This window comes from Salvia miltiorrhiza, chromosome 5 (genome assembly GCF_028751815.1).
Source record: "Salvia miltiorrhiza cultivar Shanhuang (shh) chromosome 5, IMPLAD_Smil_shh, whole genome shotgun sequence".
NCBI lineage: Eukaryota > Viridiplantae > Streptophyta > Magnoliopsida > Lamiales > Lamiaceae > Salvia > Salvia miltiorrhiza.
The window spans coordinates 47,485,288-47,555,929 of NC_080391.1; the positions used below are offsets into that span (position 1 = coordinate 47,485,288).

The 70,642-nt window shown below is 36.6% G+C and overlaps 5 protein-coding genes, 1 long non-coding RNA gene and 1 pseudogene across 34 annotated transcripts in view; 3 read left to right on the top strand and 4 right to left on the bottom strand.

Annotated features, from left to right (window-relative positions):
- Nucleotides 1–2,548: 2,548 nt before the first annotated feature.
- LOC131026037 (protein ENHANCED DISEASE RESISTANCE 2-like) lies at nucleotides 2,549–12,236 on the bottom strand (annotated as a pseudogene).
- Nucleotides 12,237–18,253: 6,017 nt separating this feature from the next.
- On the top strand, nucleotides 18,254–20,377 carry LOC130987053 (UDP-glucose flavonoid 3-O-glucosyltransferase 7-like). Of its 7 annotated transcripts, none has more exons than XM_057910612.1 (2): nucleotides 18,254–19,223; nucleotides 19,266–20,377. In XM_057910612.1, the coding sequence occupies exons 1-2, from the start codon at nucleotides 18,494–18,496 to the stop codon at nucleotides 20,150–20,152; spliced, it is 1,617 nt and encodes a 538-aa protein (XP_057766595.1). In that variant the 5' UTR covers nucleotides 18,254–18,493; the 3' UTR covers nucleotides 20,153–20,377. The 7 variants fall into 7 exon arrangements, with proteins under 7 accessions (XP_057766595.1, XP_057766594.1, XP_057766596.1 ...); XM_057910611.1 differs by having other exon boundaries at nucleotides 18,254–19,217; nucleotides 19,248–20,377; XM_057910613.1 differs by having other exon boundaries at nucleotides 18,254–19,157; nucleotides 19,224–20,377.
- On the bottom strand, nucleotides 19,215–22,113 carry LOC130987058 (uncharacterized). Its single transcript, XR_009089559.1, has 3 exons — nucleotides 21,913–22,113; nucleotides 20,605–20,663; nucleotides 19,215–20,165 (listed from the first exon to the last, which is right to left on the bottom strand). It is a non-coding gene; the product is annotated as an uncharacterized LOC130987058 (long non-coding RNA).
- Nucleotides 22,114–22,710: 597 nt separating this feature from the next.
- LOC130987059 (protein ENHANCED DISEASE RESISTANCE 2-like) lies at nucleotides 22,711–35,082 on the bottom strand. Of its 9 annotated transcripts, XM_057910622.1 has the most exons (24): nucleotides 35,010–35,082; nucleotides 34,728–34,871; nucleotides 34,319–34,619; nucleotides 33,916–33,990; nucleotides 32,197–32,250; nucleotides 30,783–30,848; nucleotides 30,603–30,700; nucleotides 29,796–29,857; nucleotides 29,576–29,692; nucleotides 29,448–29,488; nucleotides 29,246–29,346; nucleotides 28,349–28,444; nucleotides 27,767–27,831; nucleotides 27,613–27,684; nucleotides 26,242–26,397; nucleotides 25,416–25,618; nucleotides 25,314–25,341; nucleotides 25,070–25,221; nucleotides 24,870–24,971; nucleotides 24,666–24,710; nucleotides 24,446–24,586; nucleotides 23,558–23,653; nucleotides 23,318–23,419; nucleotides 22,711–23,126 (listed from the first exon to the last, which is right to left on the bottom strand). In XM_057910622.1, the coding sequence occupies exons 3-24, from the start codon at nucleotides 34,460–34,462 to the stop codon at nucleotides 23,022–23,024; spliced, it is 2,121 nt and encodes a 706-aa protein (XP_057766605.1). In that variant the 5' UTR covers nucleotides 34,463–34,619; nucleotides 34,728–34,871; nucleotides 35,010–35,082; the 3' UTR covers nucleotides 22,711–23,021. The 9 variants fall into 9 exon arrangements, with proteins under 9 accessions (XP_057766605.1, XP_057766606.1, XP_057766607.1 ...); XM_057910623.1 differs by lacking the exon at nucleotides 35,010–35,082 and having other exon boundaries at nucleotides 25,070–25,218; nucleotides 34,728–34,991; XM_057910624.1 differs by lacking the exon at nucleotides 35,010–35,082 and having other exon boundaries at nucleotides 30,603–30,697; nucleotides 34,728–34,989.
- Nucleotides 35,083–46,322: 11,240 nt separating this feature from the next.
- On the top strand, nucleotides 46,323–49,016 carry LOC130987061 (uncharacterized). Of its 2 annotated transcripts, XM_057910630.1 has the most exons (4): nucleotides 46,415–46,729; nucleotides 47,135–47,325; nucleotides 47,401–47,850; nucleotides 48,266–49,016. In XM_057910630.1, exons 3-4 carry the CDS (start codon nucleotides 47,504–47,506, stop codon nucleotides 48,771–48,773), a joined length of 855 nt encoding a protein of 284 aa, XP_057766613.1. In that variant the 5' UTR covers nucleotides 46,415–46,729; nucleotides 47,135–47,325; nucleotides 47,401–47,503; the 3' UTR covers nucleotides 48,774–49,016. The 2 variants fall into 2 exon arrangements, with proteins under 2 accessions (XP_057766615.1, XP_057766613.1); XM_057910632.1 differs by having other exon boundaries at nucleotides 46,323–46,729; nucleotides 47,135–47,850.
- Nucleotides 49,017–49,763: 747 nt separating this feature from the next.
- LOC130987062 (MOB kinase activator-like 1A) lies at nucleotides 49,764–53,745 on the bottom strand. 2 transcript variants are annotated; one of them, XM_057910633.1, is made up of 7 exons: nucleotides 53,538–53,745; nucleotides 52,887–52,935; nucleotides 52,587–52,695; nucleotides 51,384–51,477; nucleotides 50,548–50,681; nucleotides 50,177–50,340; nucleotides 49,764–50,057 (listed from the first exon to the last, which is right to left on the bottom strand). In XM_057910633.1, the coding sequence occupies exons 1-7, from the start codon at nucleotides 53,558–53,560 to the stop codon at nucleotides 49,986–49,988; spliced, it is 645 nt and encodes a 214-aa protein (XP_057766616.1). In that variant the 5' UTR covers nucleotides 53,561–53,745; the 3' UTR covers nucleotides 49,764–49,985. The 2 variants fall into 2 exon arrangements, with proteins under 2 accessions (XP_057766616.1, XP_057766617.1); XM_057910634.1 differs by lacking the exons at nucleotides 51,384–51,477; nucleotides 52,887–52,935; nucleotides 53,538–53,745.
- A 12,765-nt stretch (nucleotides 53,746–66,510) lies between these two features.
- LOC130987063 (growth-regulating factor 4-like) overlaps nucleotides 66,511–70,642 on the top strand; it is a 4,178-nt gene continuing 46 nt past the window's right edge. Inside the window, exons 1-6 of one of the 13 annotated variants that reach the window (XR_009089562.1) lie at nucleotides 66,528–66,735; nucleotides 67,221–67,510; nucleotides 68,164–68,521; nucleotides 69,376–69,782; nucleotides 69,858–69,943; nucleotides 70,406–70,642. The exon at nucleotides 70,406–70,642 is cut by the window's right edge and continues 46 nt beyond it. Coding sequence is in view for 10 of the 13 variants with exons in the window: in XM_057910636.1 (XP_057766619.1) it covers nucleotides 67,288–67,510; nucleotides 68,164–68,521; nucleotides 69,376–69,782; nucleotides 69,855–69,865 (999 nt within the window). In the remaining 3 variants the exon portion in view is untranslated. Of the gene's footprint in view, nucleotides 67,147–67,220; nucleotides 67,511–68,163; nucleotides 68,522–69,375; nucleotides 69,783–69,854; nucleotides 70,106–70,405 lie in introns of those variants that run through there. The other 12 variants (XR_009089560.1, XM_057910635.1, XR_009089561.1 and 9 more) reach the window with 12 other exon arrangements.

Genomic DNA, 70,642 nt, shown 5'->3' on the forward strand with positions numbered 1-70,642 from the left:
TGCACCTTCCGCCATCCGTAGGTTGAATAATCGCCTCATCAGGTGAACTTTATTTGAGGCCGATGGTTTTTCATACATACTGGAGAGAGCCGTCATAAGACCCGCCGTGGTTTTTTCTTTTGCTATGTTGAAGGCAACATTATGGGATAACGTCAGTCGAATTACTCCAAGGGCTTGTCTGTCGAGAAGGATCCAGTCCTCATCCTTCATGCCGTCTGGTTGTTTTCCTGAGAGAGGTTGATATAACTTTTTCTGGTACAGATAATCTTCAATCTGCATTTTCCAGAAGCCAAAGTCCGCACCATCGAACTTTTCAATTTTCACCTTTCCTTCATCTGCAGCCATCGCTCCCACTCGATCTGGACTCCTTGGATCGTTTCTGATTTTTTTCAGCTAACCACCTGTGTTTAGAACACCTTTTTGTCGACAAACTAGAACCGCCGACAAATTTCACTATTCACGGAATTCACTATTCACGTGAATAGTAACAACGAAAAATATATCAGAAAGTATCTGCCACCAACGTGGCTCTGATACCAGTTGTTGGGAAATTATGTGCAATTTCCCTCTAACCAGATATGTGAGAGCGAGATAAATGCGGAATAATAAAGACACAAATTTGATAACGGAGTTCGGCCAATTATGCCTACGTCTCCGGAGCTGCTGCAGATCTATTTAATCAAGGGAGAAAAATATACAGTGTTTACAACACTCACAACACTCAACTCACAACCCGTTATACCCCGAGAAAATTACTATCTAATTTTCTCACACCAAAAGCTTCCAAATAAGCTTTCGTCTCAAACCCACTCTTGCTCACTCTTTTATGTTTTTTTTCTTTTGGTGTGTTCACAAGCTGCTGCGAATCCTAGCAATTTATAGGCAAAACTGGAATAGTTTTACTGTAGCAAAGGTTGAAAAATCATGCGCATTAGTCAAAAGCAGCCAAAACTTTTCTGCAAAGCACCAACTTTTTGACAAATTGTTAGAACCAACTTTTTGACTAACAAAACGTTCCCTTATCGCCGCCATGCCTCCCCCATCTCACTCCACGACACAAGCATGTTCAAGTCAGTCGTCGCTGCCCGTGTATCAAGCGACGTTGTCTCACCTAAAAATCTTAGTTCCCCAATTCCCCCGTCTCCCTCTTTCAAATTCTAACAACCACAACACTAGTCATAGCCGCCTGCCTCATCAATACACTCATTCTTTGTGAGCGGGACGGTCAGCAGTCGTAAGCTACTGCCGCCGACAATAGCCACAACTTTCCCTCTATTTCATTCTTCGGTCGCCCCATTTTTCTCCGGCGGAGTCACCGCCACTCTCAGCACCACCACTGACAACTACTTTCATCGTCCCTTCTCTTGAAATAGGACGCACACACCTAGACATAGATCTTATGCCGCCCACACCCATAACACACACCTACTCTGGTGCCTCCTCATTCCTTGGCAACGGCAGCCGCCGCGGCTTCCCTCGTCTCTAAATCAGATGGCGACGATGGGATCTCCACTGACTACCTATGTTTTCTCTCTCTCTCTCTCGCTTCTCACCTTTGTCCCCTTCTTCTACCTCTGAATCTCTAGATCCCCAAATTCAGGCATCCACCCCCTTCCTCGATTTTCGGTGAGCAACAACGACCAATAGGCCACCGCCGTCGACGCTTGCTTTCAGATTAAAAAAATAACAATCGAACAGTGTTAACGTCTGTTAAGCTTCCGGATGAATTTACATACTAATCGACACCTTAGGGTGTTAAATGTGACGAACGTTGCCATAGGATTAATTTTTGCCCGAATGGGAATACCCTTGGAATTATATTTGATATTTAACCCTAGAAAATAATACTCCTACGTAAAAGATTTTTAGACCTACTCAATTTCCCATTATTGGTAGAATTCAAAATTTTAAACGTGTATTTCGAAGTTTTAATGAAGTTAAACAAATTTTCGTCTGCTTAAAATTTTAGAATTTCTTAGAGCTAAAAAATAATTTAGTTAAAAAATGTCTTAAGTGCGTGCACATAGTATAACTTTGAAAAGGACCATCTATTATTGAGTTTGATGTTGAAGAATAAAAATTAAAATACATTTATTAATTAGTGTTTTCACTCATCTTGTGAGTATAATGTGAAAAAGAAAAACATATAAAAAACGTAATAAAATTAAAACTAGTATACTGGCATGCATTTAAGTTTCAAAGTATTCCAATAAATATATTTTCCAAGAACTATATTCAATCATTTATATTGAGTAATTCATTTAGTCTCTTCTATTACAATACAACCTTCATTTGTTCAATATACTTACCAAAATAAATTCATACTCCATTTAAAGTGATAATAAGGTCAAGATAGACTTAAATATACAAGATAAGATAAGATATATTATTCCCAGAGTATGATTTTATACAAGAAAGTTGTACCAAAGACAGACTGCATCTTCATCAACAAAATACACCAAGAATCAAAATCAGTTCTATACTTCTATTTACAGTCGTATAAAATTAAAAATTAAAAAATTAATAAATGAATAATGACAATGTGATCGATGGGAAAATGCACTGTGAATAAGTGCAGCAAGCATTTAACAAAAATAGCAGGCGCCAGTAAAATAATATCTCAAGATAATATTGCCGCCTGTAGTTGAGAACTGAAATTGGGTCATTCTAACTTGATTTGAATCAAAAATCATCTTCCTCTCTGAGCTCTCTTGCCGATGACAATTCTAGATGAGAAATTCGGACGGCGCCGAGTAATCGCTCCGGTAACTCCTCCGGCGTGTTAGCCTGCATTTCAATTTTCATGAGCAACACAAGTTTGAATATCTGTGATCACAGTAAAACACAACTCTCTCTCTATTTCTTGATGATGATGATAATAATGCGAGCACAAAGAATCACAACAAAGTTTCCTTCCAAGTTACATGCAACTAATGGTAGATCGGATATATGATATGCCATTAAATTAGAAGAAATACCTGTACAATAAATGCCATGTCTACAACTAACGTTGTAATAACACCAATCACAAGCCCCAGAACTCCATTTGCCACAGTGGAGGAACCGATATCAACATCGATCTACACAAAAATAAGAAATGGCAATGGAGAATCAGTGAACTCAGTTAAAATAAGTGTTGGATATTCAACCCTGACTCAACGATCTAGACCAAACTTGAGCGTATTCACTATGTTACGGGAATTTATAAAATAATCTCACTTCCAAGTAACTGGGGCCGCGAATGTAGGTGCAATCAACTGATTTTCCTAGTAAACAAGGAGTGCTCCCAACACTCTGACGCACAATCCAAGAGCCCTGCAAAGTCACCAAACCAGAATGAAGTTAACAAGAGAAGGAAAGCAGGTTTCAGATCATTGTACAAGATGATTGTTAAACTGAACAAACGGTTCAAGTACAGCGTGCAATTAGTTTTCTAAAATGACCAGTTTGAATCTCAAGGACACAAATCAAGGGTCGTGTCCTTTACAATAAATAAAAGGAACAAGGGCAATCAATATGGGTACGGTGGACTCTTCTAACAACTTGAGTTCGACAATACTGACAAGTGTGAAGCATTTATTGGCAGAGCCCTTTATGCTATCGTATCACTACTGGGAGGCCCATGGGCCCAGGCGGACACGATTACTATATATTCCGCAATAATATCTTCAGTCTGTCTACATTCAACTCATGCTTCTGTCATTCATTATTGGCCTAAATCTAGTCCTACTACATTGATGACGGTCTTTCTTCATCAGCCTACAGAAGTTCGCTGCTTTCTATGATTAGGAAGATAATCACGTGATTGGCATTTACAAAACAAAGGTTTTCTAAACATCAGAAAGCAAGTTCTGAAAATGCTTCCAAGTTTATTAGCAATAGGTTGTACAAAGCAATATGGGGCGTCATAATACATCTTTGATTACCTATCTATATAAACAGTTCTACAAAGTCCCTCTAATAAAAAATACTACACGGTAATGTCTTAAATACTACGTGTTAACTACAAATTATTTAGCTCTATGAAATAGAATGATATTTATTAGCTTACCAAAAGTTTTCAATGCATTAGTACTCCAAATAAACTGAAACAGGGACAAAGATACCTTTGATACTGATGGAATAAGCTTCAGTCGACTATTGCGGAATTCATCATCCCCATCAACAAACCATTGCAAGAGAGATCCTGGTACTAACTTCTTAGTTACAAAGTAAAAAACCATACTGTAGTGTGTGGATCCAGGTATCTAGAGTGAAAAATTTATCAATTTCAGATTACCATATAATAAAAACAATAAATGAGATCAGCCTACTTAATCAACTCACTTGGAGATTAAGAGCAATAGAGAAATGCCCTCCATCTGCTGCAACCTAAAAAGTAATCACAAAGATCATTTGTATCAAGACATATTAAGCAATGATTAGAAACCAAATGAAATTATGTAAATAATTAGAAAAATATTAAGTAATCGGTGTCAGAGAGATCATATGAAATTAAAAAGCTGTTGAGTCATCATTACTGAAACCTACTTGTGCTGCACACCCAAGGCGTTGGGCGACATGATCTATCCGTTTTGTATTTTTGAACCAGTCCACGGCAACAAGATCCATAAGTGGCTTACCGCCAGCAGTCTAAAATATATGCACAGCAATGTGAGATTGAGTTGAGCAATAATACTTGCTAAACTGAAATCCGCAGGTATCCACTATATATGAGAGTTTTATATACCTTTGATTTGTTGCTGCAGAAATTCTTACCGCGTACTCTGAAGTTGTTCCCATCAGATAAGGTCCAGCAGTCGCGGGCATTATCCTGATCATTGCGGCGAAGGTTACCAAAGTAAAAGGTCATGTCTTGTTCAGGTTCTTCTTCAGAGGCTTCTATATGTGCAGAGAATTCCAAGGAGATTAATTTATCTGAGATTAAATAATGCATCTATACAATTGCATGAATTATTAAGGATATTACCAACCATTTTTTTTGTCATCAGGCACAGAAACCTGCAGATAACAAAACTCAATCATCAATGCTGTAGGAATAGCATATACGAAGAAGTACAAACCGACCTCTTCATCAGCAAACTGAAAATCTTCATCATCATCTGAGTATTCATCCATCATCCTGTTTGAAGAATTGGGGAGGCAAAAGGAAGTTGACTGGAATCTTTTACTTCTCTTTGAAGAATCGGAAGCTGATGTCATGTTAACCATAATTGGCATCCTAGGAGCTATTGCCCTTTCATCCGTTTGAGAAAAATATTCTCGTAATCCTACAACAGTAACCTTCAAACTCAATATCCTTGCAAACAAGAGTTTCAATCTCAGACTTTTGCTTAAGAAAATTATCGGCGTAAACTTAGCATAATATCGGTTTCCCTCATTGTCTTACACTATAAATTATCTCCAGTGGACAGGTGATTCTAATTCTATGGCTCTGTTTGCGGTCATGAAAGTTGAGAGCAAGTGAAACAGAATTCAAAATTCAGATATTGGCAGCAAATGCGATGGCAGGCATACAGTATAATGAAGAACCGTGAATAAATCATGTGTCAGTGCAGGGGATGTTGGAATGCGGTTAATGCTCTTTTACTGAATATGTCAATGAGTATTAACAGATGACAAGACCTTGAGTATGATTTTCTGAAAGAAGAAAATTGGCTTAAGTGCAATAGCCGCAAAAGATGGTCAGTTAATAGTTGAGCAACACCTTACTTAAGGACTTGGTAAAAATATTAAGAGACCCATGCTTGAACCATTTAACTTTTAACCGTAAAAGATATGGCTATCTTTTTTTCTGTATATCAGAAGATCTACAAGGTATGGGATGGTAATATGATCTTGAAATATATCACAAAAAGAATAATCAAATATCTCAGTTCCTAAGCATCTTACCAGCAACACTATTTAACATCTGAAAAAGACAATGATGCTGAAATGATGAAAAATAACCGGCTCCCCAGCCTCTGAGATCAATTTGCATAAGATGCTGGACCTTTGTTCTAGGCCTGCCACCACGAGGCTTTAGACGTGATATATTAAAGCCTCCACCTGAAATAAGCAGACCCAAAATCGTTTGACATGGCAATGAAACAAAAATGAAAAAAATATGAAACAAATATACAGGGATGGGTTTTAGTGGTAATTACACATGAACAAACACCTAAAATCCATGAACCCGAGATAAACAAATCAATGTAACACGTGACAACCACATTAGTTTGTTCATGTGTTACATGGATTTATTCATGGATTTTATATGTTTGTCATGTGTTTATTCTCACGAGATAGTCACTCCCTCTCTCTCTCTCTATAGATATATATATATATATATATATATAGGGATAGGATCATGTAGAAGGAGAACCATCCCTTGCGCAGTATCATAGAACCATGCATGTTTATATGTACAGTAATACATTTTTATGCATACAATCATGCATATTTTGATAATGCACTTAATGTATTACAATAATGCATCTTTTAATGACAACCGTATATAATACAAAGTTCAATAGTCCAGATAGAGTTCTACATACTACGGAAAGGATGGTTTCTATATATATAATTATCTTCTAGACTAAATTAGGAAAGTAATATGCAATTTATCCGAAAAGTTCAGTGAATTTACTCTCAATATGAGCCCGCACATATCCTGGTTGTCAACCACAACTTTCATGCTCCCTAGAGCGAAACAATACAACTGCAGAAATAAAAGAAAATGCCCAAAAGACATTCAGAAAACTAAATGAAAAAGGACATAACAGGGAAATGCTCAAAGATTACCATAAGTCCCATCATCATTTCGACGCCAATAGCGTACATAGCAAAGATCACGAGGCCATACAAACCTGTAGTATTACAAGAAAGCAAATACATGAGACATTTCATTTTCAAATATAACCTAGATGTTAATTCTAGTGATTGGAACACAAAATCACGTCCATTAATTGCAATCGAACCACTTGTGATTAAAACTTGATTTTGATACAGTAACAAAAGTAACTTCTCTATTGGAAACAAGAAACACTAAGAGAAGAATGATCTACTCGGAAAACAAGGCAAAATAAGTAAATGCTCCATGTTCAATCAGATTCTCTGATGCACTTCCATTTGGCGAACTATTCGTAATGTAACATTGTGGAGAAGAGAAAATTGAATGGTGTAAAAACAATAACAATAGCACTAGAAAATATCATATTCATCTATGAGGCCACCCCAAACAATCTTAGTTAACTATTAGCCCCTCAGTCAAATAATAACTGAAATTCCAAATACAGAACTGACGAAGGAAGAGCATGGAGAGCACAAAATATCCAAAGAAGAGAAAGAAACAGATGAGATGGTTATGAAAAGAACAGGCTTTACATTGAAAACCAGTCCAACTGAAGCCTTTGGTATAGAATAGCAGTATGTCCATCTACTTCTTCAACCAAGCTACCATACTGAAAACTGCAATCCCACCTGCACAATGGTACTATTGCTTAAAGGGCACTGAATCAAAAACCTAAGCTTTCGCCAAGTTCTTCATTACACTTAATTTCACTCTGTGTGGGTGTGGGTGTGGGTGTGTGAGACAGAGAGAAAGAACGATCCAACCTTCCATAAGCTGTGATTAAAAACTTGCTTAGCATTTTATTCACTATGTGTGTGTGTGTGTGAGAGAGAGAGAGAGAAAAGAAAAGAAAACAAAACGAATGATTTAGCCCTCGACAGGCTGAGAACTTACTCGGATATAGTGATTGGACAGAAGAGGTGAGAAAAAGAACATGAGTTGAGCAAGATAAGAAATGCTTTAGAAATTAATAAAGTAGTTACATTAATGTGCAAAACCTCTCTTAAGTTTCACCTCAAAATTCTTTTTTTCATTCCAGAGGTTCAAGAGCTTCTTCAAAGCTGACAATGACAAGAATAAGTACCCATCAAAATGATACGACCAGAATACTTGAAAAGTGATATTAAAATGTACTCATAAAGTTTCTTATTGCTATCCTTCTTTTGAGCTCCCAATACCAAGTGTACCCTCAATGCATTCGTGTTTTTATTGTCAAGAAGGCAGTAGTGACTAATTATCTTGGTACACCGGTGGTGAGAGGTGTAGTTAATTTAAGACATTACGAGGTGTGTTGAAAGGAAATGAACACAAGTGTAAAGCATGACATTCTTGCCCAAAAAAAAAAAGAATCAACATCTAACGAAAGACACCATACATGAGACGATCAAATCCAATGTTGAGAGAACAAAAAGAAAACCTTACTCGCATCGCGTCGTATCCATTCTCATTATCAGCTCAAATGTTTCTTCACAAGTAGCCTCAACTATCCCAACAGCTTTCATTGCTTTGCTGCAGCTCTTTGGCTACATCATTAAAATAACTTGAGGAATATACCAAAAAAGCATCCACTGTCTAGCCAATAAATTTAGGTGCATTGTACAGGAAATTAATAAAATGTCCTTACAAGAAGATCAACTTCAAGAAGCTCCTCAAAAATTCGAAGCCCTGAAAACTCGCACAAAAGAAATGTTCATTGAAGGATTATTCAAACACCCCCCGAACAGAAAAGAAACTGAAGGCACGTTGACACACCATTTTGGCACTGAAGGAGGCGCCAGTGTTTTCTAGAAAAGGCCCGACTGTTATAATTCTGATTGGGTAAATTTGAATCCAATTCATCTGTCCAGTCTAAAACAGATTCAGGGGGACCTGCCACATCAATATGGTTAGTGAAGTTCTACTACAAAAGATATATATCTATATATCTATATATATATATATATATATATATAAGCTTAGATAAACACATAATCAGCAAACCATTTCCTATCGTTCTGTGTGGAGAATCTGGGCGACAATCATCATCATCATCTTCTGCAGCACTGAAAGGAATTCACCAAGAAAAGTTGAGCACATTGAGCGAAAGATAAACAACATGCATCGAAAATTCTAGAACAGTGCAACCTTGACAAGGAGACCATCAACAAATGCATTCGAGTGTAATGGAACAGAACTAGAAGTAAATATCTGTTGCAACAGGAGTACCCTAATAGGCAATAACACAAGGAAATCACAACGATTTGCAGATCATCATTTCGAAATTATTTTTACAACGATTGAATACCCAGGCCACAAAATTGAAGATGTCAATATAGATAGGCAGTTTGCAATGGACATACTGATTTTAGAACGGGCTAATAACCCACTACTAAGTACTTGATAGGACCTTCTTTCAGTTTTCCAGGCTCAGGGTCCTACTATCAGCTCTATCCCTGAAATCCTCAAGTGCAATGAATTTAAGAAACATCAATCAATTTTTTTTTCATATTTTATCCTAATTAAGGAACACTCCCAAGCGAAAGTAAATTTTGTTCCAATCAAAAGCAATTTCCCTTCTCTATTGTGGAGAGGGATGGGGACTTTTCATCAGACCAACAAAGCTACAAACTAAAGTTTCTTATGAAATATATAACCAGCATCTGCCGCATAAAAGCAATCCTCTATTGGAAATTATATTTTTTGCAAATCTATGAGATAGCAGATTAGACAAAGTTAATGTTCTGCATGAACAAGCTTAAAAAGCCACCCATATAATGGATAAATCAGAGAGCAAATACTTACTCACGGTCTGATGATGAAGCATTTCTCCCATTATCCAAGCCATATCTATACTCAAAAGAATAGTACTTGTTACCATGAGTAGAATGTGTTGGAAATCCTTGACATCATCTAATGATACGCAGCGAAAATAACAGTCAAGGAAAGAATCTAGATTTATAATTGAATCATGTGTAGAGATTACAAACACACAACAATAGTTAGAATAACTTACTTGTTGTGTAGCAAACAATCTTGTAGCAATTCTTCTAGCAATTCCTGCAGATGAATCCACTACTATGGTTTCCACGCATATTGCAGATTCGATGCAGGAACAATTTCCGATGCACAATTCAATCTTCGAAAGCTAGGAAATCTCCGATTGAATTCTGTAGCGCTTTAAGTGTTTTCTCTCTTGTGATTTTACGTATCTCACAGACAAAAGAAATGTATTCCTATTCTTATAGGAATAAGACACGCTTGTAAACCCTAGGTTAAACAGGTCAGGCTTTTCTTTCGTCTCCAATTAATTAATCCAATAGTCAAACTATTTACTAATTAATTAAAGCTTATTAGAATATATCAAATATATCCTAATCTAGTCCATATATCTTTCAATCTCCCACTTGGACTAGCATTAGATTAAACACCAAGCACTATCTTTGCACCCTTGAGCGAATCAACAATACACATAAAGTGTGACCCAATAGGCCTCCATTATCGTCGATAATCAAATTAAAGTCTACACAAAACTCCTAGACTGCGTTGTGTAGCGAACTCGATATATGAAGAACGTTTACGTGGATTCTGTAAACAAAACCTTTATGCGAAGATATAGTAACATTCTTTCATTCACGAACCACTCGATAGAGCCTAGAATTTGCCATTGTGTCTTTCTAATAGCTCTATCAACTTAACGGTCAAGTAATATAGAGAAACTGAGTGTTCTTCTTGAAATGTTAATCGAGGAATGAATCCTATCTTGGCACAACTACCACCTTCCCTTATATCCCGATATACCAAACACAAGCCGTATCTACCCCTTTGGTTGGAGTGCAAGCATTATACTTGGTCAAAGTATATCATTCAATAAGTAAGATAAGCATTGTCCTCAAGTCAAAGGACTATCACAATCTCCACACACCAATAATCATAGACACCAAAACAAATGATATATTGGTAGGGTATGCCAATACTCTCTAAAGTATCCATGCATCTATCACGAGTATCTAATATCTCATAGTCGTGAGAACAACTACATTCTCTAAGAATGTGATACAGATCGCATGCCAACTTATAACATATCATCAATATCCCAATCTTGATGATCCTTAGTTGGGGTGCTTTAAGAGTTATACTCTATTGCTAACCTCCCACTAAATTAGCAACAATATTAACTCATGGGAACATTTAATTGAATGAAAACAAATAATCAAAGTAATCAATCAAATAAATGCATAATGTCATTAGTGACATCAAATGTCATAAATGTGATCAAGTAATAAGTCTCAACACAAATTATTTCTAGACATATTACTTTTACTCTCACTGACTAAAGCCAGTCTCGAAGATATCCAATGCCCAAACACTCAAAGTGTTTGTTATGATTCACAATGCATAACAATTGGTCAAAAGGATTAGCAATGTCCTCTTATGTGGGAACATGCTCTAACATAATCTATTGTTTCTAATATCTCTTAAAATATGTCAACGATGCTAAGCACACAAACTACACCTTGTGTATTGAAAATCATGACATTCATAACCATCTTATTGCCCTAGCGTTAGGATCATCCTTTGTGCATTAAATCTCATTGTCATTAGAAGGACAATCATTCCTTGACAAAAAGATGCCATATTCCATTGGTAGATGTCCTTTCGGACTTCTTCATGGAGTATCGCCTTAGCACCTTGTCTATGTAAGTGGATTTTGATAGCCTAACAATATATTAGCTCAAAACTCAATAGATCTTGATCCCAAGGATATAATAGGCTTTACTCAAATCCTTCACCATGAAGGAAATTAACTAGTCTTTCATGGATTGCATCATGAGTACAATAATTTTCATTTGCAATATGTCAAACATAAATGATGATGAAAATTGTGTTCTCATTCTTGTGTTACCTATAAACACAATACTTTCTTTGCTTTTGAACAAAATCAAACAATTTGATTTCTTTGTCAAAATATTTGTTCCATATTCTATAAGCTTGTTTTAGTTCATAACAACAAGTAAAATCTCAATGGATTTGACTTTTGCAATTGGCGAAAAGATTTCATCATAATCAATGCTCTCGCACTGACTATAATCTTTTGCCACTAACCTTGCCTTGCAGGTTTGCACATTATCATTAGCATCAATTAGGTATTACCCCAAATGATATCTTATTTATGGTCTAACCGATCCATTCAGATTTTATGGCTTCTTGCCACATCTAAGAATCTACGATTATCATAGTTTTGCATAAATTCTAAGATCATTACCGGTTTCAAATTCGTTCTCGTATTGATCTTAGACCAATAGATTAATTCTTTGACTGGTTTACGTTCTCTAGAACTTATACGACGTTGCTTTTGTGCAGGCTCTTCGTTATTCTGAACTTGAGAAAGTTGATCCGCTATATCATGATGAAGAATCTTCGACATCCAATGTCATATGGCCGTATTGAAGAATCTTGCATTTCTGCAAAATCTTCAATACTGGTCTTATTGGATGTAGATGACGCTCTAAGTAATGCATCAATACCAATGAGATCATGAACAGCTCACACTAAATCCTTGTTTAGACCATCTAACAAGTTTTATTCCTCCATGTTGACTTTGTTGCTCTCAAATCTTATTAAGATCTAAGTCATAACGATCTTGTTCCCTATAGACCAAGTCTTCTCAAGAAACATCGCAATCCTAAAACTGAGAACTTATATTTTCCAAAAAAATAATAGTATTCTCGTGTTTTCTTCGGATGTCCCACAAAGTAACACTTCTCACTTTTGATTCCAACTAATCAGTGAGCATTTTCTCTACATATGTACTGTAACCCAAGGTTCACATATGTGTAAAACTATGCTTCTTTCAATACCACAATCATATGATATTTACTAAACTAATTCAAGTGGAACTTGGTTCAGAATATAAGCAATAATAAGCAAGGTATGGTCCCAAAGATACACCGGAAGTTTTGAGAAGCTCATTATGGATCGAACCATATCTAATGAAGTTCGATTTCTCCTTTCGGATACCCAACTCAAATAAGGTATCCCTAGAGGAGTCCATTGTGAATGGATTCCATATGACTTCAAGCAATCGACGAACTCATGGCTTAAGTATTTCTTTCTCGATCTAATCGTAGAGATTAGATACTTCTCCAAGTTGTTTCTCGACTCCTAACTTAAACTCCATAAATTTCTCAAAGTTTCTGATTTTTGTGATTCATAAGATACACATTTTCATACCCTGAGAAATCGTCTGTGAAAGTTGTGAAGTACGAATATCCACTTTGTGCTTGAGTTAGAAATGGTCCACATATGACTATGTGATTCAACTCAAGTACTTCTTTAACTCGTATTCCTTTCCCAGAAAGTGGCTCGTTGGTCATTTTACCCTTGAGATGTGATTTCACAAGCACTTTAAGACTTTATGTCAAAAGTGTGAGATAGTCTAACTTTCTCAATCTTGTTAATCATTTCTCATTAAGTGACCAAGCCTACATGCCAAAGTTAAGTCGGACTATTCGCATTGCTTGTGATGGTTTATTTTACACATTGAGGATATTTTATTCGCATTGAGCAAATATAAAGCATTCTCAAGTGAAATATTTTCATCTCCATTAAGCAAAGTAGAATAAATTCTATTCGCAAAATGGAATGAAAAACTTCAATGTCTAACACGAGAATGGAAATTATATTCCTCATAATTCCAAGAACAAAATAACAATCTAACATGTCCACAAACCTAAAGATAGGTCAAATCCATAAGACCTTATGCATTTAGAAACAACTATTGCTCAAAACAAATGCGTAAGTCAAATTTCCTTGGTCCCACTCTCCTGTTTTAATAAATGTGTGAACTATAACTCGTATCTAATACCCAGGAGCATGAGTTGTTAGTAGACATGTTCACCTCAATGATAAACATACCAAATCTTGCTATCAAAACATCCAATGTTTTGAACATCAAACATTATTCCTTCCAGTGTCCTTTTCTTGACAAAAGGACATTTCATCTTTGGGTAACTTCTGCTTCTTTTGGTTTCCACCTTAGGATGCAAAATTTAGTTCTATGATTCTTCTTCTACCTTTTCTTTCCTGTTGGGTTAGAATTGACGGAAGCATTAATCATAAGAACTTATTTGTCCTTAGTGGAAGACGATTCAAAATCGTTCTTAACATGTTATGAAACTCATGGCAGTGTCACTGTCCTATTGTTCATTTTGAATTCACTATGAAGTTCACAAATGAGACAGATCATTACTGCAAGATTAAGTTGATTGAGACAAATATTGAATAGTCTCGTTCCAATCGTGGCCAACCTCTCAATTAACTCAATCCTGAAGAGATCCATGAGTATCTTATACTTTATGGTTTTAGCTTCTAAAGCATTAACACTCTTCAGGTGCATCAACATCTCAATCGAAAACATATGATCATGTTGTTTATACAATTCCAAACTCATAGACACAATCATGACATATTTAGCAGAAGTTACATCATCCATATGTTTCTTATAACTTTCAATGTCAAACATTTTGAAAGTTTCTAAAGTCACATTAAGGATGATGTGGATTGATTTGTCCAAGACATGGTCAATCCTATCTAGCCTTAGCACCAAACGCAAATTGTGCGGTCAATCCAGAAAGTTTGACCTAGTCAATTTACTGTATCCAACAAACATATCTATACAGTTGCAGATAAAACAGAGATAAAAGAAAGCGATAAAAAGAATCGAATCAAATAAGATCACATTTATTTTACTAATCAAACAAGGCATTTTGTTTTGATTAGCTTCCACTAATTTTAACATATCTTACGCCCCCAACATAAAATACGGATTTATAATCAATATAAATCATAGTGGTCCACGATCCAAGTCAATATTATGCAGCCTCTGCTTTGCTGATGACTACAATAATATCACTTAGTAGGCCTCTAAGCCAATTGCAACAACAATTTTGCAACTCTTAGTTGATTAATCCAATTAATATGCGTCCTTAAATCATTCTTGGTCGCTTTGCGTTCCAAAATAATTTAAGCAAGTCAACTCCATCACACGGTGCCAACCTATGAATGAGCCTTGGCCTTGTCGATTTAGAGCATACAATTTTATGTAAATACCCTTGGACGAAAAGGTTAGGGAACTCAAACAATTATGATGGACGACGCGTTTTGTGCTTACACAAATACTTATATTTAGTGGGGATTTTGCATGTGATACTAATTGCTTATATTTAATATCCAATATTAAATAGCAAAAACAATTACTGGGTGCCGCCTACCCAGGCATACGAAATGCGGACCACACGTATTGGGTGCCGCCTACCCATACATAGTAACGCGGACTACATATAATGGGTGCCGCCTACCCAAGCATAAAAGCGGTCTTTAACTACTATAGTTAAAAAATAAGCATAAAATCAAATAGCATGCTTATCACAAAACAACATAGAATCTCTACGAATAAAATTCCTTAATCCAATTAAAATTTTATTCTCCAATTAAAATATGGGTTAATCAGTTTGTATTAATTCCAAGTTAATACAACATTATTATTTAAAAAATAATAATTTCACATATTAATTCAAAATTAATAAAAACTCATCAAATATTATTATTTCAAAAATAATAATAATTCATGATTTAAATCCAATTAATGAATTAGTCAATTTATATCAATTCCAAATTAATATAAATATACATTCAATATTATTATTTCAAAATAATAATACTAAATAAAATTCATTAATCTAATTAATTTCAAATTAATACTATATTAATTTCAAATTAATATAAACACACAATGATTATTATTATTTCTAAAATAATAGTAATCAAGATTTATTAATCTAATTAATAAACTTAATTCTGAAATTGGGATTAATATTATTAATTCAAAATCAATAACATTTTTTTTATAAACTGTTCTGCCCAGAATGGGCATTTAAATAAGATTTCGCAGGCCCAATCCAAACAGCAGTAGTCCAACTTAAAGAAACAGGCCCAGCAAGTGAACTAGGCCCAGCCCAGTACCCATACCCGGTTCTGTAGCTAGGGTTTGAAGAAGAAATGCAGCAGCAGCAGCCTCCCTCCAATTCCCGTCACCCCGTCGCCGCCGCCGGATCCGTGAAGCCGATGACGTCGCGCGGCCTCGACTGACGAAGCCCGCCGGTCGTCAGCACGCTGGAGTCCAAGCCTACATCGAGGGGAGGGGAAGCGGCGGTGCTCTCGCCGCGAGCGCGCAGGTCCGCCGCGCGAGACCACCGCCGGTGCGACGCCTCTTGCGCCGTCTCGCCACCAACACGCCACCACGCCGTCGTCTCCCACCACCGGACTCCAAGCCCGAGGCAGCGGGATCATTACAGAGGGGCAGCAGCACCTCAGATCTGAAGCGCGACGTAGGCGGCGGAAAGTGATCGGGCGCGGCACACCGGCGAGCCCCGACCACCTGCCGCCATCTCGTCAGTCACCCACGCTCTCTGCATCGGCGGCTGTCATCAAGATCTACGGTTGATTCATCACCTTGTTGGATAAATTCATGGTCCTGAGTTCGAATCCTAAAGGTAGCAAAAAATTATTTTTCGCAATTCATACCTTTATACTCCCTCCGTCCCTGAAATGGCTTCCTCTTTGGGGACGACACGAGTTTTAATAAAAAGTTGTAAAGTGTATTGATAATGGAGAAAAAGTGATATAATTATTATTGGAAGTTGTGAAAAGTGTTATAATTAATATTGAGAGTGGTGAAAAGTGAAAAGTAAGAATAAATAAAGTATTATTAGTAGTGGGGTAGGTTTCCAAAAATGGAAAGAAAGAAAGAGGAAGTTATTTGGCGGACGTCTCAAAATGGAAAAAGAGGAAGTTATTTTAGGGACGGAGGGAGTACAATTTATTCATGCGTGTTATACATAAAATTCATGCATTTTTGCTGGTTCGTAATTCTTAAAATAAGGGTGGTTTATTGAATAACCGCCCCCTATATATATATATATATATATATATATATATATATATATAGGGGATGGCTACAGTAAAAACACTTCTTAAAATATAAATATAAACGTTTTTTAATGTACGAATTTTATCCAACATGGTTACGAATTGTGAAAAATAAATTTTTGCTACCTTTGGGATTCGAACCCAGGACCACGAATTCATCCAAAAGGGTTACGAATCAACCGTAGATCTTGATGATCTAAGGGCTGAAAATCATTTATATTTTATACACTTAAGAGTGTTTTTATTCTAGCCCTCCCCTATATATATATATATATATATATGGATATATATAACTGTATCCGGATATAAGATATTCGGATACTCTCCGAATTGGAGAAGAAGAAAAGAGGCGGTTGTCCAGCAGACGTAACCGCAGAAAGATATTAATTCCATAATTAAGCGAGTTAATTATTGCGTTAATTGGGATCGTTTCTGCAAAAGTTAAAAAACGTCTTCTGCATTGTTTTTCTCGCTCTCTCATCATGTTAACGTGAAGTCGTTAATGCCGTTGGAATGAAATAATAGTTACTCCCTCCGTCCGCCAAAAGTATTCCACAATTACTATATTTGGCGTCCGCAAAAAATATTCCACTTTCCTTTTTAAGCCATGGTCCCACCATCCACATTTATATTTTATCCTTACAAACACTCTTTATTTACAAAAAACCCACTCCAAATTCAATCTCAACCACACATCTCATAAAGTGGTGGGACCCTTTCTCCACTACATCAACATCATCACACATTTTATTAAACTCCGTGCCCGCCAAAGTGGACTACTTTTGGCGGACGGAGGGAGTATTTCATTTATAATTTCGAAAAAATTATTTCCGCTGCGTTTTTCGACCCAATCCCAACACGTCCCATATTTTAGTATTCATTATTATTTTTAGTAAAAGTAGCCAAGTAGGTGGGGTCATTAATCCACTTTAATTATTTTAAACTTACATAAAAGATGAGACCCTTATTCCACTCACAACACACTTAATCATTTTATTAAAACCTATGCCACTGTCAATTGTATACTAATAGTTGAGACGAAATGAGTAAATATAACAGGTTCAAACTTATGAAAGACATTTATAAAAATGTTAATAGAAAGAAACCCAAACTACCACTAGTTCGTTCCGAAGAACATATGCTACAAATTCGTTAATTCCAATCACTTTTACAATATTTTTGTTAATATTAGTGCAATGTATGGTGTGATATGGGCTAGATGAGAATGAACTTAAAAATACTTTTCCCATTTCACTAAACATGGTTCCCTACTTTTGAATCCGATTATTAAAAATAAGAGTAATTAAAGAATAAAATTGATAAAGTGGTGGAGCCTATAATTTGTTGTGATAAAAAATAAAATAAAAATCATGTTTTAGGCATGAAGATGTTTGGGCACTACGCCAAGTTTGCGAATACATTTATTATTTCTGTAAGGCCCACACGTATCTTTGAAACCAACACGTTACTTTTTACTACTTCATTAAATCTCGTTGACAAATACATCCTATTCTTTTCTTCCATCTCACTCATCTTGGTTTTCATCAATCTATTTTCTTCACCTCCAAGTCAAGAATGTTCACACATTTGTCATGCTGTATTGCGTCCACACACGCAAACACGTACGCGTGTGTGGAGAAGAACATATATATATAGCAGTCAAGAATTGTAAAGAATAGAAAAATTAAGCAAGAAATGGGAGGTGCAAGTGCAACAACAGATATATTGGTGCTGCCATTTTTCGGACAAGGCCATCTCTTTCCATGTGCTGAGCTCTGCAAACACTTATCCTCTCACAACTGCAACTCAATCTTCATCATCCCTTCTCATCTCTCCTCCTCCATTCCTTCCGATCTCCCCCACCACCCTTCAGTCGAAATCGTCCAAATCGAATCATCGTCTTCGTCCCCTCCGCCGGAGACGACACTGCCACCGGATGCTTCCGATGGAGATTGGTCTAGACCGGGTACCAAACCGGGCCTCCACCACCACCACCAGCTGGCACAGGGGATCGAATCATTCCTCTCTGAAAGGTACGAGAAGGTCCGGCCTGCATTCGTGGTGATGGACGTGATGATGAGCTGGACCAAAGACATTTTCAAGAAAGCAAACATTCCCATTGTGTCCTTCTTCACTTCTGGCGCTTGCTCAGCTGCTATGGAGTATGCTGCATGGAAAGCTCACGTAGAAAATATCGGGCCCGACCAGGCCCAAAAACTACCTGGGCTGCCAGAGAGCATGGCCCTGAGCTATTCGGATACGAAGAGACAGGATCGCCGGCGGCATGAGCATGGCGGAGGTAGAGGACCTAGAGGAGGTAGAGGACCTAGAGGTAGAGGACATAGAGGTGGAGATGGAAGTAGAGGACATAGAGGTGGAGGTGGAGATGGAGGTGGAGATGGAAGTAGAGGACATAGAGGTGGAGGTGGAGGTAGATGTGGAGGTAGAGGTGGAGATAGAGATGGAGGTGGAGGCAGGGGGCCCAGAGAGTCCACACGCTGGATGGATGAGACTGAAGGCTCTACTGCTGTGTTAATCAACACTTGTGATGGTCTTGAAGCACCATTTCTCAAGTACCTTACGGGCCAAGTGGAGAAGCCTGTTTTCGGCGTGGGTCCATTATTGCCGGAGACATTCTGGAAATCAATCGGTTCGGTTGTTCATGATAGGGATAGTAGGCTGAACCGTGAAACGAACTACACAGAAGATGAGGTGATCCAATGGCTCGATTCGAAGCCACGTCATTCTGTCATATATGTGTCATTTGGTACTGCGGTTGGTCCATCTCTGGAAGAGTTTGATCAGTTGGCAGAGGCATTGGCGGAGACGGACAAATCATTTATATGGGTCATCAAGCCGGGAGCTGGACAGCCCGGCCCGTCTGTCAGCATTTCTGGCGGCAGAGCCATGTCAGAATCTAAAGAAGAAGGGTATCAGCCCCATGGCTTGGAAGAAAGAGTTGGGAATAGAGGCCTTATCATAAAGGGATGGGCACCACAGCTATCAATACTCAGTCATCCCTCAACGGGAGGAATGTTGTCGCACTGTGGGTGGAATTCGACGGTGGAGGCAATCGCTTGCGGCATCCCATTTTTGGCCTGGCCGATCAGGGGGGACCAATTTTACAATGCCAAGTTGGTGGTCAAGTATCATAATGTTGGCCACATGATTGCTGGTATAGACGATGAATCAGAAATGGTGAAGAAGTTTGATATAAATCAAGGAATTAACCTGCTGATGGATGATGGAGAAGTTCGCAATCGAGCAATTGCCTTGAGAGGCATCTTTGAGGGTGGTTATCCGTCCAGTTCTGCTGCATCTTTCAAGACATTGGTTGAGCTTATAAGCAAGTAGCCTCATTTCCTACCTATCAAACAGAGCATACATCAAGAATCTACGGAGTGATTATACTTTTTTATGGTTTGTGTGAACAAACCGGGTGTTGCACGTGTTTTTTTATTGACACGCTAACACTCGGGCATTTATGTGGTCCGGGGATGCCATAGATGGCCCCAAATGTAGTTCATCAAGTGTAGCAAGTTCTACACATTTTATATATTGTTTGATTGAGTTTGTCCAGTTTGCTTCAAATTCTACATACAAAACCTTGGAATTGCTTTTTTTTTTTTTTAAATAAAAAAATTGTTATTATCCAAAGAAAGAAAAACACACTCATACTCTAATCTTCTACGTGACTCGATCCCCCCGACTTATTAGTTGGAGGGAAAGCATCTTATCAACAGACTGCACTTCATCGTCACAAGACCTTGGAATTGCTGTAAACAAAGTAAAATGCAAATTCTTACCTCACAGTAAAAATATATATGTTGTAGTAGCACCTATTACTAGAGCAGCATGAATCCATCTGCGATATTGAGGAAACCATATCAGCTTTGATCTAGAGAAAATAAGAGACACCAAGAAAAAACTAGGGGATCACGGTGTGAAAAGAAGTAGATAGCTAATGCGACACTGATCTACTAAAAATATCGATAAACAGAAGTTACTAAAAATACTGTAACATGGCTCATCAGACATTTGACATAGAGAATTAGAGATCGAGATTCGTACAGACATTGTCCAGCTAAAAATGGACAGAGTGAAAGTCGGAGACAACAAGGCTCCAATGAAAAGAACGTCAAGAGTGCCAACAAAAAAGTAAATTTCCACAAGTCATGTAACTTCAAGCTGGGAGAGCCCAGCATGTACTAGCAATTGGGTCTTTCATTCGCAAGAAAGTAAAAGCAGGACCATGAGCGTGAAAAAGTTATAATCGATAGCAATAACTAAATATATGGACCTCACTTTACATGAAGAGCAGAGGCCAATAACGCGAAAGTGTGAAGAGGTCTCCAACCTCTATATAAAGAGGCAGAAGGAAGCAAGGATTATCGACTATTTTCCAAGTTTTCTTCAAAAAGAATTGTAATAGTTTGAAGAATTTTCCATATGCATGTCAGGAACGCAGCTATCATAATTAGCTAAACAAGTTTGTCTGCACACATAAAATGAGCATACTAATGTAATAGATATTTCATTATTCCTAAAAAAAAGTTCATAATTCTTTCTTTCAAAAACCAACCAAATATTCCACACACAATAAAGAAACAAACGAAAGTTATGTTGAGTGTTGCTGAAAGAAACCGTGAAAGATGGCTAAAACTATAGCTTACTAATTCGAAGTAAATCAAGCTCCAAAATGCACATCGATTGATAAACAAACCGACTTGATAAGCATAAGCGATTAAAATGAAAATGGCTAAAAGCAACAGCATAATATAAGGTAATGACTAATGCTGATAAACAATACTCAACTATTCAGAAACCAAAAACCCAGAGAATGAATACCGAATCAACCTAATCAACAAATACATGCGCTAATACTCCATATAGAAACCTGAAATTGTAGAATGGGAACAATAATTTACCTTGACATATATACTCTTTGGGAGGAAAAATAATAAAGAAGCAAGTCAGGAGAAAGGTAAAATTAGCTCAGAGTTGCAAAAGAAACTATTGAGAGAGAGAATCGAAGCAAATAATTAAAACAAGCCGAAAATCGAATTTCGAAAATTGCTCAGAAGCTAAAAACCACAAAAAGTGGAACAGCTTACCCGATCAACAAGTACAATCCGCCGAACCGGGAAACATCTGGAGTTGGAAACGTGATTTAAGAAGGAATTTGAGGAACACTAACGAAAAGTAACGAATTTCAGCAGCTGAAAGTGAGGAAATGAATGATAACCGATAGAGGTCGCTTAATCTAACGATTTTTTTTATTATTATTATTTTTAGTATTGATGTTGGGAAATATTATGATTCATTATCTATTTTAGGAGTAATCAAAATATCAAATAAGTTGGATCTATTCAAGTGCGGTAGAAAATAGGTACAATCTGAAGGTTGTCCCTATTCGGGTAAAAATAATTTTATAGAAACGTTCGTCGCATTTAATATGCTAGGGTGTCGATTAGTATGCAAATTTATCGGGAGGCTTAGCCATAAATATCAACACACAAGTATATGGTACTAATGGTACTAATATAGCCATAAGTATCATTCGTGCAGCACTACATAAAACAGAGTATATGGTACTAATAATGTCATATGTTCCTAACCCGCGTGCAAACTTGAATTTGACCTGAATCCGGTCCGTCCTATTTAACGGAAAAACAGTTCTAAAACGTACAAAAATGGCCAAAATTTGCGTTTTTTCAATTAGTGACTAAATATTGTGTTTCCTTCTTCAAAATGACCATGCAAGTATATTGTTTCATAAATATATTTTCCAAGTACTATATTCAATCATTTATATTGAGTAATTCTTAGTCTCTTCTATTACAATACAACCTTCATTTGTTCCATATACTTACCAAAATAAAGTGATAATAAAGTCAAGACAGACTTAAATATACAAGAAAAGATAAGATATATTATTCCCAGAGTATGATTTTTCACAATAAAGTTGTATCAACGACAGACTACATCTTCATCAACAAAATACACCAAGAATCAAAACCAGTTCTATACTTCTATTTACAGTCGTAAAAAAATTAAAAAATTAATAAACGAATAATGACAATGTGATCGATGGGAAAATGCACTGTGAATAAGTGCAGCAAGCATTTAACAAAAATAGCAGGTGCCAGTAAAATAATATCCCAAGATAATATTGCCGCCTGTAGTTGAGAACTGAAATTGGGTCATTCTAACTTGATTTGAATCAAAAATCATCTTCCTCTCTGAGCTCTCTTGCCGATGACAATTCTAGATGAGAAATTCGGACGGCGCCGATTAATCGCTCCGGTAACTCCTCCGGCGTGTTAGCCTGCATTTCAATTTTCATGAGCAACACAAGTATGAATATTTGTGATCACAGTAAAACACAGCTCTCTCTCTATTTCTTGATGCTGATGATAATAATGCGAGCACAAAGAATCACAACAAAGTTTCCTTCCAAGTTACATGCAACTAATGGTAGATCGGATATATGATATGCCATTAGATTAGAAGAAATACCTGTACAATAAATGCCATGTCTACAACTAACGTTGTAATAACACCAATCACAAGCCCCAGAACTCCATTTGCCACAGTGGAGGAACCGATATCAACATCGATCTACACAAAAATAAGAAATGGCAATGGAGAATCAGTGAACTCAGTCAAAATAAGTATTGGATATTCAGCCTGACTCAACGATCTAGACCAAACTTGAGCGTATTCACTATGTTACGGGAATTTATAAAATAATCTCACTTCCAAGTAACTGGGGCCGCGGATGTAGGTGCAATCAACTGATTTTCCTAGTAAACAAGGAGTGCTGCCAACACTCTGACGCACAATCCAAGAGCCCTGCAAAGTCACCAAACCAGAATGAAGTTAACAAGAGAAGGAAAGCAGGTTTCAGATCATTGTACAAGATGATTGTTAAACTGAACAAATGGTTCAAGTACAGCGTGCAATTAGTTTTCTAAAATGACCAGTTTGAACCTCAAGGACACAAATCAAGGGTCACGTCCTTTACAATAAATAAATGGAACAAGGGCAATCAATATGGGTACGGTGGACTCTTCTAACAACTTGAGTTCGACAATACTGACAAGTGTGAAGCATTTATTGGCAGAGCCCTTTGTGCTATCGTATCACTACTGGGAGACCCCATGGGCCCAGGCGGACACGATTACTATATATTCCGCAATAATATCTTCAGTCTGTCTACATTCAACTCATGCTTCTGTCATTCATTATTGGCCTAAATCTAGTCCTACTACATTGATGACGGTCTTTCTTCATCAGCCTACAGAAGTTCGCTGCTTTCTATGATTGGGAAGATAATCACGTGATTGGCATTTCCAAAACAAAGGTTTTCTAAACATCAGAAAGCAAGTTCTGAAAATGCTTCTAAGTTTATTAGCAATAGGTTGTACAAAGCAATATGGGGCGTCATAATACATCTTTGATTACCTGTCTGTATAAACAGTTCTTCAAAGTCCCTCTAATAAAAAATACTACACGATAATGTCTTAAATACTACGTGTTAACTACAAATTATTTAGCTCTATGAAATAGAATGATATTTATTAGCTTACCAAAAGTTTTCAATGCATTAGTACTCCAAATAAACTGAAACAGGGACAAAGATACCTTTGATACTGATGGAATAAGCTTCAGTCGACTATTGCGGAATTCATCATCCCCATCAACAAACCGTTGCAAGAGAGATCCTGGTACTAACTTCTTAGTTACAAAGTAAAAAACCATGCTGTAGTGTGTGGATCCAGGTATCTAGAGTGAAAAATTTATCAATTTCAGATAACCATATAATAAAAACAATAAATGAGATCAGCCTACTTAATCAACTCACTTGGAGATTAAGAGCAATAGAGAAATGTCCTCCATCTGCTGCAACCTAAAAAGTAATCACAAAGATCATTTGTATCAAGACATATTAAGCAATGATTAGAAACCAAATGAAATTATGTAAATAATTAGAAAAATATTAAGTAATTGGTGTTAGAGAGATCATATGAACTTAAAAAGCTGTTGAGTCATCATTACTGAAGCCTACTTGTGCTGCACACCCAAGGCGTTGGGCGACATGATCTATCCGTTTTGTACTTTTGAACCAGTCCGCGGCAACAAGATCCATAAGTGGCTTACCACCAGCAGTCTAAAATATATGACAGCAATGTGAGATTGAGATGAGCAATAATACTTGCTAAACTGAAATCCGCAGGTATCCACTATATATGAGAAAGTTTTATATACCTTTGATTTGTCGCTGCAGAAATTCTTACCGCGTACTCTGAAGTTGTTCCCATCAGATAATGTCCAGCAGTCGCGGGCATTATCCTGATCATTGCGGCGAAGGTTACCAAAGTAAAAGGTCATGTCTTGTTCAGGTTCTTCTTCAGAGGCTTCTATATGTGCAGAGAATTCCAAGGAGATTAATTTATCTGAGATTAAATAATGCATCTATACAATTGCATGAATTATTAAGGATATTACCAACCATTTTTTTTGTCATCAGGCGCAGAAACCTGCAAACGTGTAGATAACAAAACTCAATCATCAATGCTGTAGGAATAGCATATACGAAGAAGTACAAACCGACCTCTTCATCAGCAAACTGAAAATCTTCATCATCATCTGAGTATTCATCCATCATCCTGTTTGAAGAATTGGGGAGGCAAAAGGAAGTTGACTGGAATCTTTTACATCTCTTTGAAGAATCGGAAGCTGATGTCATGTTAACCATAACTGGCATCCTAGGAGCTATTGCCCTTTCATCCGTTTGAGAAAAATATTCTCGTAATCCTGCAACAGTAACCTTCAAACTCAATATCCTTGCAAACAAGAGTTTCAAGCTCAGACTTTTGCTTAAGAAAATTATCGGCGGCAACTAAGCATAATATCGGTTTCCCTCATTGTCTTACACTATAAATTATCTCCAGTGGACAGGTGATTCTAATTCTATGGCTCTGTTTGCGGTCATGAAAGTTGAGAGCAAGTGAAACAGAATTCAAAATTCAGATATTGGCAGCAAATGCGATGGCAGGCATACAGTATAATGAAGAACCGTGAATAAATCATGTGTCAGTGCAGCGGATGTTGGAATGCGGTTAATGCTCTTTTACTGAATATGTCAATGAGTATTAACAGATGACAAGACCTTGAGTAAGATTTTCTGAAAGAAGAAAATTGGCTTAAGTGCAATAGCCGCAAAAGATGGTCAGTTAATAGTCGAGCAACACCTTACTTAAGGACGTGGTAAAAAGATTAAGAGACCCATGCTTGAACCATTTAACTTTTAACCGTAAAAGATATGGCTATCTTTTTTTTCTGTATATCAGAAGATCTACAAGGTATGGGATGGTAATATGATCTTGAAATATATCCCAAAAAGAATAATCAAATATCTCAGTTCCTAAGCATCTTACCAGCGACACTATTTAACATCTGAAAGAGACAGTGATGCTGAAATGATGAAAAATAACCGGCTCCCCAGCCTCTAAGATCAATTTGCATAAGATGCTGGACCTTTGTTCTAGGCCTGCCACCACGAGGCTTTAGACGTGATATATTAAAGCCTCCACCTGAAATAAGCAGACCCAAAATCGTTTGACATGGCAATGAAACAAAAATTAAAAAAATATGAAACAAATATACAGGGATGGGTTTTAGTGATAATTACACATGAACAAACACCTAAAATCCATGAACCCGAGATAAGCAAAACAATGTAACACGTGACAACCACATTAGTTTGTTATGTGTTACATGGATTTATTCATGGATTTTATATGTTTGTTCATGTGTTAATTCTCACGAGATAGTTATTCTCTCTCTCTCTCTCTCTCTCTCTCTCTATAAATATATATATATATATATATATATATATATATATATATATATATAGGAATTGGTTCAATTGAGATTTATATATATATTGAGATTTTGAGATAAATGAACATATAAGTACATTTTGATGAACTTGTCAATTAATTTTTATGAACGCGCGTTGGTCTGGGGTTCAATCCCTACAAGTGGCGTGTTTTTTAAATAAATTAAATAGATTCATATGTTCATCAGTTATATTGGTTATGTTCAAAGAATTTATTGATATGTTCATTTATCTCAAAATCTCAAAATATTTCAAATCTCAATATAAGCTAACCCTATATATATATATAGGCCAAGGTTCAATGAAGAAGGCCTAAATGTAAGAAAGAAGAGAGAAGTAATCTCATCCGTTGATCTTATCTAATCTAACGGACATGATTTGTTCACGCCATGTTCAACGGATTTTTTCGTTGAACATATGGGGGGTCGAAACCCAGAACCCCCAAAAATATTGTATATGTTCACGAATGTTCAACGAAAAAATCCGTTGAACATGGCGTGAACAAATCATGTCCGTTAGATTAGATAAGATCAACGGATGAGATTACTTCTCTCTTCTTTCTTACATTTAAGCCTTTTTCATTGAACCTAACCCTATATATATACATATATATATATAGGGATAGGATCGTGTAGAAGGAGAACCATCCCTTCCGCAGTATCATAGAACCATGCATGTTTATATGTACAGTAATACATTTTTATGCATACAATCATGCATATTTTGATAATGCACTTAATGTATTACAATAATGCATCTTTTAATGACAACAGTATATAATACAAAGTTCAATAGTCCAGATTGAGTCTACATACTACGGGAAGGATGGTTTTTATATATATAATTATCTTCCAGACTAAATTAGGAAAGTAATATGCAATTTATCCGAAAAGTTTAGTGAATTTACTCTCAATATGAGCCCGCACATATCCTGGTTGTCGACCACAACTTTCATGCTCCCTAGAGCGAAACAATACAACTGCAGAAATAAAAGAAAATGCCCAAAAGACATTCAGAAAACTAAATTAAAAGGACATAACAGGTAAATGCTCAAAGATTACCATAAGTCCCATCATCATTTCGACGCCAATAGCGTACATAGCAGAGGTCACGAGGCCATACAAATCTGTAGTATTACAAGAAAGCAAATACATGAGAAATTTCATTTTCAAATATAACCTAGATGTTAATTCTAGTGATTGGAACACAAAATCACGTCCATTAATTGCAATCGAACCACTTGTGATTAAAACTTGATTTTGATACAGTAACAAAAGTAACTTCTCTATTGGAAACAACAAACACTAAGAGAAGAATGATCTACTCGGAAAACAAGGCAAAATAAGTAAATGCTCCATGTTCAATTAGATTCTCTGATGCACTTCCATTTGGCGAACTATTCTTAATGTAACATTGTGGAGAAGAGAAAATTGAATGGTGTAAAAATAATAACAATAGCACTAGAAAATATCATATTCATCTATGCGGCCACCCCAAACAAGCTTAGTTAACTATTAGCCCCTCAGTCAAATAATAACTGAAATTCCAAATACAAAACTGACGAAGGAAGAGCATGGAGAGCACAAAATATCCAAAGAAGAGAAAGAAACAGATGAGATGGTTATGAAAAGAACAGGCTTTACATTGAAAACCAGTCCAACTGAAGCCTTTGGTATAGAATAGCAGTATGTCCATCTACTTCTTCAACCAAGCTACCATACTGAAAACTGCAATCCCACCTGCACAATGGTACTATTGCTTAAAGGGCACTGAATAAAAAACCTAAGCTTTCGCCAAGTTCTTCATTACATTTAATTTCACTCTGTGTGGGTGTGGGTGTGGGTGTGTGAGACAGAGAGAAAGAACGATCCAACCTTCCATAAGCTGTGATTAAAAACTTGCTTAGCATTTTATTCACTATGTGTGTGTGTGTGAGAGAGAGAGAGAGAGAAAGAGAAAAGAAAACAAAACAAAACGAATGATTTAGCCCTCGACAGGCTGAGAACTTACTCGGATATAGTGATTGGACAGAAGAGGTGAGAAAAAGAACATGAGTTGAGCAAGATAAGAAATGCTTTGGAAATTAATAAAGTAGTTACATTAATGTGCAAAACCTCTCTTAAGTTTCACCTCAAAATTCTTTTTTTCATTCCAGAGGTTCAAGAGCTTCTTCAAAGCTGACAATGTCAAGAGGAAGTACACATCAAAATGATACGACCAGAATACTTGAAAAGTGATATTAAAATGTACTCATAAAGTTTCTTATTGCTATCCTTCTTTTGAGCTCCCAATACCAAGTGTACCTCAATGCATTCGTGTTTTTATTGTCAAGAAGGCAGTAGTGACTAATTATCTTGGTACACGGGTGGCGAGAGGTGTAGTTAATTTAAGACATTATGAGGTGTGTTGAAAGGAAATGAACACAAGTGTAAAGCATGACATTCTTGCCCAAAAAAAAAAAAAGAATCAACATCTAACGAAAGACACCATACATGAGAACGATCAAATCAAATGTTGAGAGAACAAAAAGAAAGCCTTACTCGCATCGCGTAGCATCCATTCTCATTATCAGCTCAAATGTTTCTTCACAAGTGGCCTCAACTATCCCAACAGCTTTCATTGCTTTGCTGCAGCTCTTTGGCTACATCATTAAAATAACTTGAGGAATATACCAAAAAAGCATCCACTGTCTAGCCAATAAATTTAGGTGCATTGTACAGGAAATTAATAAAATGTCCTTACAAGAAGATCAACTTCAAGAAGCTCCTCAAAAATTCGAAGCCCTGAAAACTCGCACAAAAGAAATGTTCATTGAAGAATTATTCAAACACCCCCTGAACAGAAAAGAAACTGAAGGCACATCGACACACCATTTTGGCACTGAAGGAGGCGCCAGTGTTTTCTAGAAAATGCCTGACTGTTATAATTCTGATTGGGTAAATTTGAATCCAGTTCATCTGTCCAGTCTAAAACAGATTCAGGGGGACCTGCCACATCAATATGGTTAGTGAAATTCTACTACAAAAGATATATATCTATATATCTATATATATATATATATAAGCTTAGATAAACACATAATCAGCAAACCATTTCCTATCGTTCTGTGTGGAGAATCTGGGCGACAATCATCATCATCATCTTCTGCAGCACTGAAAGGAATTCACCAAGCAAAGTTGAGCACATTGAGCGAAAGATATCCAACATGCATTGAAAATTCTTGAACAGTGCAACCTTTTACAAGGAAATCATCAACAAATGCATTCGGGTGTAATGGAACAGATCTAGAAGTAAATATCTGTTGCAACAGGAGTACCCTAATTGGCAATAACACAAGGAAATCACAACGATTTGCAGATCATCATTTCGAAATTATTTATACATATTTTCGATTGAATACCCAGGCCACAAAATTGAAGATGTCAATATAGATAGGCAGTTTGCAACGGACATACTGATTTCAGAACGGGCTAATAACCCACTACTAAGTACTTGATAGGACCTTCTTTCAGTTTTCCAGGCTCAGGGTCCTACTATCAGCTCTATCCCTGAAATCCTCAAGTGCAATGAATTTAAGAAACATCAATCAGAAAAATTTCCATATTTTATCCTAATTAAGGAACACTCCTGAGCAAAAGTAAATTTTGTTCCAATCAAAAGCAATTTCCCTTCTCTCTTGTGGAGAGGGATGGGGACTTTTCATCAGACCAACAAAGCTACAAACTAAAGTTTCTTATGAAATATATAACCAGCATCTGCCGCATAAAAGCAATCCTCTATTGGAAATTATATTTTTTGCAAACCTATGGGATAGCAGATTAGACAAAGTTAATGTTCTGCATGAACAAGCTTAAAAAGCCACCCATATACTGGATAAATCGGAGAGCAAATACTTACTCACGGTCTGATGATGAAGCATTTCTCCCATTATCCAAGCCATATCTATACTCAAAAGAATAGTACTTGTTACCATGAGTAGAATGTGCCCCTTGCTGCTGCATGCAACCAACGTTCATCAGTTTTGAAATATAAAAAAAATTATTAATACTTGGAAGGTGACATGAAGAATAGGACAACCTGATCAATAATAGATTCAAGTTTTTCTTTCCAACTGAGAGCCTCCTGAATGCTGTAAGCTGCCATCTGAACAAGGAATATGAATCTGTGAACAGTTATAAATCCTAAAATGAAAGTTTGCAAGGAGCAAAAAATTTCGGGGAATTAGAGGGATAAAAATGATAAGTAAAGAAATATTCAGGCTACGGTATACAGATTAAGTATGAACTTTATTGGGTGATTGACTAATCCATTTAACTCTTTTTTTTCACTAAATGGTACTAAAGGAAAACATGAACCATTATTAAGGTTTCAAGATTCAGCAGGATGTATCAGAAACATCGTTTCCATTTCTTTTGAAACAACTGTATCGTGACTTAGCTAGAAGAACTCTATCTAGGAAACAACTGTATCATGACTTGCAAAAATCACAGTTCATGTGGGCAACTCTATCTTTGTTTTGCTTGAAAGCTGAAGGCTAGAATCAGCCAGCCTTACTCTACTTTCAAGATTGAGTACTGCATGACTAGGACCATCACAGTCATTATTTTGAAAGGAATGCACCACGAATTAGCACCACATGAAGTTGTTCTGTTGTAAACATCATCTGTCATCGGATCTTATTCAGTCCGTCCTACTCAGCTTTCAAGTACCGAAAAATTTATTTGGCGATAGATTTGCATAGATTCTCATAATTTGGGTACTAATTGGTCAAAGTCGATAGTTCAAGATAGATTTGAAAAATGGTGATAGTTTGGGATAGGTCTGACTATTTAGCTAAAATAATACTCCCTACGTCCCAATTCAATAGGCCACAAGGCCTGAGCACGATATTAAGAAACGAAATGAAGATATTCTTTTTTAAGTGTAAAGGGAGATAATTATTTGTGGGCCACAATGGCATTTGGTGTAAATAATGAGTTATATGAGGGTGTTTGTTATGTATTGATTTTCCATTTTAGGAAGTGGCCTATTGAAATGGGACGTCTAAATAAGAAAATATGGCCTATTGAATTGGGACAGAGGGAGTATGTGAGTTAATGTTTTAAGGGAACTACTTACAAAGTTTCTCACTCTGTGGTAACAATACATTAATATTTGACAGAGATATACTGCTAGGTTGTCAATTACTTATTATTTTTGCAGTGTGAGAACACTTATCCAAAACATAAGAATGAGGTCAGAAATTATACTTAAACTTGTTTATGTATAAAACGATCCTCGAACAAAGGAATCATCCTAGTTACTCATAAGAGGCATGAAAATGTGTGATATAAGGTAAATACTAAATAGATAGAGACCATATCACAAAAGACATTTCTCGTAGATATGCAAGTAAAATACTTCGGGTATCGAATTAAAAAGTTGCAGCACTTTAACTTTTTTTTTTAGATAAAAGTTGCAGCACTATAACTTATATTCAAATATTACATACCGTCATCCGATTGGAACTATCTTTCTTGTTGTAAACAGACAGAACGTAAACCATCTGTCATCAAACCAGAGCATTATTGTAAAATATGAATGCACTAGCAGAAAGCATGTACAATGATATCATCAGTTGAAAACGTTTTATATATCACCTCTCACATATATATCAATCGAAACTCTTTCTCAGGTGGTGGGAAGATGATTAAAAGAAGGCAGAAAATCAAAGGAAGTATTCAATACAACAGGACCAGTCACAGCATGCCCAAAAAGGGAAAAAGCTACCAAATGCTGCAGTGAGCTAGAAGCTTTAGGATAGAGAAAGATAGAAGTTTCCCTAATCTGCTGTCAGGTCAACAATATGGAACAAAGTCATGAAAGAGACAGGGAAATTCAAGAACCACTTGATGAAAAATCTAGTTCGAAATGAACATGACCATCAGAATTGTTTATTGAGACTCAAAGTTGTTAAGTAATTTGAATTATTTCAAGAGATCAAGTGAGTGAGCTAGTTCTGGCTTGCTTACCTTAGTGGAGCTATGAGGTCTCATTGTCATATTGAGATGGAGAGACAGGATCCAACTTTCATATTCACCAATTGAAGGGGTTAAATAATGGTATGATGATAATTTTATTTAAGTCTTCTGCTTGTATCAGACTAATCTTCAACTCCTGAATTCACTACAATAATTAACATACTTAGCTATGCAGTTTAATCTTGTAGCTTTGATTAGCTATAGATGACCAGAAACTTTAAACAGGCACCTCAAAACTCTCCATTTTCAGACAATAGAGCTAAGCTCACAGTTAGAGAAGAAATTGATGGTTAGTAATGATTCCTTTTGCTTTGAGTCATTTTCATTTACAGATGAACAGCAATAGCTCAAGCCTGGAATTCACTGATTCCTTCTACACTAATGTAATTATTCATCTCCGTTAGTTCTCCACGTATTTCTGTTTCTTGGTCATAATCTACAAAGTAATTTTAGCATGTATGTGAGACTAATCAACCAAGATAAACTTTAAACCACATTTGTATCTCGGAGTTTCTGCCTGTTAAACCTACCATTATTCATGAAAGAGTCTATTTGTGTACCAATTGATTACACAAAATGCTTCCTCGTACCATCATTATCAATATGTAAACTCACCAGGGCAACTTTTTGTTCTTCTTACATGAACCACCATTTAAGATAGAGATGTAGGTGGACGTTTACATGTTTACTTTTAGAAAAACAACATGTTTACTTAATTCCTGGTAACTAAATGAGCTGCTAAAGAACTTGGAAAGACGTGACAAGAAGTATGTTTGTGCCTCTTCTGCTAGCTTATTTTTCTTAAATGAGCATAAACGTAAGATTAAAGAATTCACTTGTTTTTTTTTTGGGGTGAGGTCAATTTCACTACTGTGCACATATTTCTGCACTAGAAAACTATATAAGGCAGATCCTTCACTAATTAATTGGAAGCAATTGTCAATTTAAATAGATCACGTTAAGAACTTCTGATGTTATATAATAAGAATTTGCCAACATAACACACATCTATGCTAAATACTTAAAGCCAAAAATAAGCTGAACATGATTGTTCATGGATTTGTATCCTCTCCAATCCTAGTAAACAATAATCCAACTTTAAACTACTTTTCTTGGTCAATCCTGGTACTCATATAAGACACAATCTAGTAACTGAATAGAAAAATAAGTGATGTAGAACTATAGCTCACATGACCATGATGAGTCTTTACTCCTTGGTCCTCCACTCTACAGTTGCCATCTATAAGAAGAGTCTTCACTGGTACCTTACCATATAAAAAACAGAAACAATAGAGTAATACTTTAGAACATATCTGTCTCGTCCAATCAATAATCAAGCATTAAAGTATCAAACCCCACATCCATGAAAGTTAAAGGTAAAAGCATAGATTCTATAAGCCAATTGATTGACAAGAACCTACAGCTTTTAAACATTCTTTTTCCATTGAATTGCAATATTTGTGAAAATACTAACTTCACTGCAGTTTCACCTCTGACGGGAGGAATGAATAATTGATCACAATAGCTCGTGATCACCCATTGCGTAAGCGAACATCAAAACTGAAAAATAAATTTGTAAAAACAGGCAATTACCACGCCATCTTGGGGCTTCTTCTTGTAATAGGCCAAAAATCGAGACTCAAGCACAAAATATCGCATGTGAATATATGATCTCCCAATCTTCCTGCGTCCATACCTCACCATCCATCCTTCATGGACCACCCTCGATCTCCGCATTTTCACCAAGTTTACACTATTTCTTCCTCAAAATTCAATCAATTTGCTTGCAACTATTCTTGCTTCTAAAATGATTTCAACGAAATGCCGATAAAAATCAAGAGGCGCGATCAGAGCTCCTTATTTCGAGAATTCAACAAAATCTATGTCGCTCGAGCTGGATCATTCACCACAGAAGAAAACAATTAAAACGTTAAATTTTCCGAAGCAGAGAGCAATGATTTTTGACAAAGTAAACATGTATGGGGAAAAAAGAAAATCAAACCTCTTAAGTCATGGAACAACCCCTAAAATTCCGAAATGTTACAAACAGAAAAGAGCGCATGCATCCATAAAACATTCACCGGAATTTTCCATGATCATCCTAGAAAATGTGCCAGCGATGGATTACGATCTTCTTCTCCAAATTCTGCAACGCCAAATATCCACAGGTTACAATGCAATAACATATATGTATCTAATGCTCCGAATTTCCGCGCGCACATAATATATGTATAACTGCGCGCATTATGAACGTAAAAAAGAAAATGAATGCACATGTACAGACATGAAAGCTTTAGAGAGAGAGACAGGAGCTTGAGAGAGAGAGACATTCGCCGCGGTGTCGTGTCAAAATCTTTTCAATTTTTAATTAATTGTAATGTAATGTGTCCCAATTAATAATTAGCAAGTATAAAAGCAATATTTAATTAAATTGTGTAAAATAATCACATATATTCTAAGGTATATTGTTATTGTTCTTTGCAGCTACTTTTATTCAACATGAAGCGATTTTTGTCACATGAATACTTTGGAGAAATTCAAATATGTTTCTAGTAACTAGTTCAATAGGTAAAAATAATTATATTGAGTTTTCATGAATTGTGTACGAGATAATATCGTGCCTTACAAATTTCAATAAAAAAATTATACTACTATATCTTTTGGATTAGTTGAATGCTATTCAATTTTATAGGGTTGATTGTATATAAATTATTGAACTTTCAATAAATTCATATTTTGAACAATAATTTTAAAAAATATATTAATATTATCCAATTATCATTTTTCTTATTTTGCATATTTGATCATTTTTCGGCGTGATAATGTGATATAAATATGCTCGTTTGACATAAATAATCGCTTGAAAAAATAGAACTGACGTCATGTTATATAGTTTGACGATGTTGTCATGCATAAAGTTTGACGGGAAAATGGACAAAAATTCAAAATGAGAAAATAAATAAGAGTGAATAATTTTAATACAGATTTTAAAATTGGTATGTAAAATGAGAATTTATTGAAAGTTCGGTATTTTATATAGGGCTGAGCATGAACCGAACCGGACCGAAAAAACCGACCGAACCGATCAAATTCGGTTCGGTTCGGTTTTTAGTTTTCTGGTTCGGTTTTCGGTTCGGTTTTAAGATTGAAAAACCGATGATATATCGGTTCGGTTTCGGTTTTATATTTTTGGTTCGGTTATGAACCGAACCGAACCGATACTTAATATATATATATAATAAAACCCAAGACATTTTTCATTTCCCACCCCAAACCCAAATCTGGGCGCCGCGCTCCCCCTCCCCTCCATTTCAAAATGAAAACCCTAGAAGCAGTCGCCGCGCTCCCCCACCCCAAACCCAAATCTGTTGGTCCTTGAAGCAGTCGTCCGCTGGAGCAGCCGCTGGAGCTTGAAGCAGACCAGCACGCCGCACGCCGCTTGAAGCAGACCAAGGCCCTGAATCTGAAGGTTGCCACAGCCGTAATCCACCCTCGACAACGGCAAGAAGAGCTGCGCCCGGTGACCAACAGCCGCTGCCCTCTCTCTCCCTCACTCTTCTCTTCTCATTCGCTCAGATCTCTCCCGAAGAAACATAGATCCAACCCATCTCCCTCGATCACTCGGTGAAGAGGAGCCGCCTCCGACCACCAGTCGCCCAACCGGCTGCGCCTGAAAAACCCTAGGCGCACTTGACGCCGCCAAACTTCTTTCTTGCTGGCACCTGAACCACGCCGTTCGACCGTGAGAACGGCGGGGACGATCGTTGCCTGCTCGACGGGAGAGATGAAGCTAGAGAGAGAGAATCATACTAGAATTCAAAGGCAAAGCTCTCTCACATTTTCGAATAGGCTGGAAGAATCATTTTTTCGAATTGGCAGATTTAATGTTTTTTGGAAGAAAAAAAAAATGTCGGTCGGTTCGGTAACCGACCGAAATCGATCGGTTTTGGCCGGTTCGGTTCTTGTCGGTTTTTAAGGTAATGTCGGTTCGGTTCGGTCTGTCAACTGCCAAGTTCGGTTCGGTTTCGGTTTCTTCCGAATGGGTCGGTTCGGTTCGGTTTTGAACCGATGCTCAGCCCTAATTTTATATGTAATTAACCTAATTTTATAATATATCTTATTTTATGTAAAAAAAATTAGGTAGATTTTTAACCATGAAATTAATAAATTGAATATGAAAAATTCTAAGTTGAGACGAGCGAATTCTCAACATGAATCATTCAAATAACACATTGTTCAAGTTAGACTACGATCGGGGATTGGGCTTCGGCTTGCCAAGGTTTTCCATATTCAATTTTTTTAATGACGCGGATAAACAAAAATGTTTTTTTTTAAACGAACACCCGAAAATAAACCTTAACTTGTATCTCATACATGACGCTGCCCAAAAGTGACAACACCCAACATAAACCACAAGAAAAACTAGAAGAAAGACGAAACATACATAAATATAGTCCAAAAGTGGCTACATCCAAAGGACAAAGGAAATAACACAATAAAAATAAACTAGTTATCAACATGATATCTAAATCTAAAGTTAGGATAACCAAACTGATCAATCCTAACATGAGCAAGAAAAAAAAAACGAGGAACAGAGAAACAATTGAAAATAGTCAACGTCTGGGTCTGATGCCCTCTTCTAGCCATAAAATCTGCAGGCTGGTTTCCCTCATGGTGAATGTGAGATAAACGAACCTGTCGGTGCCGAGTAAGTTGTCGGATCCAAGCAACAGTATGATGGATACTAGCATGACCGTGGTGCCTAGCAGACATGAGCAAAATGATATCCGCAGCATCCAGCTCAACCCAAATATTAGCAAAAAAAAAAAATACTCAGCCTAAGACCCTTGAGCAGAGCATCTAACTTAGACTCACAACTGGAAGTGGCAACACAATGGGTGCAAAAAGCAATAAGGATAGCTCCCGTGTAATGTGGAAGGCTCTCCGTGTAAATACATTTATAATTTTCCTTTGCCCACAGCTAGGTTCCGCTAGCGGTAAATACAGGGTCGATCCCACGAGGAGCTGGTGTATTCTTCTCTCTTGTCACAAACATCACTATCAATCACTTGGGTTGTGCTCTGGCCAGATCGGTGAGAACGCTTTGGGCAGAGCCCTGAGAACAAAGAACCTGAAATAAAACAAAAAAAAATAAAAAGTAAAAACAACTTGGTTTGGGCATAGTCTCGTCAAGTATGGGCAAAGCCATCGCTCATAGGTTCAAGAAAATTTGTTGTGCCCGTGTATCATTGGTTATGGACCGTTGATCAATGAGATGTGCCCCCATTATCACGGTATCACGTGCACAAGCTCACCCAGCCCTCATCCACGTCCTTCGTATTGGGTGAAAGTGTACACCCTTTCTCCCTCTGCTCTGGTAGATTCCCCGCATCAAACTGTAGTTGTGCGGGTATGCCCATAACGAATTACCGAATAGAAGACCCAAATGGTCACAGGCATGCCCAGAGGCATATTACCACCGCCCGCATCAGCCATACGATGTGGAGTAGGATTTCTCCAAACTTGTGCCCACGTATTGCTTGTAACCTGGACTTGCCCAGAGCGTCATCGGCCAAATAAGGCACTGGGTTTGCCCAGATTGTATTGGAATCTGGCCTAATGCTTCGAGAACACACATGCACAACTGCTTTGCCCAGATACAATCTCACAATTTCACATGCCCACTACATAATTCGATTTTGCCCAAACCAGTAAGGAAAACTTAACTAGACATAATAAAGAAATAAGGCAAAGGAAATAACAGAAAATAACATACTTGGATTTATCCTTGAAGCTCAATACAAAAAGCATCTCTGCCCAAAACCAACTTTGGGCAGAGCAAATAAAAACAAGAAAAATACAACTAAACTAAGCCATGGCTACCCAAACTACTCTAATGACTACATAGTTGGTGGACGTCGTCTACCACCAAATAATTCCTGCAATCTTACCAAGAATTAAATTAGTATAGCAATAAGCAGGGTCGAACCACAGAGAATGGGTAATTGCAATCAATTTCCTAAAGATCTAAATCGGTGTAGCCACCACGCCTTAACTTGACAGAAAATATTAATAAACTAAGGAAGCAAATAAATCAAATAACAATTACTAGAAATCAATCAAAGAAAGATAACTCGGCTCGACTAAATCCATACTAATTTAATAATTTCGTTCATCGACGTAAAGATAAATTAATCTCTATCAATCAACCAGTTATAGGATACCGTGAACGCAACGGACGTACCCCAATTCCTACTTACTGTGTCGATAAACAGCTGGAGACACCAGACCTGCCTATTTCCCTTATTAAAATATAACCTAGTTGGAGACGTCAGACCTAGATTTTAATATTCTAATAGCATTAAGATGAAGGAACCCAATTTAAACAAATTACCCAAGAACGCTAGTAATAATTCATCTACCAATTTATTCCTACTACGAACATGGTAGCTTTATCACTAATCAGCCCTATTCCAACAATTACGGATTGACAGGAACCTATTGACGTTAATCCAATTAAACCTAAGTTGGCCAGACTTAAATAAAATCAGAATTGTCTTTAAACATAAAGAATAAATCGGAATCAACATGAATCAATTATATGCTCAATTAGGTTTCACAAATCATTAAATCAATACTTCATTATTCTTACCGAATTAAATATTTAGCTACTCATAATTAAACTAAGAACAATCAAATAAATAAAAGCAAACATGAAACAAGAAAATAAAATAATATAAGTTGCAATTAAATGAAATAACCACTATTGAAAACCAATAGAAATCGCCTGCTCCAATATCCTTGTTCCAGCCAGCACTCCCAAAAGTCAAAAGCAAGAGATTAAAAACCTAATTTTCCAAGCAAAAACGTGCATTTTCTAATTAGCTAAACTAATCCTAATATAATACTCCTAATGTGGCGGCTATATGAAAAACAAAAGGCTAAGGGAATTAAAAATCCCTTAAGTACCGTCTATCACCCAACATTGGTATTTTCGGCCCTTCCACAACATAAGCCCAAAAATAAATAAAAAACAAGAGTATTACGCTTTAATTACATTTAGAATAATTAACTCCAATCCCAATCTTTAATCTCCTTCCAAAATCCACGCCAACTTCATCAATTTCATGGCTTTCTCGAACTTTCTCCATCTTTCGGCATCCGCCATCTTCTATTCTCCATCCATGCAATTCCTGCACCAAAACACCAATGAACTTGGGCAAAATCAAATAGAACACACGGTACTAAACACAAATCTAGATAACTAAATCGCACATATCAATAGTGATAATTGTTAAGTGTACAAAGTGATAGAGATACGTCCAGCCACCAAAAATTCATCCTTTGGGTGTAGAGGTGTGCATCCTTATATATAGAATGGTAGTGGACCTTGGGCCAGGTCTATGCAGATTAGGGCTTCTGGGCGCATTAGCTAGGGTTTCTGGGCACGGCGGCCATGGTTTCTAGGCGTAGCCAAGTTGCTGAGATTTCTTTCCATATATGCGCCCAAATCAGATATACATCTCATAACTTTGGCAAGTAAAGCAGGTCAGATCTTCCTATATATGGTAAGTGGATATTCGCCTTCTTTTTTTCTTATGTTGATGGGTGCACCGTTGTACCCTTGTACGCTAGGTTATGCCCCATAGTCAGCATCACAATTCTGCGTAGTTTTCGTTCGACCTCTAACTTGCGGCTATGCCCTTAAACACCAGTTTTTTTCTACTTTGCCTTTGAACACCAACTTTTGGCGCTTTGCCCTTGAATGCTAGATTTTGCTCCTGTCTAGCCATTGTGCCTTTGAACACAACTGAGTTTCGCACGGTACTTGGTCTGGGCAAAGGAGTACGACTGTTGTGCCCACGAATGATCTCAAATCTTTACCTCCTTTGCGAAATGCAGTCTGTTTTGCCCAAGATCTTGTCTACCTGCCCTTTTGCCCAAAATATGTCCTTTTGCCCAAACACAAAAGACACAAAACACACAAAAAGAAGACTCGATCTAGACCTAAAAGACACACAAAAAGAGCACAAAAAACATTTTCCAACGCTCTGGGATTTTCTCTAGGGTTTTTGAGAAAAGAGCATTCGCGGCAGCTGTGAGAGTTTTTCCCTTCCGGTGAAGCGAGATGGTGGTTTCTGTGTCTTTCAACGATGGATCCCGATGAGATTCAACGTCTAGTATGATTCAACTTAAGCTAACAGAAGAGACGGACGAGTTGACGGTCTCTCTCCCCACAAATTTGATCGAAAACTTGCGACAATCTACTAAGTTTTACCTTGTTGGAAAGGTGTTTGCCTACTACAAACAAATCAATAGGGAGTTATTGCTATCACAATTTCCTCACATACTACAAACGCAACAGAGGGTGGACGTTGAGATTGTGGGGCCGAACCTGTTTATTGCTCACTTCACATTTGTTATGGACAAAAAACATGCACTATACGATGGACCATGGCATTTTTTTCAGGATCTTCTCCTATTCGCTGAAATTGACGGCTTTCAGAACCCTTCTGAAATTAAATTCGAATATTTTACGGGATGGATTCAATGCCATAACCTACATGTTGCTTGTATGCATTTGGATGTGGTTCGACGCATTGGGGAGCAGATCGGCACAGTTATAGAAATTGATATGGGAGTAGGTGGATTGTGCATGGGCATATTCACTAGGGTTAGGGTTTGCTGGCCTTTCACTCGACCCCTTCATAGATGTGTGAGATTACTTCCAGATGGAGGGGGCCATAATTTTATAACGTGTGCAATTACTGTATCACCTATCCAAACACATAAAATCTCACACACGGAAAAAGTTAGTACGTGTCCAGATACTGTATCACCGAATATACTAAAATAGTAAAAAAAAATAGTACGCCAAGAATGGTAACCCAGTTCGGTGATAAAACACCTACGATTGGGGGCCTCCTCCAGGGTAAACGATCTACTATACGAAGTTAAGATATACAAAGAATTACACAATAAGACACGATCTTACTTAACCTCTATATTTTCCCAAAACCTCACCAATGATGAAAAATTGAGAGCAAGACGACAACTTACTCCCTAGTGCGAATACAACACATTCATCACCTAAACCCTTATGAAAAAATATTCACCAACGACCTGGTGAAAGTAACAAAGAACAAGATTGCACAACCATAACCAATCGCTCAAGAACACAATGAAAAAGAGATTAAATAAGATCAAACACTCACACACTATGATCTCTCAAACTCATGAAATATATTCTGAAAAATAAGAGAATGTTAATGAAAAGCGGCAGCAAGAAACGTCCTTCTCTTCACTCTTATATAGATGAACCCTAGATAGAGTTCTAGCTCGAGTAGGACTCAATAAAGGAAATAAAGGCAACTTGTAATTGCGATACAATAGGACTTCAATAAATCTGGAGATTCGGGGTCGTGAATATCCAAAAGAATCTCTTAAAGATACATAACTCTTCAAAAAGCTGCTAAAATCCCGCAATGGATAACTCTCAATCTGTTCCGGACGTCAACAAGTACAATGGAAAATATTGTACTAACTCTAGAAGTACATCTGCTGATACTTGCATATTATCTACATAATGACAATATAATTGAGTATTTTCTATACTCTAATAGACATCACTTTATTCACAATGAAGTAAATTCATTTTCCACTCACACATATTCCCTTAATATTTCTTAAGACTTGTGTTATTAAAAATGTCGCATATTTTTCAGAGACGGAGGAAGTATATATTTAAATTGGACAAAGAGGAAAAATAGAAATTGATTTTTAGATTGTGGGAAACTTTTAAACATCTATTAACACAAGATATCCATTGTTTGAATGTCAAAGAACGATACATCTCAACTTCTCGACACCGAAGATTAATGACTTTGGAGACATTTTGTATTTGTTAATAGTTTATGCATTTAGTTGTAATTTTCAATATTTCAAGACTTTTATATGTAAAAAGTCAATAATATATTATTAAGTTATTGTAAAAACTCATGTACACCTGGTTTCATGTATGAGATGGGTCTGAGTAAGGACAGGGCGCGCGGGTCGAGTACGTCAATAATATATTATTAAGTTCTCTGTCTCCGTCATTCACATTGTCGTCGCGCCCTTCACTGCGCCCATGTCGCCTTACCTTCCCACCGGCACGCCCCAAGCCCCACGCTCGTGCCGTCTTTAGCTCCTTGCTTGCTTAGAAGGTTGGACATTCTCTATTCTCTCTCTAGGCCAATGCACGCCAACGAACCTTTTTGACGCGTCTCCTGCACCACGCCTGTGCCGCTACTCTGCCAGCCACATGCTGGCGCCATGGGCAGAGGCATAATGGGGGGCCAGGGGGCCATGGGCCCCTCTGGAATTTTGAAAAAATTAAGAGGCATTTTAGTAATTTTATAATTATAATTATAATTATAATTAGTAATAAATAAATATACTAATTAGATATATTGGGACCATATTTTGATTTGTCGATGTGCGCTTAAATGAAGAGTTCTAAAAAGTATCAGGGATTGGAGGTCTTACTCAGAAGATGGTTTCTACAAGAAGAGGTGAAAATTTTTCATTAATTCTGTTACTTAAGTTATTATTTTTTTATGATTAAAATTTGAGCCCCATGAATTAAAAGTCTGGCTCCTCCATTGGTTGGTGCGCCCTCGGTCACTCCTCTCCTACCAGATGGAGAGCCGGGTCGGATCAAATCCAGTCTTTTGGATGAGACCGATCTCAACTAAGATCTACTCTTAAATTATAGTTTATCATAATTTATTTGTTTCGAGTTAATGAATTTGAAGACTGAGGTCGGGCTTACAGGAAATTTATGTTCTCAAACTAATCCACAATATTATATGTTCTCTTAGGGGACGTTTACTTTGAATGATTGATAAAGTGGATGATCGATTATTATTATCCTTAAGAGTAGTATTACTTCAATCTCATCTTTTTGATGGGATAAGAATAAAGCAAAACAAGTTTAAAAATAAAAATAATCATGGACCTTGGGATATCTCAAAGTTTCAATTCAATAAAATAAATAAGAGATTAGTCTTATTATTTTTATTCATCAACACTAATCTTTTAAAATAATCGCCCCCTTAGAGAATTTCCGGGCGGTGCATTTTCTTACTTTTTGTTTCAGCTTTATTTGTTGAAACACACCCACACATTTGTCCATATGCACTAATATGGATCTTTCGGAGTTCGGACCCGAAAGAAGAGATTAGTGCGAGAAGCTCTCATTATGGCAAATCATAAATGTGTACCAACACATTCATTATACAAGAACAATTATTCAATATTGTATTAATAATAGTAGTTCACAACACATAAAATTTAGGGTTAATTACGCCAAAAACCATAAATTTTTGGCCGATTTCCGAATTTGCCATGAACTTTTTTTCTTTTATAAAAAATTCCCTGAATTTAAGGACTTGAACAATTTTTCCATGCTTTCTAAAAATTCCCAAATTCAAAGCTGACATGACACATTTTAAGTTACCGAAAAAATGATGTGGAATTGCCGGACGATTAATAAAACGACGTCATTTACGTGTGATAAAACAACGTCGTTTTATCATATGTGTTGTCTCTCTCTCTCCACTTTCTCTCTCCTGAAATTGATGCCGCCGCCGCGAATCGGAGCTGTTGCTACGTGAAGATGAGGCGCAGCTATTGCTGCTGCCTACCGCGAATCGGAGCAGGGGATGAGCCAGAGTTCACTTATTAATTGCTCCGATTTCCTCTGTCTCCTCCGCGACTAAGACGTTTGCTAAAATTGGGGGCAGCGGCGGTGGTTCACCGCAGCTAAAAATCCGCGCCAGAGCAGAGCTAAAAGTCCGCGCCAGAGCAAAGCTGAAAAGCCCGCGCCAGAGCAGAGCTGTGCGGATAGGTCTGTACTAGAGCAGAGCTGACTTCCATAGTCAGAGCTGACCATCTCCAGAGCTGAACTTCACTATCAGAGCTGAATTCTCCAGAGCAGAACAAACTTGTCAGAGCAGAGCTAAGACTCGACAGAGCTAAAGTTCTAGAGCCGATCTTTTCCAGAGCGTACAATTTCCAGAGCTGACTTTACGCGCCAGAGTCAACATATTTCTCCAAAGTCAACATATCCAGAGCGGACTTTACTCGCCAGTGCTGACTTCCAGCTCTGGCATACCTTTCCAGAGCCGCTTACGTTTCCAGAGCTGGCGATTTTTTGCCAGAGCTACCGCGTTACTTGCAGAGCACGCTGTCAGCTGGACTTTCCTTTGAATGCACGATGCTTATCTTTAAGAGTCTAGTTTTGCAAGGCCGATTTTGATGGTAATTAGGGTTGGAATGAAGTCTATAAATAGGATCTTAATATTCGTAATAATCAATCTTTGCCTTAATCTTTGTTCCGTCTTTTGAGAGTCATTCTTCCGCTAGGCAGCCAAAGACTTAGGCTTTTCAAGCTTTCATAGTACTTTAAGTTTTCGTTACTTCTTTGTTCTAGTTTACTTTCAAGTTTAGTTTTATTTATTTTTTCCTTTCGAATTTGTAATCAAGTGACAGTGGTTGCACCTTCGAGACGTTTTATGGTATTCCGTATTTATTTTAATTTACTTGCTTTGTTACGTTTATGCTTTACTTTCAATTATGCTATTTCAATTCTGCACTTTAGTTTCATGCCTAGTAGATTAGAAGCTTTGATTTACAAGTCTTTAAATTCTTAGTTAGTATTTAAATTCTTAGTTGCCTTTACTTTAATCGTTTAATCTTGCCTAGGGTTTAATAGTTTATTTCGCCTAGTTAATTCTAAGTTCAGTTTTACATTAAGTTTTTAATTACAAGTTTAATTTCACGTTAAGTTTACTTTACAAGTTTTAGGTTTTAAATCAACGTTTACCACTTTCTCGTGACATAATTAAAAGCCCTTAAAGATCTTCCTTGAGAGACTACATTGGGTTAACTTACCACTGCTAGGATGTCCTTGTTCTATTGCAAGTCAATCTAGAGGTGTTTCTAGTTGAGTCAGTGGGGGAAGGCAGCATAGGGGGTGGCGGATCTGGTGTGGTGGTGGGGAAAGGCAACGGAGAGGGCGGCGGATCTGGTCTGGTAATGCTCCATCTCGTAAAAACATGTGCAGAGGGTTTCGCCGTCGGAGGAGCGGACTAGGCTATTCGAGGGGATGAAGGCGATTGGCTTTACTCCTCCGATTGGTGGGTAGACTGGGCGGCGGATCTGGTGCGGCGGCGGGTGGAAGGAGGTGAAATTAGGGTTTGGCGGGTGGGGGAAAGGGGGGAGACGATGGGGGGTTTCTTTTTTTGTTTTTTTTTTTGTTTTTTTTTTCATGTGTCAATTTTCAGTCATAATAGGCGCCATGTCGGTGCCATGTCAGCTCGGAGCTTCACCGGAGCAAAAAAGCATGGAAAAATTGTTCAATCTCTTAAATTCAGGGAATTTTTTATAAAAAAAAAAGTTCATGACAAGTTTGGAAATCGGCCCAAAGTTCATGGTTTTTGATGTAATTAACCCTAAAATTTAATAGTAAATCACAAATTTAAACGTAAGTAACATGATAAATGGGTCAAATTTAAGATAAAAGCCAAAATCCATTTACTCAACAATCTAATTTGAAATATTAGTTTCTCAAAATAAGACAGTCTACCCAAAATAGAAGTGACAAAAGGGGAAAAAAATCATTATATCAACTTCATAAACTGTGCGAAGCTGCATGCCATCATTTCCATGCAGCAACACACGAACAAATGGCCAATCAAAGTAGTGGGAAGAAAAGTCCACTTTTTCTCGATGCTGCACTTCTAGAGAGAGAAAGAGAGAGAGAGAGAGAGAGGAAGAATCATATAAAAAACTACAGCTAGATTTCTGCATTCAATGATGCCTTTATTATTGCCGTCTGAGTTTGACCCCACCGAACTCTCTTCAATTCCTGTCTACCTTCTTCTCTTTCTAATAAAGGCCCTTTGCCATTTCGATTTTGCTATCAACACTAATAATCAAAAGCGTCTCTAGCAAATCCAGGTACATTTCTTGTTTAAATCTCCGATTACCATAACCGAAATCATCATCAAATATTGTTGTAAGCGCACACGAAAAAGAATGTTTTATTACTCTTCTTATTTTCTTCCGCCAGATTAATAGATCTATGTCTCTGGGTTTCGAATTTTGGCTGCTTTTGTTGTGAACTGTTTGGTGCAATTCTTTATAAGCCATCATTATTGACTTTGTATCGATGAGATCTCGTTCGTACAACGTGTTTTAATTTTGACTTTTTGAGATTGAATATTTTGCATGAACTTTAAAGTGTTTCCCCCATTTACTTTCTTCTGCGTTTTCTACCCCTGATTTCTATGTTGACAACTGATGAAGAAATTGTTCTAGAAAAGCTCTGAAAATTTAAAAACCTCATTCAAATCTCTGCCACAGGTGGTGCAAGGTTTACTCTGAGGCAGAAATCAAGAGTTGATTTGTATTGGCTGTCGGATTTTCGATTTTGAGTGCATTTTGGGAATTGCTGTGAGTTTTTGACAAAGAAGATTTTGATGTCACTGTCTGTTTCTTGACATACCTACTGATTACCAAAAAGGGGTGTTTCTGCCTTCGCTATTATCAAACAGGTTTAGATTTGGCAGATTTAGCAGAAATCTCAAAAGGTGGCGTTTGTGTTTCTTTCTTGGCTTATTATCAAACAGTTTTAGATTTGGCAGATTTAGCAGAAATCACAAAAGGTGGTGTTTGTATTTCTGCCTAGTCTATTATTAGATTTGGCAGAAAATCAGAAAATAGTTGTGAAAGATGGGTTCATTTCCAGGGCATGCAATTCCTGGGACATTGTTTCTAGTCATTGGTGTGTGGCACATGTGGTGCTCTCTAATCAGATATGCATCAAATCCTAAATCTTTCCAAGTCAGGGTTTGGAACCCTGTTCCTGGCTTTGATGGTAGGCTTAAATACTTGGAGCTCTATGTGATTGCAATCGGAGCTTTCTTCGATCTATGCATAGAGTTTCTGTATTCGACCCATCTCAAGATCGTTGTTCATGGAGTCTTGAACCCTTCTCATATGAATGACTTTGAGCACTCCGGGATGCTGCTTATGTTCTTCATCTTTGGCGTTGTTGCACTTCTCTCTGAGAAGACGAGGTTTGTCTCCTGTGGTTTCTGTTAGATTTAGTTACTCTGTGTATGTATTAGAGTGTCTTGCTTTTTGATGTCTTGATTTGGGAAGAGAACATGAAACATAGATAGTGGATCAACTAAACCTCTCAAGGTTTTTTTGACAGAGGTCATGGAAATTGTGAAGATTTGCAGAGGTTATTTATTCATTGTCTGGCATGTGCAACGAAAACTTCTGTCTCGATTCTAAGAGTTTTTGTGAAAGCCTTTCATTTGCTGCTTCTATTGCAAATTCGAGTTCTTGCTTTTCTTAGCATAGCTTAAAGTTTGCCTTTCTTGTGTTTAATTATAAAGCTGTCTTCTTCTAGTTGCTCATAGGAATTTGAAGCTCAATTTTTCTATAGATTAATATGTTTGTTTTTCCTCTTTGCTCCTTTCTCAGCTACCTACCATTGCCAGAGGGCGCTTTATGCTTCGTCGCTTCAGCAGCATTCACAGCAGAGTACATTTTATTCTATTTTCACTCCACCACTCACATGGGCCTCGAAGGATGGTATCACTTCATCCTCGTCCTCCTAATCGGCCTATGTATACTGTCGACAGTTGCTGGAGCTCTCATGCCTACCAGTTTCCCAGCCGACTTATGCAGTGGCATGGCCATGACACTCCAAGGCCTTTGGTTCTATCAAACAGCGTTTACTCTCTATGGTTCAATGATGCCAGATGGTTGTTTGCTCAAGGACAACGAGGTCAAATGTCGTTCCACGGAACATGAAATCCGTGGTGAGTTGCTGGCAAATTTCCAACTATTTGTTCAAGTTTTCAGTGTTCTTGTCGCTGTTGCTGGAGCCTATATCTATATCGAGCCAAAATACGGGCATTCTAGTTCTGTCGGTTCACATGCACTTGATGATGGCCAAGATCAGAAGATAATTTCCTCAGCAAGATGACATGTTCTTTCTCATAGTAGTTCGTTTCTTCGATTCTTGACAAGGAGGCATCAGGCATGTAGATGAAGGAAACTCTGGTTTGGACAGATGTATCCACACTCTGTTTTACATGTTCATGGTCTTTTGTAGTTTACATGTAGAGTAGAGTCGAGCCAAGGATAGCAGAATTGCAGCATTTCTTGTAGAAATATCATTACACTTAGAAAATTTTGGCCGTTATGAATGTTCTCTTGATTTTTGTTATACTGGATGTGTCTTGTGTTGAATTATGGAACTTAAAAGTATTGAACAACCATGCCAGGAAATGGCAATCCGTCCAATTTTTGTCCGTTTTGGTCAAAATCTTAATAATAATCTGAGTAGGATTTATTAGAAAATAGGCATCGTGTAATTGTAATGAAAAACATTCTATCGAAAAATCTCTAGCTTAGCATCATCCCAAGACGTAATCACATTTCAATTAATTATGTTAACAATTTGTGTGTTTTCTTTCGTAATATTTTTGTGCTTAATATGTAACATGTTGGAGGTAAGAGGTTTAATGCAATCTTCAACTGGGAAGCAACAGAATTGAATTTCTTCTACGGCTCTCTATAAAGTAGATATGATTATGTTAAAGCTGAAATATAAAAGTGAACTATAAACATTAGTCATTGCGATCCAACTTACCTTTTTTAGTGTTTCATTTCACCTCAGGGCATCGCCAGAGCACTATTAAAAGTAAAGCAAAATAACAACGTCAACACATAAGAAGACTAGAGATGATAAGAAAGCAAAAAAAAACAGAGTAAAAAATCGTATGTTTTTGTGAAAAAAATTACATGAAAGGAATGAATCTTGAGAATTCATGGAATTGCCATCAACAATGAGGCAGGATGTGTATGCAATTCCCAGCCAGTACTATTCAAATTTTAGGCCATAATATGTATCGGATGCACAGACAACAGGTCATCTAGACCCACGGCTCTCACCATATTCGGCGGCCACACATAATAGTAAAACCCATGCTCATTGGTTGGTCCATGGAAGAATAACATTACATACAAACTTGTAAACACGCTTATTTAAGAATTAAATGTTAGATTCTAGCAACAAGACATGATGAAACTGAAGCTGCAAAGAGACGAGTACAGATTTTTTGTTACTAGCAGTGTAACAAACACGTATATATCTCTAAAAACGCTAGTTGTGATAGGTGAGCGTCAAACTTGTTTAGTATGGGACAATGGATTCTATGAGCTCTTGCAGTGGTGCAAGTTCCTTCTTGTCAATCAGGTTAAATTCCTGCACATTCAACACATACTTTAGTCTCAGTAAAAAAAAAAGGGGAGGGGGGAAATTGCTCCATTACCATAAACTAGAAACTGAATGAAAAAAATAGAGTAAACAGATAGAAAACTTACACATGTGAACAGTATAAAATGCTTGAAGCATGTATTTAGATGGGCTTCCTCCTTAAGACTCACAATCTTCTGAAAATGAGAGTGATATATATGCGCATATACTCGGAAGAGACGCTTGAATATGGTCTTTACAACATCTTTAAAATTTGAAGGAAATGGTGCACCTGCAAAAATTTCTCATCAGTCATCAGAATTATGATATTGTATAAAAGAAGGCACGAAAGGGGGGATGAATACAAGACAGTGGCTACCACCATGTATAAAAGTAAGATTAGAGTACCATTTTACCCCAATAAAGAAATAGTTGGGAGGGAGGATGCTATAAAGAACAAATGGCTTCTCCTAAAATATAATGATGGGCAAGACTTTACCTAGCTTTTGAGGAAATAAGGATTCATCATCTAACTGGCTCTCAATCCAGTCCATCAAATACTCAACATATTTAGGAGCTGAAACTTCGATAGGTTTCTTAATTTGCACACCATCAGCCCATCTGTACTCATACCTACAAAATATTTATGCTCATCAGGAAAATTTCTCTCATGCTCTTTTTGTTACATTACTTACATAAATTATCCAAAAAGTTGAAATCATAACTAAGTTTCTCCTGAAAGAGAATATAGCGATTGGCAGCATGACATGGATGACAAATAAGTTAATTAAAGCTTATCACCATGAATATCACAAATGTCAACATGAATACAAACAATGGAGCATATAAAACAAGCCGCACAAAACTATTCTATGCAGGCAAGCAGTTTCCAAAGAAAAAAAAAATATGATCATATGAAATAGACTAGGCCATCTTATTCCAAATTTCCTTCCAGCTACAGTATTTTTATTCCTAGGTCCCCTATGAACTGTCTAGAAAGTAAATGCAGATTAGTGAATGGTGTACAGGGCCATACTGTAATATTTAATTCAAGTCCAGCCAATTCCCAAGCATTTATAATTTTTTAAGTGGAGTAGAGCATGTTGTTGATTATAAATTTTTTCTTAAACCGCAGGTCTTACTCTGTAAAAATTAGTACTCACACAGATCATTTATAATCATAAATTGCATAAAATATCTATTTGTTTGCCTATTGATCAGTGAATCAGTAGGCACGATAGGAAAAATAGTTCCAGTTTTTGGGATAAGAAGTTTTCATTATTTGATTTAGTTTACAAAAACGAATTCAGAGAGAATAATCAAAGTAGAACATACTTAGGGCCAGCGGACATGGTAGGGCAGTTCTCAGGAGTACAGAACTCAGTGAGAGTGCCATAAAGCAGATTCACCTGGTTGAAGAAATCCACAGCTGAAAAGTAAAAGTCAAGGAAGTTTTTTAATTTTAAACTTCATAAAGAACCTTATAGGGCATGAAGTCCATAGATGTATGTAACCTTCTAAATAATGTGAGAACCATATATGATGTGCTCAGAGTCTCAGACAGAAGGTCACTAAACTAAGTTGTTACATTTCCATATTTTTCATTTTGAATTGCTACTTCTGCGCACTAATTCTCTCCCAAAATTCTACCCTAAATTATTTACCCCGCTGGTGTTTCTTTTGAACTTCATATAACCCCAATATTAGAATAAATAGAATGCGAAAATGAAACCATTTAATCAACATGCTGCCGTATGTCTAAAACACATTTGCAAATAGGCTAATATCTCTCACATGCAAGGACACATGAACATGAAAACACACACAACAACCCAAACTGATACCTACTGATAAACATATGTATGCATTACTTAAATCGCTATACACACATAACCATCTCCAACCATTTACACCAAACTCAAACCCATTTTACAGTATGTCACTTCCACCAGTAATTCTTCTCCAATCATTTACACCAAACTCAAACCCAAAAGAATATTATTTAAATATTTTCTTTCCACTTACTTTTTATACTTCTTCAATCATACCTATATATTTCTTTCAAATTATACATTTGCCCCAATTTTTTAATTAATAATTTCATATTAAAATAAATACTATACGGAAATTAATTTTATTATTATTATTATTATTAAATAAGCAAAGAAATACTAAACGTTAAAATAAAATTCATTAAAATTCATTACATAACTTGAAAATTAAAATACAACAAATAAACCAACTACACATAAAATTCAAGACTCGGAATTAGTATGTTCTTCAACAAGTTGAGGCCTTCTCAATATTCACCAAGAAGAGGGGTTAGTTTGCAATTTATAGAACTCAATAAAGTGATTTGGTGTAGTGAATAGTGCAACACCAAATTTGGTGTAGTACTGTTGCTTTGGTGGCCCCAAACCCATTTTGGGTTTGAGTTTGGAGTAACATTGGAGAGGTTTTGGTGTACCATTGGAGATGCCTTAATTACACATACACGCAGTGGAAGGAGGGAGGGAGGGAGAGAGAGAAAGAGAATACTGTTGACAGCAAGCCATTCATTGAAGTCTTCCCCAGGCGGTAACCTTACAGCTTCTCTCAAGTTTCCACTACCTAAAGTGGCATCAATATGCTGTCTCAGCTGTGCCCCCTGAAACAAATAAAAAGAAAATTGTACCTTTATGCTAGAATGAGAAACAAACTATCATAGTTTTCTTTGAAAAAAATAAAATAAAATGCTGGTTTGATTCAACAAGCTGAATATAACTGAAGGGCGGTGATTTTGAAAACCGAGAAAATTGATATAGGGAGGCAAGTATGATAGCTCGGAAAAGAAATCACCTTACTCCCTGATGGTGCACTTTTTTTGGGGCGAAATGTTCTTTGGTTTCTGATCAGAAACAGTACATCAAACATTATTAATAACAAGATAAATTCCACAAGAAATCATGTCAGAATATCATATAGAAAAAACATAAATGAAGTCATTTATTTGAGCTAGCATTATCAATGAATTGTGATGAGCAGTACATATATCAGAAGATAATTAACATCGATCAATAAAACGAAAGAAACATTGCATCAGTGGCCTACTTTCCAACTCGTGCAACTTGCAGCAAATTTCATTCATTCATAAATCTTTGCCCGCGATCACCCATCTCTTAACATTTATGAAACTCACAGCTTTCATTTTGATCAACAAGAAGCAACAATAACTAATTGGCTAGATTAGCTTCAACCATATAAGATTGTAACAAAATCTCTTGATTATGCACCCATTTCTATTTCGAACTTGATTATTTGGAAGTCAAATTGATCCTCCTTCTGATTTATCAGGAAAAAACACCCAAAACACAAATAAGGTTACGGACAGTAATCGAGATGCACAAAATAAAACAAATTCACCAATTAAGGAGGCTGGTCGATGACGGATCTCAAATAAGGCGATCGCAAATCGTAAACAAAATCAAAAAGGTAAATGGGGAAAATTACCTGCCAAGGCCAAAGAGACTCATGGCTTTTGAGATAGAGAGAGCGTGAAGGAGAGTGAAGATTATTGAATAATGTCACAATGAATGTGTATGTGTGCGGTGCGCGCGTATATATGTGTGTGTGTGAAATTAATGGAAGTATCGGAAAAAGCTGGCGAGCACTGAGTCGCATCTCACAGAAACAGTGGCAGGGGCTTCGCTGTAATTTAACAAAAATAATAAACTTTATTTAATGTAGTCTTCGTTTTCTGACTCGTTGACATCGCTACCTGTTGTGAATTTTGGACGCTTTTGAATTTTGTAAACTACTCACTCCTTCTACTATAATTGTATGCCTGAGAGTGATATGCTCCCTTCGTCTATACAATAGAGTCTCGTTTGACCGTGGACGCAAATTTTAATAAAATTATTATAAATAGAATAAAGATATACATTTATAGAGATAGTGTTAATATATAAAAAAATACATTATTAATTAAAAAATAAAATAAAAATACGATTTATAGTTAAATATAAGAGAAATATTATAATATGATAGTTCAAAAAATTAAAATGAGACTATTTTTCGTAGATAAAAAAAATGGTGAATATGATTCTTTTTCGTGGACAGAGAGAGTAGATTTTAATAAAATTATTATTGAATGTATTGTGAATTATGATACCCCCTCCATCCACGAAATGTTGTTCTAAAGGAGGAATGCACGAGTTTTAAGAAAATTTGTGTTGCTTATTTAGTTAGTGAATAAAAGAGGTCCACAAATAAAGAGAAATGGAAAAAAATTAATTAAGTTAGTAAATGAAGAATGTGGCTCACATATTAGTGAGTGGAGAAAGAGATTCACAAATTTACTAAAAATAGATTAATATAACTTTTTGTACAGATCAAAATGATAAATTAGAATAATATTTGTGTAGTTTATTTAGTTAGTGGAGAAAAAGGGTCCACAAATGAAAAGAAATGGAAAAAAAATTAATTAAGTTAGTAAATGAAGAATGTGGCTCACACGTTAGTGAGTGCAGAAAGAGATTCACAAATTTACTAAAAATAGATTAAGATAATTTTTTGTGGACGGATCAAAATGATAAACTAAAACAACATTTCGTGAACGGAGGAAGTAAGAGTTAACTTTTATAAATAATATTAAATTTATTAAAATAAAGTAAGAATTCCAACTTGTATAGAATTATGTGAAATAATTTTACTCAAAATAAAAAAAAAATTACGAAATTAGGGCACAAAGAAAATATTGGTTTAGAATCATAAAATATACATGTTTCACCCACAAATCCACTTTCTGGACAAAGTGAAAGGAAGTTTTAACAAAAAGTTTTTTGTACATTTGATGAGTAAAGAAGAACTCCACAAAATAAAATAAAAAACAAAAAAAAACTAATAATTAGTAGGTTTATATACATTGAATAGTGATAATATATACAATATGCGAGATTCTTAATACAATATGCCTAGATGAAGTTAAAATGTGAGATTCTTAAAGCTAGTAATTATTTCTAAAATTATATTAGGTGGGATAATACAACTACTTTCTTAAAAACTATTTATTATTCAAATTGCTTATATATTAACTTATACAACTACTTAGAATTTTCTTTAAAAATATATTTAGAATTAAAGAGTACCATGTACTCCATTTATAAAAATATGTTGGGAATGATGTTGTTAACTTCCACCCGATCTTTACTAAAAAAAAAAAAACTTCCACTGGATCATTTTCAGTGGTGCCTTCTCATTTCAAGGTTTTCGCTGATATAATTATAAATATATCACCTCCTCGAATTAATATTTTTGTTGACATCATTAGAGCATCCGCATTGCTTACACGATGCGGCCTACTCGTGTAAGGTCGCTATCGTGTAAGCCGATGCAGCCCTTGCCTACACGAGGGCTACACGTTAGAACGTGTAGTCCATTTGCCCGTTGATGAAAGGCGCGCCATTAAAAAAATAGAAAATTCGATTTTTGAATTTTGAATTTGAAGGCAGCTTTGACTGCCTCGATTTGCGTGCAAATTTGATCGTTCGATTTTTTTATGCAATTAAACTTAAATGAAAAATGGAAAAATCAAAACTAAAAAAATCATGTAGGCTATCATCCCAATGCAGCCTCTTTACACCATGTGGTCCCCCCCTCATAAAGTAAGCTATCATGTAATACCAATGTGGATGCTCTTATGGACCTACTTTTCACTTACTTTAAATTCATTCAATATTTATTTACATTTTATTTAATTTTCACATTTAATTTTTTATAATTTAATAGTATAAATTAATGTGATAGATATTTTTAATTAATATAAATAAATTTAATATATTTATTTTATATAATATCATTAGCAAATAGTAATAAAGATTTTTTTATTTAAAACAAAACATAAAATGCGAAAGTAAATTTAAATTTAAAAAATTAAATATAATAAAATTGATAACAGTAAAAAAAATATTTTTTCAAGAAAGAATGAATATGAAAGGAAAATGAAATATGAAAAAAATAGAAAAAAAGGAAAAAATAAAAGAAGGAGAAAGAAAAAAAAATCTATCTTCTACATGTGCTTTAGAAGTGCTTACAAGTTACAACACCTCTCCTCTCTCCCCCAACTACACCCCAAAGCTATCCCCCCCCCAATGGTTAATTTTGGGATGCATCCTTTCATTAGAGATGCTTTTATATGCAACATGGAAAATGGACTAGCAATATGATGAGCATTGTAAAACCTTTTAGTGAGAACGTTTTATGACAACTTCCAATGATGCATCCTCATTTACAGGTTTTTGTAGACATCATCGAAGACACATCACTATATTCTCCTTCTTCATTTTCACCCTCAACAATACCTACTCAAATTCAAGTTTTTGCTGACATCATTCTGGACCTACATTTCATCAACTTTAACCTCATTTAATATTTACTAACTTTTAATTTAAATTTCACATTTATTTTTTATAATGTAATATAAATCAAGTATTTTATAAATATATAACATCATTAGCAAATAATAAATATTTTTTTTATTTATAGTAAAACATACAACACAAAAGCCAATTTAAATTTAAGAAAGTAAATACACTAAATTGGCAACAATAAAAAAATAAAATAAAAAATACTCCCTCCGTCCCACTAGACTTGGCACTTTTGAGTTGGGCACGGAGATTAAGAATAAAGGGTTAAGAGTGTAAAGTAGGTAGGATCCACTTATTTTATGTGAGTAGAGAAAGTAGGGACCACATACTATTTTAGAAAAGTGCCAATTCTAGTGGGACAAACAAAAAAGGCAAGTGTGTCAAGTCTAGTGGGATGGAGGGAGTACTTTAAAGGAAGGAAAAAAAGAAAGTGAATATAAATGAAAATTTGAAGAAAAAAAACACAAAAAACAAAGGAAAATAAAAGAAAACAAAAATCATCCCGTCTCTCTACGTGTAAGAGGTGCTAAAAGCACATCTTCTCTCTCCTCCAACTAAACGCTAGCTATTCCCATGATCACTTTTGGGGATGCATCCCCAATGCATTCCCTTATCAATTCATCCTTTTATTGAAGATGTTCCTACGTTGGAGGTGATGTTTTTAACTTGAGGCAGTCTCTTGTAAGCTCTAAGCTCACATGTGAGCTCGAATATTGGGCGCCACCCAATCGGATTCGGATCCATTATATATATAAAAAATCCATTATATATACAAAAAAAATGCAAATTTAAGGAATAATGTCATCTGTATATTCAAACAGTGTCACTTGACGAGTAGTGTCATTTATATTTTCGAATAATGTCAATTATATATAATATCATTTAGAAGCATGTACAAAGTAATTGCAAAGGTTTTAGCAGGCCGTCTTAGCTCAGTTATGGAGTCTATTATATCCGAAAATCAGAGTGCTTTTATCAAAGGGAGATATATTCTCGATGGTGTCGTTGTTTTGAATGAGGTCATGGAGAAAGCAAAGAAGACTAGGATTGGCCATTGGGAGGATGGTTTTCAAGATTGACTTTGCAAAAGTATTTGATTCAGTGGAGTGGGATTATTTTGATTCGATGTTGGAACGCCTTAACTTCGATCCTATTTGGAGAAAATGGATTTGGGGATGTCTTTCTCCAGCCTCGACAAATGTTTTGATAAACGGCTCTCCCTCGGGTGAATTCAGTTTGGAAAGAGTGCTCCGACAAGGAGACCCTCTTTCTCCTATCCTCTTTCTCATTTCGGCAGAAGGATTACAGTCATTGATTGATAGAGCTGTCAATAGGGACCTCCTACACCCGGCAGAGATTGGGAAGGACAAGATTAAGATCACACATCTTCAGTACGCGAATGATACCATCTTTATTTTGGCCGACAATGAGAAGAATGCAAGGGTTGTTAAGAAAATTTTGTGCTTGTTTGAATTGTTATCTAGGGTGAAAGTTAACTACAGTAAAAGTAGTTTGATAGGAATTGGAATTGACGATTCCAAACTCGACAGAATGGTGAATGAGCTGCAATGTAGAGTGGGATCGATCCTTTTCAAGTACCTTGGAGTCAAGATCGGTGGCAGATGTAAGAGTGTAGTCGATTCGAATTATATTGTTGAAAAAGTTAAAAACAAAATCATGGAGTGGAAGAACATGAAATTGTCTCTGGCTGGGCACGTGACTTTAGTGAAGGTGGTTCTGCAAGCGATTCCTACCTATCAACTCTCATTTTCCGTTATACCAAAAGCTACTGTGAAATCTTTGACTTCCTTGTGTTGTAAGTTCCTTTGGGGGGGTAATGGGAGTGTCGGATCGATTTCATGGATCAAGTGGAAAGAATTGTGCTCTAATAAAAATAAGGAGGGTCTTGGTTTTAGAAACATCGAATACTTCAATCAGGCTTTGGTGGGGAAGTGGTTATGGAGATACATAGAGGGGAGAGGTCTCCTTTGGGCTAGGATAGTTAAGTCGATTTATGGTGAGGTAGAATGGGGGGAGGAGGGTCTTCGGTTGTCAAGAAAAAGTGGGAGCAAAGTGGGATGGTGGGGGAAAATTCTAACTTTGGGGGGCAGTTCGAATAGTGGATGGTTTATAGAAAATATTAGGAGAAAAGTTGGAAACAGATTCAATACAAAGTTTTGGGTCCATAAATGGGTGGGGGGCGTTCCCTTGAAGGCAGTTTCCCTAGATTATTCCATCTCAGCTCCAATAAGGAGGTGTGAATCGGCGAGTGGGGGAAGTGGAAAGACGGGGTTTGGGTGTGGAAAATGGGTTGGAGGGAGTTAAGGGAGAGAGAGGTCGGGATGGTGCAGCAACTAATCGCTTACATATCTGATTGTGTGTTCAATGCAGGCAAGGCTGATGCTTGGGTTTGGTCGGCATCAATCGAAGGAGGCTACTCCACCAAGTCGGCATATTCAGTCATTGATGCGGCAAGAAGGGAGCCAACCTTACTATCCAGTTTTCCGGCAGAAAAGGCGAGAGTGTGGAAGGCGAAGGCTCCACAGAAAGCGGTCGTAACGGCATGGAGATTGCTAAGAGACAAACTTACTACTTGCGACAATCTTGAGAAGAGAAAGGTGAAAATAGGCAATGAAGAAATGAAGTGCAAATTCTGCAATTTCCATCGTGAGTCGGCGGACCATCTGTTCCTCCTTTGTCCGAAGACCGCCGAGTTTTGGGAGAAAATTCAGACTTTGCTTGGAATCAACACGGTTAGACCAAATACGGTGGGTAAGCCTTTCGAATCGTTTGTGTGGCTGATTGGAGAAAAGAAGACTAGGATGCTCTTGATGACAGTGTGGGTTTGTTCTATTTGGTTGCTGTGGAGAAGAAGAAATGAATACAGATTCGAGGATGGTGGGGTGGACATAGAATGTATTGTTTCGGAGGTTAAAATGAGGGTGTGGAGTTGGAATAAATTTTTTGATATCCTATTGAAGGATATGCCTTTTCCTGATTGGTGCTCCAATGAACTGGTCACCAAAGTGTTGTATGAACCGATTACTGGTACCACTGGTACCTCTTAATATTATGCTTCCTTTTTCTGATTAAAAAAAAATATACAATATCATTTACAAGATTATAGTGTCAATTCTTACAAGTAGTGTCATTTATATCTCTACATAGTGTTATTTATAGAAAGTGTCATTTACAAGGCACATAGTGTCAATTATATGTATTTATGGTGTCACTTGACAAGTAACGTAGTATCAATTTTATAATATAATAGTGTCACTTTTAAAAGTAATGTCATTCATTTATAAAAATGTGTCATTCGTGGATGTTCGTGGATGTTTTCATTATAAATGCAGCATGGGTTATGCTTTTGAGGCCGAACTCCTTGCTGTTATTACGGCCATTCGCATTGCTCGTGCCAGGAATTGGACCCAGCTTTGGATCGAGTTAGACTCCACTTATGTTGTTGGTCTTCTTAGAGAAATATCCAAAAATGTGCCTTGGCGCTTTAAAGCTTTATGGGAGGATGTCTTGTGTTCTCTTTCTTCGTTTCAGTTGCACATTACTCACATTTATCGTGAAGGTAATAAGGTTGCAGATTTAATGGCGAATCCTTCGCGTGAGGTAGGTTGGTGGCCTCATGAAATTGATGAAATAAGAACATTGAATATAATGTCATGTTAGCACAAGAATTAAGGTGGTGTTTTGAATTTATTGTTGAATTAAATACAAATAAAAGATTAAATATATAATTTAAGAATTATATAATGGATAATAATTGTAAATAAAGGAGAATTGGGAAATTTTGGAATTGTGAGATTTGGTGGTGCCACCTAGAATGAATCCATCTATATAAAAGATGAGTTTTTTTACCTTCAAATTTTCTTTCTTTTCTCACTTTTTTCCTCTAAATTTTATTTCTTTCTTTTTTTTCCTATTTAATTTATTTATAAAAAATCGCTAATTTTGATTCATGAAAAAAAAATATATTTTTTTTATCAGAAAGGGTAATCCATTAAAGGAACAGGTACCAGAAGTACCAAGGAAAAAGATACAGGAAACCAAAACAAAAGAAAAGAAAAGTGAACCAATAACAGACACTCTCAAAGATTGACTGCCTCGAACCAACTCCTAAAATCCGAGGAAGGGGTCGGCGTATTGTATATCATCTTCCAGCCCCACAACCTCGATTTGATCTCGGCAAAGAGTCTTTCAATGTTCCACTTACCTTGGTTGAACTTGCATTCATTTCTTTTTTTCCAGAGGCACCAGTTTGTGCAGATCCAAACTCCAAGCAAAAACTGCTCGTACTTTTTGTTCCCCAAATTAATGAAGGAATTGAGGTGATCTTTGGCCTTTCGGTGTAAAGCCGTCTGCTTACCAAGCCAAGAGATAACTTTTTTCCACAATTCATCAGTTACTTGACAAGTAAAGAAGCTGTGCTCAATCGATTCCTCTTTCGACTTACACCACACACACAAAGCCTCAGAGTTTTGGATGTTCACCTGTCTTTTTAAAAGATTGTCGCACGTTGGCAGCCTTCCTCTAAGTAGTTTCCAAGCTGTAGTAACGGCCTTGGCGGGTGCAGGGGCTTTCCAAATAATTGACATCTCCTTCTCCCTTCTGCCATTGTAGGAGGGGTTTGCCACCAAACAGATGGCTTTATAGGCTGACTTAACTGAGAAAGAATTATCTGTTGATGATTTCCACTTCCATCCGTCCGCTTTCCCGGCAGTAAGTCGAGGTTTGTTGATGAGATCGGTAAGCCGTTGCACCTGTTCATTCTCTCTATCCCTTAGTTCGCGATTCCATCCAAGCTTCCACACCCACTCTCCCTCGACCTATTCCCCCATGCTATTGATTGAGCCTTCCTGGTTAGAACTGAGACGAAAAATTTTGGGGAAGAGGTCCGAGAGAATCCCATTTCCCACCCAGTTATGGTGCCAGAAAAGAACAGAATCCCCCTTCCCTAGCATAATTTCCATGTTCTCTCGTAACCACTGACCCTTGTCACCCCAGCTCAAGCTCAGAATATTTTTCCACCAGCCTGTACTCAATCTCCGATTCCCCTCTACTCGAAATCCCCCCTCATCCTAGCTGAGATTCCCATGACGTTCCTTAATAACCCGGCCCCAAACAGACTCTTTCTCCAGCAAGAACCGCCATAGCCATTTTGACAAAAGTGCAGCGTTAAACCATTCCAAATTTTTAAGACCGAGCCCCCCACATCCTTGATCCGCGCACAACTCCTCCCATTTGACCCAGTGAATTTTCCTCTCCCCCAAGCCTCCCCCCACAGAAACTTACACATAGAAGCACGAATATCAGATAGAATGCATTTCGGTATCCTGGAGAAAGAAAGTTGATAGATAGGAATGGAGAGCAAAACCGATTTCAGCAGCGTAAGTCTCCCGGCGAAGGAGATTTTCCTTTTCTTCCAACCGCTAATCCTCTTCTTCACCTTATCCACCAGATACCGCCAGTCCACCGCCCGGGAAAGGTGTGTCCCAAGCTTGATACCAAGATAAGTGATTGGAAAATCTCCCACACTGCACTGGAGAAAAAAAATATTTAATATGAATGTTAAATTGAAAATTACGAAAACAAATTATGATCATTTAAAGTGTCAAAATTATATAAAAATAAATAAATAAAATTGAAACGAATAAGTTATGATTGTTTAAAGTGTCAAAATTTATTTTTATTTTCTTTCATTTATCTCTAATGTTGAATATCATACTTTTTTTCATTTTGTTTTTGTTTATTAGTGGAAAAAAAGAGTAGATGTCATTTTTTTTTCTTTTAAAAAAGTTTACATGCTTGTTTAATCATAATTATTTTAAACTTAAATATTTTTAAATTATTAGTAAATTTTAATGCAATTAATGAGAAAGGAAATTTGTATTAATTTTAATATAAATTTGTAAATAAAAAATTAGTTATATATCTTCAAATTAGAAAATAAAATATTTTATAGAGTTATTTAATTATGTATATGATATTTATTTATTTATTCATATAAACATATTTGTTGTTATATACTCCCCTCGTCTACAAAATGAGTAACCATTTGGGGGTAACACGAGTTTTAAGAAAATTGATTAAATGTGTGTGAGTGGAATAAGGGGCTCATTTTTGTTGTAAGTGGGTTGTGTGGTGTACACTTACCAAAAAAGAAAATGGATACTCATTTTGTGGACCAAAAATGAGTACCCATTTGGATTTCCACCTGATTACGCGTTAGCTCAATTGGAAGCGACATTTCTCGATCGGCTTGTTTTGCCGAAATGAACGTGATGCTCCATTTTGAATAAAATGAAACTTTATATTGCTCGATTCATTTTTCCTCCATCAAAGTCTTGATTCAATATATTCAGGTTTTTCTTCATTATTTTATCCATCGTTTTTTGTTGTGGGATCAAGGCATGACTGGAATATTCATCCTTATTTTCTCACTCAATGTGGATAATTTTTTGTTCTTCAGTCGGATTCTGATCTTGGGGATTCATCAGATATGTCCGAATCTTCAGAACTGAAAACTTCTTCTTGTTCATATATGCTCTCATATATCTTCGAACTGCTATACTTGTATCAATTCTTGATAGTAGATGACATCTTCGATGTTCGGTGTGGATTCGAATCTCATCATCATTTTTTTTCTTGTTATTATGGCCGTTGATTGAGATATGCCCTTTTGCACCGCTAGTCCAGCAGTTCCAATCCTTAAAACTTTCATTAGACTTGGCTTGAGTACGCTTGAAAGTTTTTCTTGTTGGGGTTTGCCTCTAGGATGAAAATCGACTTTTGATGGTCCACTCATTTGGCTTGATTTGTAAGATCGAGTCTTTTGTTTGGACCACATGGTTCTGGGCCTCCAAGAACCTTGCTTCACCCTTGGTTTTCTGGCATAAGGCTGGAACCTGTTCCTTTTCCTCATTTGATATGATATCTCACCTCCAATCTATGTTGGTAGGTTAATATCCTCACAATTCAAAAGAGTACTCTAGTTGATTCTTCTCAATCTCTTGAGATTCCTCTGCATTGACGCTTGTTTGAACCAAGCTGACAGTTTCCTGTGGACATAGGACATCATTCTTGACACAATGTCAATAGGATATTGACTTGTAGTCGTTGATGAACATCTCCTTCCAAGGGCTTGGATATTTTAGAAAGAAAAGTTTCATGTCGATCTTTTCATCAACTATCCCCATATGTGTATATATGGCATATATACGTAGGAATTCATTAAGAGCCTTTGGCTCTAAAACCATCAGTCTCAGGCTGTAGAGTGCTTGACTCTATTTCCCCCGCTTCTCCTCTCTCGAGCCTTCAAAATATTCAACTCTAAGAAAGTGTATTTGCATAACTTTTGTTGTCCTTGTGAAGATCTTTAAAGAGGATTCTTTGACAAACAAATTATTATTTTCTTGGGTTACGGTGTTATCCCAAAACTGTTTTGCCATTTTCAGTTAAACTTGCCTTAAAGGCCCTGATAAACTCATTTTTATCATAGCATATGGTTGCAATTTGCAATCTGAAGTGAAGATGCCCATTCATCAATGAGCAACTCCCAATCCTTAAAGCCTGCTTCGTCGAGATTGAGAATTCACCTGTATGGATGAATTGGCTCCAATGTGGCTTTCCCAACTGGTGTATCCTGCATCTTTGGTCGCTCATTTTTCTTCTTCTGGCACTATATGATGCATGTTTCAGCTTATTTTGGTCTGCCATATCTTCCTATTTTGTCTGGCATAACAGGTGGATTTCTTTGCGGTGGGATTTGAGCTTATACTTTGGGCTTGAAATTTTCTTGATTCATCTTCAGATCTACCATATTTAAGTTAGCAAAATATTCAGCTAACTCTTGGAGATATTCGAGCCCGATTCTATCCAGGTTATTCATGATCTTTCCCCTTCAAGAATTGAATTGCCTCCTCCTATTGCAACTTCTTATATGTTGCATCAATTGGTAGGGGATAGGTTGGATTTTTGGACCATGTATTTTTTCGAATTTTACCAAAATATGATTGTCGCCTCTCTACCTCCTCCAATTTCTTCTTGATATCTTGCAAGAGGGTTGAGATTTCCTCTTGCTTTCTTGATATACTGCTTATCTCTTGGGATAGATTACATAGCTTATTGCCATGGTATTCTACAGTCTTTTTGAATATCCCGTAGCTCGACATTGACAGAAGAGTCGATTTGATTATCTGGAATGCCGGGAAGGCAATCCCTGCTCTTCCTTAGTGCATATCCATTAATTGTGGGGTGGATGGATAATTGATTGGATTCGCCCTATTGCCTTATGGAATTTGACAATCTCCGAGATATGGATTTGATAATACTTAATACTCATGATAATTTCTCGAATATTTTCTCCATCTTCTCCTCGACGAAAATGTCCTTTTTAAGGCGTTGTTCGCACCATTTGAAATTATCTCGTAGACTATCTCTCTTTTCCTCCAAATTTTAGAGAATTTTCCTATATGCATTGCATCTCGAATATTTTCTTTGGAGTCTCTTTTCACATATGGTTAAGTACAAAATATATTAAATAAAATATAATTTTTTAATAAAATTTCGCTTTGATACCATTTTTCAGGATCCCATATCTTTCAAATTGGTTAGCATATGTAGTGCAATTTTTAGGATAAATAAAAATTTAAATACTCCCTCCGTCCCACTGTAAGTGAGATCTTTTTTTTGGGCACGGAAATTAAGAAAAATGTATTTTGTGTGTAGGTGAAAAAGTGAGAAGGTGTTTCAAGGGAAAAAATTTTACCCAAAAAGGAAAAAGTCTCACTTACAGTAGGACGCCCAAAATAGAAAGAGTCTCAGATACAGTGGGACGGAGGGAGTATATAAGAAAAAGTCTTCTTAGTCAAAGTTCAATCACCTTAAGGTTATTTTAGCCTTTCATTCTCAAAATGACTATTATACTCATAGTTTTATGACGTAGGATAAAAAAAAAATTATATTATCATTTAGGCTATTCTTAATATTCTCCATTTTTTTTTTCAATTCATAAATTTTAAAGCCTAATTTATAGGTCATGAAAAAAAAATTCAAAATCTATAAAAATATATCAACTTTACGACAAGTAATCCTATATACTCCATAGGATATCGAATGGGCTTCTTCCACATACTTGAATTTATTATGGAAGAAATCATGTTCAACACTTTATTATGGTATTTTGACAAATTATTGGAGCTGGTTAAAGAGTAGTACAATTATTATAGAAATTTGGTATCGTTTCATAAACGCACAATTCAATATACTCCATATTTTTGACACAACCATTTACCATTACCATAGTTCAGTAGTCAGTAGACCTTTTTTCAATTTCCCAATATTTGACAGTAAAATTCTGCTGGCAGCTATGAGAAAACAAGGTGGTCATGTTTTCTTCCCTAAATATTTTTATAATTTAATCCAACTCCCCTCTCACATTTACCCCCATATATCCGTCAGTCATAATTGAAGTTTGTCATCGTCTTTTCTTTTTCTTTTTCGAGGTTTTCTTTGGTCCTCGTCTTTTCTATGCATTTAAAGTCGTCAATAATAATTATCCAAAAATAGAGTACATCCCCGGCTAATTACCGCCTAAATACACTAATTTTCACATAATAAATAAACTTTAATATTATAACAGTTTTATCACATAATTTTCAAATTCTAGATATTCGAACTCTATAAAAATTCTACTATGATTTACAGATTTAGAGATATCTTATACAATAGTTTTTAGAAATATCTTATATGATGTCATTTTTTAAACGTTTGATAAGTACACGTCGATATTTTGACATGCCGCCTCAGTTTTAATTTAAGAAAAAATTGAATTTATGATAAAATTACTATAACATCAATTTATATAATTTTTTATATCTTAAATTTTTTTGTTTTTTGTGTGTAAAATTAAATTATTCTCAAAATTGATGCATTTAAACTTCAATAGTAAGTATTAGGAAAAAAAAAAACTCGCACCATTTGAATGTCGCATTGAGACAAATATCTTATTTAATATGCGTTGAAGATAGTGAGTACAAAATTGCATCAGTTGTTAAAACAGACTAGTATCGTAGAGTATAATTTTATTTTGATAAAGCAAAAGGCAAAGTGTATTTGAGTTAGTTTTGATGTTTGATGATTTCTCAAACCAAAACGACAAAGGTTGCCAGTTGCCCAGTGTTTGTCATCATACGGTAGCAAGAATTTAAACTAGCAGTGGACCACCGCCACCGCACCACCACCACGGCCACCCCAACCCCACCCAATCGCAGGTTGCCCCCCTCTCGCTCTCATATCTGCTTCCCCCTTCTCTCATTTATTTTCCCCCATTTTCATTTGGTCCCCATTATTGTATCTACGGTAAAGCATCACTACTTCTCACTTGTCTCTCTGCGTTCCAACATCCTCACTCATTATTTTCTCATCCACCAGCTTTTATTGCCCATTTTATGCTCTCAGATCCTTCTCCATGTTTTGACTAACCCTAGATCTGTCCCCGCTGCAGCTGAACACACAAGCACACTCACTGCGTGTGTGTGTTTGTGGTTTTCTATTTCTTTTTCTTTTTCCCGTCCTTTAATTCTTTGTCTGCCTATTTCATTCTTCGGATTCTGATTGCATCATTTTACCAGGGAGTTATGCATGTGCGTGTTTCTATGTTGCAAAAACGTGCGCCGTTTTAGGTTAGCAATTGTGATAGAAATTGATTAGAGTCTCATCGTGAACCCTAATTCGATTTTGTCAATCACTTTTGCAGATTCCTTACTGTTGCTGTATTCGATCGGTTGAAATAGGGAAAAAAATTATAGTTTAGAGGAGGGAGGATGAGTGAGAAAGCGCCAATCACGGTGGTGGGAATAGGGGCGGAGCTGGGGTATGGGGGGTATAGGGCACCGCCATTCACCGATGTGCAGTGGAAGGAGCTGGAGCAGCAAGCCATGATATACAAGTATATGGTGGCTGGCCTGCCGGTGCCACCAGACCTCGTTACGCCCATTCGTCACAGCTTCGAGGGACTCTACGCCCATCTCTTCAACCATCCTGCCTGTAATGGCCTGACTTCTTGATATTTATCTGTGTTAATACTTGCACATTGGGCATTCTTATATGTAAGGAGATGATAACTAAGTTTTAGGCATGTCAACAAGCTCCAGTTGAGTATGACTTGAAGCCTGCTTACATGTAATTGCCATTCTTCAGTGTAGACATAGTTGTATTTGTATATGTGTGGTGTGTTTTTGGAATGTGTAAGCATCTGTTCATTCGTTGGGTGCTAAAATTTGTTAATCATATTATAATGTTGGATGCTTTATTGATTTGTGAAGTTGGTGAACTTTCTTGGTACACGATCTGAGTTTTGCAGCAAATATATTTTCTTCTTTGGATGGTCTGTCCGTGGAGAAGAATTGCTTGTATTGAGATTGAATAAATGATTTTTACTTTATTTATTGGGATATGGATTTTGTCGTTCCAATGCTAAGGGTTTTTTTTTTTCTTTTTTTCTAAGGCTTAATTTGGTTAAATATAAGTGTTTAGAAAAGAATTTCAGTATCTGATTGAGTAATACAGAAATGTTAAGTGGTATGAAATTAAGGAGTCTCATGTGATGGAACATTTACTTGTTGTTTGTGCTTCTAGTACACTAAAATGCATTCTTGATGCAATCTAACTTTGGGAATTTAATTTCATTCTTCATGCAGTGGGCTATTGTTCCTACTATGGCAAGAAGTTTGATCCTGAGCCGGGGAGATGCCGGAGAACTGATGGAAAGAAGTGGAGGTGCTCGAAAGACGCACATCCGGACTCAAAATATTGTGAGCGGCACATGCACCGTGGTCGCAACCGTTCAAGAAAGCCTGTGGAATCTCAATCTACATCGCAGTCCGTGTTGACTGCAGTACCTCACTCCTCTACTGGGGGCGGTATAAACCGTGGAAGCTCTCAACAGATGCCATTGTACTCTGGTGCTAATGCTGATGTATCATCTGTTGCGAGCAATGCAACAAAGCTGCAGATGGGACCGATCTCCTATGGGATCGGTAGCAGCAGGGAATTCAGGTACTTAGTGATGCTTGATAATTTAGTTGGGTCTTACTAAAAGTAAATTTTGTTTGTACAACAAATAACAGCTTTATGCTCAACCTGCATAAATGAATTGGTAATCTATTCGTAACTAAGTAGCAGTGTGGGGTTGTCGGTGTATGTTTTCTGGTAGTTGTTCATACTCATAATCTTTGCGTATAATCTAAGGAACTCTGATTCCATCAGCTTGAGGCGATCCAATTAGGTTAGAGGAAGTTCAGTGTTGGGAGGAATATAAAATGGATCCATAGGTGAGTCCTAGACTCCAAGGTGAATAGTAACTGAGTTGTTTCTAACTCTTATCCAATGGGATTATCTAAGAGTTTTCCCTTTTATCCACTGATTGGCTTGAGCTTTAGTGTGGCTGATGATCAACATGACTCATTTATTGTACTTGTGTCAGGACAGCTCTTGGTCTACTATTTTGGCTTTACTGATTTATTATGGTGCTTTCTTTTTGTGGGATGGGGACTGGCAAGAGTTAGTGATGAAAAAGATCTTATGTAAAGGAACTTATAAAATCTAAATGATGATTATGAATACATGAGACATTAGTATTTAAGTGTTTATGTGCATTTTTTGCCATTGTACGATGAAACTTATTTCTCTACGCATAATTTTGAAGCATTTAATAAAATAATTTATATTGAAAAGATAAATAGAGATATTACATTGCAGAATCTGGCTGGTTTGATGTTATTCAGGGGGGGGATAAAACAAAAATTAATAAATCCATCAAAGTAAATGATATTTGATCCAAACCTCAGTTGATGAGAAGCTATACTTTTCTAGTCTCCCTCATGTTTTTCTTATGATGCCGGTGGGCGTAGTTTCTCACAAGAAGGTTCTGGAAGGGTGGGAACTCTGGGTTTAGGTCCTAGTGCAGGCAGCGGCACATGGGGTCTCATGCCTTCTCAAGTTTCTTCGAACTCCTTGTTCAAACAAGGATCCGATTCTCGAATTCTAGGCAGTTCTTCAGCTCAACAATACACACCTCATGCCTATGAGCCTGTCTCGTCTAAACAGCAGCACGGCCTATTTGGGAGTGATATCAGTTCACCAACAACACTGAAGCAGGAACATCTTTTCTTCAGTGAGTGGCCTTCAACTAAGGAATCGTGGTCCAATCTCGACAACGATGGAACAAATGAAAACACCTTCTCCTCGACTCAGCTGTCCATGTCCACTCCTAGGGCATCTTCTGATTTTACTTCAGGAACTGCTTACTCTCCAAATGGTGAGTCAATTTATTTATTTGGTAATGGTAGTAGCTCGAGTAAAGAGTTTTATTAACTTTGGGTGTTGATAGCAGATGGTTGAAGTTGGATGATGAGTGGCTGCTACTTGCTTGTGTTGTATCTCAAGAAACGGGCATATAATTGGATTATGTCATTATCGGTATTCAGCATTCCTTATATCGACTGCTTGTATTGTTCGAATAAATCTACTTTGATGACTAGTGTTTTATTTGGAGCTTGTATTGTTGGAATAAATCTACTTTGATGACTAGTGTTTTACTTGGAGTAATGCCCTGCGCTTATACATACATTTTTCGTCTTATTCTTTTTACTTTAATATGTCCAGAAAAATAGAAGTAGAGGCACACTTCTGTGCGTACACATTCGTCTTCATTAAATTCTAATTGTGATTTATCATAATTGGTACATCTAGATGAGTGCGAGTTTTTGGCATAGAAGTATATGGCTGTCAATTTTCCTTAAAACCAATATTCTGAATTATTGAAAGTTGAGTAGATTGTTGCAGACTTTGAAGATTTGTTGAAAGTGAGTGATATATTTGAGGATTCTTTTGATTTAAGTCCTCTACTTTGATTTATTTTTATTTATTTATGGCTTGTAGATAGCTGGGTAAGCTCGTGGATCAAGTGGGATGAAATTTTGTATGGTTAAACGACGTTGTTTTGTGGTTGGAAAATGGAGAAAAAATGGGTCCCTTCACTTTTAAAAAGAAGTGGAGTGCGTCGACGGGTGCAACTGCGACCGTATTGAAACACCTTTCTCTTTAATCACTCGATAGTTTTGCCATGGCTCCTGCACCATTTAATATACTCGCTGAATTTTAATTGTACAAATTATA

Excerpts from the sequence above, each read along its gene's own strand:
- LOC130987061 (XM_057910632.1), top strand. The coding sequence starts at position 47,504 with ATGGGTTCATTTCCAGGGCATGCAATTCCTGGGACATTGTTTCTAGTC. Across the intron at positions 47,851-48,265 it reads CTTCTCTCTGAGAAGACGAG|CTACCTACCATTGCCAGAGG; the intron begins GTTTGTCTCCTG and ends CTCCTTTCTCAG.
- LOC130987053 (XM_057910611.1), top strand. The coding sequence starts at position 18,494 with ATGGGAGGTGCAAGTGCAACAACAGATATATTGGTGCTGCCATTTTTC. Across the intron at positions 19,218-19,247 it reads TGGAAGTAGAGGACATAGAG|GTGGAGATAGAGATGGAGGT; the intron begins GTGGAGGTGGAG and ends GTGGAGGTAGAG.
- LOC130987062 (XM_057910633.1), bottom strand. The coding sequence starts at position 53,560 with ATGAGTCTCTTTGGCCTTGGCAG. Across the intron at positions 52,936-53,537 it reads AGTCTCTTTGGCCTTGGCAG|AAACCAAAGAACATTTCGCC; the intron begins GTAATTTTCCCC and ends GTTTCTGATCAG. Across the intron at positions 50,058-50,176 it reads ATTTTATACTGTTCACATGT|GAATTTAACCTGATTGACAA; the intron begins GTAAGTTTTCTA and ends TTGAATGTGCAG.
- LOC130987059 (XM_057910622.1), bottom strand. The coding sequence starts at position 34,462 with ATGCGGAGATCGAGGGTGGTCCATGAAGGATGGATGGTGAGGTATGGA. Across the intron at positions 29,489-29,575 it reads CCTCCTTCAGTGCCAAAATG|GGCTTCGAATTTTTGAGGAG; the intron begins GTGTGTCGATGT and ends GCGAGTTTTCAG. Across the intron at positions 26,398-27,612 it reads TGTGCGGGCTCATATTGAGA|GTGGAGGCTTTAATATATCA; the intron begins GTAAATTCACTA and ends TGCTTATTTCAG.